This window comes from Lithobates pipiens, unplaced genomic scaffold, assembly GCF_037356315.1.
Source record: "Lithobates pipiens isolate NorthernLeopardFrog02 unplaced genomic scaffold, aLitPip1_a1.2 Scaffold_16, whole genome shotgun sequence".
Taxonomy (NCBI): Eukaryota; Metazoa; Chordata; class Amphibia; order Anura; family Ranidae; genus Lithobates; species Lithobates pipiens.
In genome coordinates this window covers 541,731,495-541,794,217 of record NW_027507748.1, presented here as the reverse complement: position 1 = coordinate 541,794,217, position 62,723 = coordinate 541,731,495, and the positions used below count along the sequence as shown (strand labels likewise).

The window sequence follows — 62,723 nt, the reverse complement described above, 5'->3', positions numbered from 1 at the left end:
CATTCAGGAGGTTAAAACAGGCAGTGTAGAGGCAACATATCACCTTTTCCCTGCCTGATAAAAGTGCCTTGAAAAGCGATCCACCCCTTTGTATATATGCAGTGTATCAGCTGTCATCTGCCAGGCTTATCATTTGGTGGGAATGGAATGACAGGAACAAATGTGTGTCAGTAGTTGGTGGGTTTTTTCTTTCAGCGGATCAGTAGATGTCAGGCATCAGGATTGACATGGATCTTCATCATTGGAACACATGAATGACAGTGGATGTACATCGGGGGACCCTTAACTCATTCACATGGGAGGAGTGGTATCTAGGTGCCCCCTTATTGTTAAGGGAGTTCCAGGTTCCAATAAGTTCCCTGTCCACAGATCCCCACAACCACTGGACCAGGGTTGTGGAGAAGAGGCCCTTGTCCTCATTAACATGTGGACAAGGTGCTTTGTTAGGGGGATCACTTCAGGCAAGGTAACCCCCCATGTTTAGAGCATGTGACCAATATGGTTCAGAAGTAGGGGGTATGCAGCTCGCCCCACCTTTCCTAGAATTCCGGGATGCATCCTCAGATAAGGGTCTTGTGTGAATTTTTGGGGAACCTAATTTGTATTTTATTTTTATTTCTTGTGTGGCATTCCCCCTGTATTAGTAAATCCACATGGAGCAGTGGTTCATCAAAGGGTGTAAGGGCCCTCCTTTTTCTGTTACCTCCGATCACCTATCAGGATCCAGTGTGGATCCTGCTTTTAAGAAAAAAAGAAAAAAAGAACTGCGCTAACCTCAAATTCCCAAAGTGAATGAGATATATGTACATGCTAAACCCACGATATAAACCTTAATATCTTAATATCTCTGAAACCACCTTAAAGAATAGTGCATACAATTATATATACAAAAATATACAAAAATGATATAAAATAAAACACAATTGCGTGTCAATAATGTGAACCACCCAAAAACAACAAAGATTGTATAAATCTATATGTATATACCCCTAAATTTAAAAAATAAAAACATACCCCAAAACTTAAAAAGTGCATGAAATAAATTACTAAAAATTGTCAACTCTATATAATGTCCATATGATTATATGACAAAATATTGCTATAAAGTGTCCATATAATAAACAAACACCAGTGAAAAATTCTTCATATGAATAGCTGGATTTGAAGTACACAAATTAAATATCTTCTCCAGGAGTATAATGTGCTTTTCCCATCACCAAACAAATGAATTGGCTCCTTACCAGCTCCAAGCGACCCCCCGTTACAGAGGGTCACCACAGGCAAAATGCAATCAAATGGATATCCAGGTAGCTGTTCCCCCTCAAGCGATCCCAGACCTTTCACACAATGGGGCTATGGCTGTTACTCCACATGTCACTCCCAACTCAACGTGGTATCACATAGGGAAAAACATAGGCTCCAGATAGTGTAAAACCAATGATTTTAATTTGCAAATAACGAACGTATACACTTAGATAAGAGAATTTAAAAGCAGGCTCAAAACAGAAGCGTGCGCCGGCCGGACACACGCCACAGAACAAAACCAACCCGTCCTAAATACACACAATCGGACTTTTTGAGAAACAAACACGAACGTAGTGACGTTACAACATACTGACGATGCTTCAAAAAAGGATGTTCAATTCTCTGGTGTCACCCTTCGGGCTCCTTCTGCTAATTTCGAGTTAGTAGACGTCTGGTCAGTGCTGATTCGTGGTTTTCCGTTTCGTGCGTTTTGTGTTTGTTTCCGACCGTTTTGGCCAACCAGCCATGTTGCGCAATCCTAGGAGAGAGCGTGCTATTTATGGGCTTGGAGTTGGTGCTGCAACTTTAGCCCGGTCTAGGAAAAATTGGAGTAGTAGCATGAGGAATGTTTGGGCCAAAACCTGGCTACTTAATCGGGACCAATTTAGCCATATGCCCTTACTGCGTGAGCTGCAGGAGAATAATCTGAATGATTATTATCATAATTATCTCCGGATGACAGACTCCTGCTTTCAGCAACTATTGTCCTTGCTGTCCCCCTATATCATGAAGCAGGACACCTGCATGAGAGCTGCTATTCCAGCAGAGCAAAGGCTCATAGCCACCTTGCATTATTTGGTGACAGGGAGGAGTCTCCAGGATATCAAGTTTACCACTGGTATCTCTCCCCAGGCTCTGGGAGTCATTATTCCTGAGACATGTAGTGCCATCATCCAAGTCCCGCAGAAGGACTATATTCGTGTAAGTTTTTTGCTTTAATATCACCTTCATGTTTTCTAATTCATTTTATATTTTTTGTATTCCATCCTTCCCATTTTTGTAATATGCTGTGAATGAATGTCCTCTTTATCCTCATGCATGCATTTCCTTCACTAATCTCTCCAGCATGCTACCCTGGGCCCATACACACCTAGCCTAGTACTTAACACTGTATTTATTATGCTTCATTCATTACCCTAAACACTGCCTGAAATGTGTTCCAATTTTTTTCCTGCCCTAAAATTCATGCAGAGTGCAAGAGTCCCTTTTTTGTGTTTCAAACACTTATTTTGAACAAAAAATGAAAGAAAAAAATAGTAAAAAATGCAGAGTCAACCAATACAACTACTCTATCTGCAGATTTAGCTAAACACATACACTGTGTACCTTATTTTTTGAGTTGAGATTGCTGCCTAAATTCTTTAAAGAATGTAGTGCAAGGGCCTGCCTGATTACCTTCAAAATGTACAAATTATACTTTTGTTATGATTAATTTATCATTATGAATGGCTCCCAGCATCCATGTGCTGTGCCAGCTTCCTGGGTTTTTAACTTCATCATAACGAATACTCATAATTAATTAACATTTTTATTATTTTTTACAATGTATGTCAAAATGTGTCTAGATTTTGTCAATGTGCACTTTTTTATTTTTGTTTTATGCCACTTCTTACCTGTCCACTGGCCTGACAATCTTGTAAAGATGGATGGGTTGGCCAAATTAAACTTACATTTTAATGCATTTAGTTCTCATGGAAGTGTTTACTTGTCCAAAACATCTACCCATTCAACTCCCCCTCCTAAGATTTTTTAGAATGTGCCACCAGAGGGGGTGAGGGAGCATATAATTGTAACTTATAATTTTTATTTTAAATACACATTTAAATGTTAGAATATTATGTTGCCCCACAATGTTTGTGTCAAATATGGTTGCAATTTTATGTACTCAGGTTTTAATTATTTTTTCGTTGTTTGACTCCACAGTTTCCTTCAAACACCCAGCAATGGCAGGATGTGGCGGCCCAGTTTGCCAATTTATGGAATTTCCCCAACTGTGGAGGTGCCATTGATGGCAAGCATTTGAGGATAGTCCCACCGCCAAACTCAGGATCATATTATTTCAATTACAAAGGATTTTGCAGCATAGTTCTGCTTGCTGTGGTGTCAGCCAAATATGATTTTTTTTGTACCTTGATGTTGGGATGAATGGCCATCACTCTGATGGAGGTGGAATTTTATGACTGGCTACAGTAAGGGACCTTACATTTGCCACCTGCTCAGAACAATATTGAGGGACTAAATTTTGTGTTTGTGGCAGATGATGCCTTTTCTTTGGGAGAACATATTCTAAAACCCTTTCCAATGAGGAACCTAACCCCAGAACAAAGGATTTACAATTATCGCCTCTCTCGTGCCAGAAGGGTAGTTGAAAATGCCTTTGGCATTCTTTCCAGTATATTTTAGCTCTTTTTAACTGCCATAAACGTTTATGGCAGAATATAAAATTAATCATGTGGTGCTATGCTGCTGCATCCTCCATAATTTTTTAAGGAGGAATTCTTCCAGCTACATTGCCTCAGGGCAAACTGTTGAGGCTTTTCCCCGACCAGCTGAAGAGGCTGTGATGCCAGCTCTTGAAAGTGCGCGTGCTGGTTTGGGCTTCCAGAATGGCCGTCTTGTCCGTGAACAATATATGGACTACTTTGTCGGTAGAGGGGCAGTGCCTTAGCAGCAAAATGTTCTTGCTAATTTGTAAATATTTTACTTATTCATAAAATACTATTTCATTTCAACTACTGTTGTCTAGTTTAAACCAACCTGATGTGCAACATGAGGTGACAATCTCACTTTGAGCTAACTTTTATATTGTGCTGTATCTTGGCTACACACATTGTAGAGTACACGGTCAATGTAACTACAACAACTTAACAAATATACTGGTATTGAGCATTGAAATAAGAAGCCACACATTGTTTTTAGTTCAACTTTTTTAATCTGTGCACATTCACATGTGCGTTTGAAATTTTTTTTGATAATTTTTTTAACATCAAAAAAATAAAAAAAATAAAAATAAAAATAAATATATATATATATATATATATATATATATATATATTGGTATTTTTTTTTTTTTTTTATTAGTCATGTTTAAAACCGGAACTATGAAAACAATAAAATTGGAATGTGGACATTGCCTCAACATAAGGCAGCAGGAAATTAAGAAATTTTTTTTTTTATATAATGGAAAAAGGGATTATATTCTCCCCAAAATATCTATCATGTTCTTCATTTCCTGCTGCATGATGTTGAGGCAATTGCACATGGCATCAATCTCCCCATTCCATGCCATTATTTGCCCGATGAGCCTCTGTGCACTGTCCTGAGTGAACGGTTCAGGTTCTTGTTCCACAACCAGCACATCATCTAAAAAAGGGTTAAAAAGGGGGCGTGGCCTGGACCGGCATGGCGTGAGGAGCATTGATGTGCAGAAACTACGGGAACGGGTGACCGAGACGGAGACAAGAATCAGCCGCGTGGAGGATGACCTGCCCCCGCTCCAGACGATCACTGAGCGCCTACAGCACCAGCTCTCCACGGTCCTGGCGAAACAAGATGATATGGAGAACCGCTTAAGAAGGTGCAACCTACGCTTTGTCGGCCTGCCCGAGGGTGAGGAGGGCAACGATCCTCCCGCGTTTCTGGAACAACTACTTACCTCCTCCTTTGGCCGTGCAGAGTTCTCTTCATCTTTCGCGGTGGAAAGGGCCCACCGTATGCCTGCAAAACCTCCCCCGCAGGGGGCTCCCCCCAGGACCTTCATTGCGAAGTTTTTGAACTTTCGGGATAGAGATGCCATCCTGCGTTTGGTGCGATTGAAGGGCAACATTCCTTACCACAACACCGAGATCAAGGTCTTCCCGGATTTCTCGGCCGAGGTTCAAAAGAAAAGAGCTCTCTTCACTGAAGCCAAGCGCCAGCTGCGCATACGCCACTACTCCTATGCCATGCTCTTTCCGGCTCGGCTCCGGGTTGCGGGAGAGGACAAGGCCCATTTCTTTGATACCCCGGAGGCGGTGTTCGGCTGGCTGGAGAATCGGGCGGCACCGCGGCGAGATGCGGCTTAGCTCCTTGCGATGTTGTTGGCTGACGGGGCGATGTGTTTAATGGAGAGCTAGGGGGGTGAAGTGACACGGATCCTGCTCCTGGACTACGTTTGCTCTTTGGCAAGGTACTGTACTGTATTGCCGCCCCACTGTTTACGGTGGCATGATGCCCTGGTCCGGAGATTTGTTATGCTGATAGACTAGAGACTCCTTCCCCCTCCGGTTCCCATCCCGCACCCCTGGTGCTTCTCCCCGGCCTCTCTCCTGGGCCCCTTCTCCCCCGCGGCCCCCCTCTGCATGTCCCTTCCCACCTCCATGTTGCATTGGCCGCTCCCTTCCAAGTTTATTGGTCTTCCTGTCCAAGGGGATCCTTTAACTGTATGCCTACTGACTGTTTTTTATCCATCCAGCGGACTCTGAGTTCCCATGGTACCCCGGACGGTCGAGGGACGGTGGCCTGCAAGGTGCCCTCCGCGGCCGTCTGACCATCCGTGGCTGCACCCGGTGACCATGCTCCTCGCGGTGTTGCTGGGTCTTCAGAGTTTAACCGTCACGATAGTTTTACATTTAATTGGGCCCTACATAGGGTTCCGTGACCCGCAGGTTTGCGGGCTCGGGTTTGAAGCTTGGTTTCCCCGGGCCGGGCGGAGTCGGCCCCAGGCTTTGACCTCTTGGTCGGGCTGGGGCCGCGCCGAACGGCCCGGTGCATGTTATTTTAATTCTGTACCTATGTTCAGTTGGTTAAGTTTTCTATGGTGGTATGATTTTTGCTATTTCAAGACAATTAAATGTTGGTCGTTATATATAAGTGACAGTGGGCTGGGTACTCTGCTGACTCCCCGTTGGGAGGTGGGTGGCGGGTGGGGGCGCTGGTTCCTATATCATGGCAAGTATGTGAGTTTTCTGCAATGGGTGACCTGAAATGCCTTACTTGGAATGTTCGGGGGATCAGGGCGAAACAGAAGCGCAGCGCGGTCCTGACCTATCTCAGGGCTCAGAAGGCAGACATAATTGTCTTGGTGGAGACCCATCTTACTGGCCACCTACTACTCACACTTAAGAAGCCCTGGGTGGGCTGGGTATACCAGGCCCCATTCTCTACTTACTCCAGGGGTGTGGCGCTGATGGTGTCCAAGTCAGTGCAATTCCTGCTTCTCCTGCTCAAGTCTGATCCTGAGGGGAGGTTTCTCTTTTTACATGCCCGGGTTAATGGCAAAGAACTTCTTCTTTTGGCTATATATGTTCCTCCCCCCTTTCAGTTTACTGTCCTCAACGAGGGAATGGCGTTTATGGCCCAATTCCCTACTGTCCCAGCGGTATGGCTGGGGGACTTCAACAATGTTGCACATAGAGAACTGGATAGACTTGTGTTGACTCCCCCACCTGTGCTGTCGCCGGGGCTTACTAGGTTTGGCAGGTTTTTCCTGGAGCTAGCTCTGGTGGACACCTGGCGGCATAGTTTCCCTACGGCTAAACAATATTCCTGTTTTTCGGCGTCGTATTCTACTATGTCTAGGATTGATTTTATTTTTATTTCCCGCCCCCTTCTTCCCTATCTGGCGGAAGTGGGATTTAACCCACGGGTGCTCTTGGATCACGCCCCATACTGGGTCGTGCTACGTCTCCCGGGCCCTCCGCAATCCTACTCTTGGAAATTAAACCCTTTTTGGTTGGGGGTGACCCCCGGATTGGAGGAGGCGGGGTCGGAGTGGGACTTATTTTTTGCTGCGAATCGAGGTACGGCCCCTTTCACGCTGGTCTGGGACTCGTTTAAAACACATGCCCGGTCGTTTATGGCGCACCAAATTTCGCAATATCGTCGTTCGTCTGCGGAGGCGTTGCTTCGGGCGGAGCACCAGCTGTCTATTGCTGAACGCGAATTTGCTGAGGACCCATCCCCGAGTAGGGCTGATTTTCTCAAGCTGCAATCCAGAGTGGTGAATGGCTTGCATATTGAGCGGGCGGAGAGGAACATGTTCCATGTCAAGCAGAGGGTGTATGAATGTGGGGAGCGTGCTGGTCGCCTGTTGGCCTACTTGGCGCACATGGATCAACGGCCTCCCACGGTGGTCTCCTTGCGGGGCTCTAACGGCACGCTGATTACTGACCCTGATGCGGTGGCGGAGGAGTTTAAAACATTTTATGCATCATTGTACTCCTCGACGACCACCGCTACTGGAGACGAGGTGGACGGGCTTCTCGAAACTCTTGACTTGCCCTCAATTACGCCGGCTCAGGTGGCCCTTTTAGAGGCCCCTATTAGTACTGATGATATCGCGGAGGCGATGTCCCTGCTGAACAAGTCCAAAGCTCCTGGTTCGGACGGGCTCCCCCTTGAATTCTATCTACATTATGCTGATACCCTGACCCCTAGGTTGCAAGAATTATTCTCTCATATATTCGAGTCAGAATCTCTCCCCCCCTCAATGTGTGAGGCTTATATAGTCCTAATCCCCAAGCCCGGGAAAGACTTGGAGCTCCCCGAGTCTTATCGGCCCATTTCCTTACTCCAGTTGGACATCAAGATCCTGGCCAAGGTCCTGGCTACCCGTCTGAACGCGGTTATCCTAGATCTGATCCATCCCGACCAGACGGGGTTTATGCCATCCAAAAACACGGCTTACAATTTGCGTCGGCTGCACATGAATCTGCAAGCGGACCATGATCTGATAGGAACTAGAGCGGTGGTGTCTCTGGACGCAGCCAAGGCGTTCGATTCAGTGGAGTGGAGGTATTTGTGGAGCTGTCTTCGGCGCCTTGGCTTCGGACCTCGCTTTATTAAGTGGATACGCCTCCTGTACAGCGGCCCTTGTGCCAGGATCTTGGTTAATGGGCGGGTGTCGTCCCCTTTCCCTCTTTCTCGGGGTACCAGACAGGGCTGCCCCTTGTCCCCATTGTTGTATGCCATAGCGGTGGAACCGCTCGCGGCGGCTCTCAGGGGACACTCTGGTATTAGGGGGCTTGAATGTGGCAGCCTGGAGGAGAGGATTAGCCTGTATGCAGATGATATGTTGCTGTATCTGGCGGATACAGGCCCCTCCCTCCGGGCAGCTCTTGAAACGATCCAACTATTTGGAGCATACTCAGGGCTCAAGATCAACTGGGAGAAATCCCAAATTTTGCCCATGGATCTGGGGGTCCCCTCCGAGGTGGAGGCATCCGCTCCCCTCCTGAGGGTGAGTAAGATAAAATATTTAGGTATTTATGTCACCAGAACCCCTGAGGATTACACCAGGCTAAATATAGATCCCCTGGTGGCATCCCTTAAGGTTAGAATCAAGGCGTGGGCCAAGCTCCCTCTGGGCGTTCTGGGGCGAATAAACCTTGTAAAAATGATTATTCTACCCGGGTTTTTATATGTGTTTTGGCACTCCCCTGTTTATTTACCTCTACGACTGTTTAAATCCATAGAAGCCCTACTCAATTCCTTTATTTGGGGCTCACAGCGACATAAATTATCGTGGCAAGCATTGAAGTGCCCTGGGGATCTGGGGGGGGCGGCCCTGCCGGACTTTGCCTTGTACTACCTGGCGGCCCAGGTGTCCCACTTTTACCACCTAGATAAACAGGACAGGGATAAGTACTTAACACTTCTTTGCCCCAGGCGTGGATACTCCATTACCCATCCCTTCCAGGTGATATTTAGAGCCTGCGCCTCAGCGGCATTTCGGGGGAACCGCAGGGGACTCCTTTATGCACATTGCAGGGTCTGGGAGGTGGTTGGTAGGAAGCTAGCTTTTCCTGAGACCCACTCCCACACCCCGCTTTGGGATAACCCCGGTTTGGACGAACTGCGTCTACTCCCGGGATACTCGATTTGGCTCATACATGGAATTAGATTCCTTTCTGATTTATATCGAGGTCGGGTCTTGAAATCGTTTCAGGAGCTCAAGGAGGAGTTTGCACTCCCGAATTCAATGCTCTACAGCAGGGATGTCCAAACTTTTTTCAAAGAGGGCCAGATTTGATGAACTGAACATGCGCGAGGGCCGACCATTTTGCCTGACATTCTTTGAACCATTAAAATTCAGTCTAAGTGTGTCCATCCGAGCACTAATACACTTCCCCACAAGAATTCTCTTGCCATTATGGTTTGTTTTTTATTATGTTTTGCAGACATCAAAATGATGAAGTCAAGTTTGAATTCACACAAATTCCTTACACAATTTATAGACAAATACAGGGAGCTCACTTGTCTGTGGCAAGTCAAACATAAAGACTATTGCAATAAAACCAAAAGGATAGCAGCAATTGAGCAACTGGTGGAATTTGCAAAAACTGTGTACCCTAGAGCAACATACACTATGATCAAGACAAAAATTGGGGGCCTCAGAAGCATGTACAACAGGGAATGAAAGAAGATAGAGCAGGGATGTCCAAACTTTTTTCAAAGAGGGCCAGATTTGATGAACTGAACATGCGCGAGGGCCGACCATTTTGCCTGACATTCTTTGAACCATTAAAATTCAGTCTAAGTGTGTCCATCCGAGCACTAATACACTTCCCCACAAGAATTCTCTTGCCTTTGTGGCTGTGTGCGGTGAATAGATGAGCTCAAGTGTATTATTTGGATACACCATATTTATTGACGTATAACACGCACCTTCACTTTAAGAAAACTTCAGGAAAAAAAAACTTAAAATTTTAAATAAAGAACTGTGAAGCAAAACAAGGATCAGTGTCTATCTGCAGACCCACAATTGCTAGGAATGCAGCGCTCACCATTGCTAGGAATGCAGCGGCCACCATTGCCAGGGATGCACCCACCATTGCCAGGGATGCACCCACCATTGCCAGGGAATTCACCCACCATTGCCAGGGAATTCACCCACCATTGCCAGGGAAATCACCCACCATTGCCGGGAATTCACTCACCATTGCCGGGAATTCACTCACCATTGCCAGGAATGCACCCACCATTGCCAGGAATGCACCCACCATTGCCAGGAATGCACCCACCATTGCCGGGAATGCAGCCACCATTGCCGGGAATGCAGCCACCATTGCCGGGAATGCAGCCACCATTGCCAGAGAATTCACTCACCATTGCCGGGAATGCAGCCACCATTGCCAGGAATGCAGCCACCATTGCCAGAGAATTCACTCACCATTGCCGGGAATGCAGCCACCATTGCCGGGAATGCAGCCACCATTGCCGGGAATGCAGCCACCATTGCCGGGAATGCAGCCACCATTGCCAGGGATTCACCCGCCATTGCCAGGGATTCACTCACCATTGCCGGGAATGCAGTCACCATTGCCGTGAATGCAGCCACCATTGCCAGGAATGCAGCCACCATTGCCAGGAATGCAGCCACCATTGCCAGGAATGCAGCCACCATTGCCAGGGATTCACCCGCCATTGCCAGGGATTCACTCCCCATTGCCGGGAATGCAGCCACCATTGCCGGGAATGCAGCCACCATTGCCGGGAATGCAGCCACCATTGCCGGGAATGCAGCCACCATTGCCGGGAATGCAGCCACCATTGCCAGCAATTCACTCACCATTGCCGGGAATGCAGCCACCATTGCCAGGAATGCAGGCACCATTGCCAGGAATGCACCCACCATTGATAGGAATGCACCCACCATTGCCAGGAATGCACCCACCACTGCCCGGGATTCACCCGCCAATGCCGGGAATTCACTCACCATTGCTGGGAATGCTGCCACCATTGCCAGGAATGTATCCACCAATGCCAGAAATGCAGCCACCATTGCTAGGAATGCAGCCACCATTGCCAGGAATTTCACCCACCATGGCCAGGAATTTCACCCACCATGGCCAGGAATTTCACCCACCATTGCCAGGAATTTCACCCACCATTGCCAGGAATGCAGCCACCATTGCTAGTAATTCACTCACCATTGCCAGGAATGCAGCTCCACAATTGCAATTGCCAGGAATGCAGCCACCATTACCATCAGTGCAGCCATGGAGGGCAGGACGAGTGCCAAAGACATCTTACAGGAGAATCTCCTGTTTACACAACGGCCTCTTTAAGAGAAAGTCCCACCTCCTTTGATGGACAGCACAGTCGTCCAATGGCAGAGACGGGACTTCCTATTACAGCTGCCGTGTAAACAGGAAATTCTCCTCCTGTGTGCACGGCACTCGTCCCGCCTCCTCCCTCCGAGGCAGCCGGACTATACATCTTTTGTGGCCCCGGCGCTGGGAGATCGCCGGGGGCCACAAAAGATGTATATGTTTAAACAACCAGGCGGGCCATTCAAAACCGGACCGCGGGCCGCAATTGGCCCGCGGGCCGGACTTTGGACATGCCTGCTCTACAGGTACCTCCAGCTTCGCCATGCTCTCCAGACACAATTCGGGCAATCTTCGCCTGGGGTGGGCAGCCTGGCGGTGGTGGACGTGCTCTTGGGGCAAGATCCACGTAAATTGATTTCTAGTATATACAACCTTTTGATCAGACCCCCAGCGATTGTTATGACAGAGGCCCTTAGGGGGAGATGGTTGGAGGATGTTGGAGAACTTGAGGATGATGAGTGGGAGGAAGCCCTGGATGCTGGAAAAAAGGTCTCGCCTAAACTCTCGGATCGCTTCACTCACCTCAATATCTTACATAGAACCTATTTGACACCGGCACGCATTGCTAAATATAAACCAGAGTACAGTCCCCTCTGCCCCAGGTGTGGTAGTTTACAAAGCACTTTTTTTCATATCCTGTGGTCTTGCCCGGTGATCCAGTGTTTCTGGTCCCAAATTGTTGGATTTATCCATGATAAAATGGGGTCTCCTCTGACGCTGTGCCCCAAGCAGTGCCTTTTGGGAATTTTCCCTGATCCGGACTCGGACAAGTACCACAAGATTTTTTTACATGAGTCTTTGCTTCTGGCTAGGCTACTGGTGGCGAGAAGGTGGCTACAAGTCCAGCCCCCCACGTTTCAGGAATGGGTGGCTGCGATTAATCAGGTACTCCCATACAAGAAAGAACTGTATGCCCACAGGGGCTGTCATGCTAAATATGCTAAAGTCTGGGATGTATGGTTGAATGAGGCTGCTACCTGTGATGAGCCTCCCTTATAGGGATGGGTGCTCCTGTGTACTTGGCCTGGGGGGGGCCGGCGCCGCGCTGTGCAATGATGATTTCACAATGCTGCTATTTGTGATCCCCTGCTGAAGTGTCTCCTGGAATTCGCCTTCTGGACTGGGTCTCCTGGCTATTTATGTTTGCACTATTTTGGTTTTATATTTTATTTCTTTTAGTTCATTGCTCATCTTGATGTGCTGGGGACCTGCGCGTCCCCCCTGCCGCACACACTGCACTTATTCTTACTATCCCACTGTCATGATCATTGTACTGACCAATGTCTGTATATTACCTTTTTGTTCTTCTTGTATTCTCAATAAACCACCATGCTGTTTGTAAAAAAAAAAAAAGGGTTAAAAAAATTTATTTAGAAAATATGCGGGCATACATAGATTACGTGAAGCTGGGGTGTCAGACACTCACCTGGTGGAGTGTACATCTCTGTCACTTCCTCCACCTCTTTTCTCCACCTCCTCAGGATTGCTGGGGCTTATTTGCCATTTAGGCTGGCGAGGTTGGGGGTCCTGGCAGGGTTGGGTGTCCCGGCAAGGTTGGGGGTCCTGAAATACTTAACCTTTCTTGCCCAAGTTTCTCTGATGTCGCACACTAGCAGGGCCGTCTTTAATATTGATTGGACCCTGGGCAAAACTTTTCTTGGGCCCCCCCAATGTAATTTCACTCTCCAATTGCTCTGAGACATGCAATAAATAGCAGCTAGACTTAAAATCAGTTTACTGTATCAGATCAGGCAGCAATTGCGATTGGTTGCCAGAGGTTACAGAATATCATTACTGCTTACTGACTAGTTTCTAGAGGTTACAGCACACATTACGGCTCACTGATTAGTTTCTAGAGGTTACAGCACATCACCTCCTCACTGCAGGGGGGCATGAGCTACATATGAATGCCACCTTTATTTACATATCAATACCGCCGACCGCATCTATTTACTTATGAATGCCGCCGCTATTTACATATGAAATGCCGGTATTTACATGTTAACACAGGGTCTGCAGGTGAGTCATCTGTACACAACAATAGGGCATAGCTGGGCAGCATTAGTAGCAGCACTTCTCACTGAGATATTGGGACACAGCACATGACTAATACTTCAAAGGACAAGGGAATTTATACTGGGATAGTTGTCAAGTATGAGACAGCTGCTTTGGGCCCCACAACAATGACAGGGCCCAGGGCAGCTGCCCCTTTTGCCCTGCCTTAAAGACGGCCCTGCACACTAGTGCGCCTGAGTCCATATGTGGAAACAGCTGCTGAATGCCCTCTCCTTACATTCCACTGAATCTATTTAGCAATTAAATAAAATTTCAAAGACAGCTAAACAATAATGTTTTAAACTTCGCTCAATATGACAAATTATCATGACCAAAACAGTCATAACCCTGTATCAGCTAAATAAATTGTATTCATTAGTAAACAATTGCCCTACGAACGTGGTTCCTGACTGTGAACGTTGGTTCATACATACGAGCGGTTCAATGCAAGTGCATGCCAGTTACTATTTATAATAGGAACACATGACAGGTACTTACTTTTTCGAAGCACCTTCTATATTTTGAGATACTGCTCCGGCTCCCTCAGTATAATGTCGGACCAGCGTATCCTTAATTGGTCTTTGGACCTGTCAGAAACCATAAAACAGACTGAGACAGAAGTACAATGAAATGATACTTGTTTATTAATAAAAATAAAAAGGTAAATAGAAAAAAGCGTAGTCAAGCATAGCCAGAGTCCTGTAGCCAAATCGGGTAGTCAGCCAGTCCAAAGTTCATTAACCAGATCGGGTAATCAGCCAGGCCGGAAGTCAGGGATCCCAGGAGAGCAAGGACAAGCAGGATAAGAAGCCAGGTGGGGTGTCAGCAAGCCAGTCTTGGAACAAACAGCAGGAGATGGTTCCCTGTGATGTGACCAACGCGAAGGCAAATGAAAAAGGGAGCAGGAAGGCTTTAAATAGGCAGGTCAGACGAGCATCATCAGGAACAGCTGGTAACTGTGGAAAGAGGTGAGAACTGGCAATTTGCTGACAGCTGAGCGGCCAGCCCAGAGGAGGAAGGGCTAAGCCAGTCCTGACAGTACCCCCCCTAAATGACCTCTCTCCCTCAGAGGGCCACCAGGCTTGAGAGAAAACCGTCTATGGAATTTGCGGAGGAGAACAGGGGCATGTACGTCAGAGGATGAAACCCAGGAGCGTTCCTCCGGACCGTACCCCCTCCAATGCACCAGGCACTGTATGCGCCCACGGAATGTACGGGAGTCAACAATGGATTGTACCTCATACTCCTCACGGTTCTCAACCTGAATAGGGTGAGGACGTGGCACCGAGGGGGTAAATCGGTTACAGACCAACGGTTTCAATAGGGAGACATGAAGCACATTAGAGATGCGCATACTAGGAGGAAGGTCCAACACGTAAGCTACTGGGTTAATCCTGCGAAGGATACAGAACAGCCCAATAAACCGAGGTGCAAACTTCAGTGAGGGAACACGAAACCGGAGGTTGCAAGATAACAGCCAGACCCTGTCCCCAACCTGGTAGGAAGGTGCAGGCAGGCATCTGCGGTCAGCATGGAGTCTGTACCTATCATTAGCATGAAGCAAAGCCTCCTGGACTTGTACCCAAGTGGAACAAAGACCACGGAGATGCTCCTCTAACGCAGGAATACTCTGCGGAACAAACGAGTCAGGCAACATGGAAGGTTGGAAACCATAATTCGCCATAAATGGAGACAATCGGGAGGCAGAATTCAAGGCACTGTTGTGAGCAAACTCTGCCCAAGGTAATAGGTCAGACCAGTTGTTATGATGGTCAGAAATATAGCAACGTAGGAATTGCTCCAAGGACTGATTGGCTCGTTCTGCGGCCCCATTAGACTGCGGGTGATACGCAGAAGAGAACGCAAGCTGGATTCCCAACTGTGCACAAAAGGCTCGCCAGAATCGGGAGACAAACTGACTGCCCCTATCCGAGACAATCACCTTGGATAGCCCATGTAAGCAAAAGATCTCCCAAGCAAAAATGGAAGCCAGTCCGTTAGAGGTGGGCAACTTCTTAAGTGGAATACAATGACACATCTTTGAGAACTGGTCAACCACCATAAGGATAATAGTGTTGCTTTGGGAGTTGGGCAATTCCATAATGAAATCCATAGACAGGTGAGTCCAGGGCCTCTCTCTATTGGGTATGGTTGTAGGAGGCCCACTGGAAGGTGTCCTGGAGTCTTACTCTGAGCACACACGGGACAGGCTGCTACGAAGGCAGTAACATCAGCCCGTAGACTAGGCCACCAGAATTGTTGGGAGATGGCCCAAATGAGTTGATTCTTCCAAGGATGGCTAGCTGCCTTGGGAGAATGGTAAGTCTGGAGCACTGCAGTATGGAGACTCTCTGGGACAAAGCAGTGGTCACAAGGTTTATGAGGAGGAGCATGGACCTGAGCAGCAAGAATTTTGTCACCCAAAGGAGAAGTAAGACTGGTGCGAACCGTAGCCAAGATGCGATCAGGAGGAATCATAGGAACCGGAACCGACTCCGACTTGGAAGTGGAGGAAAATTGTTGTGACAAGGCATCAGCCCTTACATTCTTAGTACTGGGTAAGAATGAGACAATGTAATTAAAGCTCGACAAGAAAAGAGCCCATCGCGCCCTTCTGGGAGAGAGTCGTTAGCCTCAGACAAGAATGTAAGATTCTTATGGTCAGTAAGAATAAGAACGGGCACAGTGGTTCCTTAAAGGAGATGTCTCCATTCTTTCAGGGCTAAAATGATCGTCAACAGCTCTCTGTCACCAATCTCATAATTGCACTCAGCAGGTGACAATTTCTTGGAAAAGTAGCCACACGGATGCATAGTGCTCTCAGAGTTAGGACATTGAGACAGAAGGGCGCCAACTCCCATCTCAGAAGCATCAACTTCTAGGATAAAAGGCAATGTAGGATCAGGATGTGCCAACACAGGAGCAGAAACAAAGGCAGCCTTGAGAGTCTCAAAGGCCTTAATGGACTCCGGAGACCAACTCTGTGGGTTACCATCCTTTCTGGTCATATCAGTCAGAGGCTTGACCAGAGACGAGAAGTTACAAATAAACTTCCAATAGTAGTTGGCAAAGCCCAGGAAATGCTGCAGAGGACGTAAACCCACGGGTCGAGGCCACTGTAGGACTGCCGACAGTTTCTCTGGGTCCATCGAAAAAACCAGCAGTAGAAATGACATAGCCCAGGAATGTAACCTGTTCACGATGGAACTTGAACTTCTCTAGTTTACAATAGAGATTGTTCTCTCTTAGTTTCTGAAGAGTTTCTGAAGTACACGACAGACATCTGTGTGGTGGCTCTCCAGGGACTTGGAAAATATGAGGATATCATCAAGATAAACCACCACACACAATTGCAACAAATCTCGGAGGACATCGTTAATAAATTCCTAGAAAACTGCCGGGGCGTTGCAAAGGCGAAAAGGCATTACCAGGTATACATAATGGCCTGTTCTGGTATTAAACGCAGTTTTCCACTCGTCGCCCTCCTTAATGCGCACGAGATTGTATGCCCCTCTCAGGTCAAGCTTTGTGAAAATCATTGCTCCCTTGAGGCGGTCAAATAACTAATTAATAGTAATTAATGGAATCGGGTAGGCATTCTTAATCGTGACACAATTGAGACCCCTATAATCTATACAAGGTCTCAGTTCACCGCTCTTCTTTTTCACAAAGGAGAAACCAGCACCAGCAGGAGACGAGGACTTGCTGATGAAACCTCGAGAAAGTGCGTCAGCAACATACTCCTCCATGGCCTTATCCTCCAAGACCGACAAAGGGTAAACCCGGCCACAAGGAGGTATGGCACCAGGTTGAAGGTCAATTGCGCAATCATCAGGCCGCTGTGGAGGCAAACTACCAGCTTGACCTTTATCAAAGACATTGCCAAAATCACGGTACTCCTCCGTCAAGGAGGGGAGTGAAGTGGTGCACAGGACCTTGGATACCTTCAGGAAGCATGTCTCACTGCATTGTGGTGACCAGGAGAGAACCTCAGCACAGAGCCATTTAAAAGAGGGGTTGTGCCTCTGTAACCAAGGATAACCAATAACCAGCGGAAATCTGGGTGAGGAAATAACTTGAAATTGGATTATCTCATAGTGAAGAGCCCCTACGGCCATGGACAATGGAACCGTCTCATGAGTCACATGGGCAGGCTGTAAAGGTCTCCTGTCAAGAGGCTCAATGGCAAGTGGAGTGTCACGCAGCTGCAGCAGAATCGAGTGCTGCAAAACAAATGCAGCATCAATGAACAGGCCTGCAGCCCCAGAGTCGATTAGAGTCTGTATCTTGATGAACAACTCAGCCCAATAAAGGGTGACCAAAACCAGGGGCTTTTCCTTCTGGATAACTGGGGACGAAACAACGCCACCTAAGGTCTGTCCATGACAGGACCTCAAGATTCGGGCCTTCCCTGGATGGGTAGGACAAGACTTCAAAAAGTGACCTGCCTGACCACAAAAAAGGCACAATCTCTCCCTCCTCTTAAAGGCTCTCTCATCCGCAGAGAGACGCGTGAAGCCCAAGTGCATGGGTTCATCTTTACTGACCAACACGGTACCAGGAGGCATGGGAGGTGAGGGAGGCATGGGTGGGACTAAAAAGCTCGGAGGCAAATGTACAGGAGGCTTCCGCAAGCGCTTCTTAAGAGAAAGTCTTTCTCTGAGTCTGGAGTCAATGAGGATGGCAAACGAGATCAAGCTCTCCAGCTCAGTGGGTATATCTCGGGCTGCTATCTCATCCTTGATGGAATCCGAGAGACCATGAGAAAAAGCAGCCATGAGGGCCTCATTGTTCCACGCAACCTCTGCTGCTAGAGTACGTAATTCAATGGCGTAGTCGGCAACAGTTCTCATACTCTGTTTGTTTGATGGACATGAGGCACTTGGCAGCAGAAGCGGAGCGTGCGGGAATGTCAAAAACCCTTTTAAAGGAGGCCACAAACTGAGGGTAACTCAAGACAACAGGTTTTTGCGTCTCCCATAGAGGGTTAGCCCAGGCCAAGGCTCTCTCAGAAAGCAAAGATATCACGAAACCTAATTTGCTTCTGTCCGTGGGAAAGGCCTGGGGCAGCATTTCGAAGTATATCTCAACCTGATTGAGAAACCCTCCGCATTGAACTGGATCGCCCCCAAATCGCTGGGGAAGTGGAGAAGAACCAGACATACCTCTTATAGAGGTAATACTCGAGGCGGGTGACTGGCACAGCAGCAGGGACAGCCTGCAAATCAGGTTGTACCGAAGCAGCCACTGTGGGGGATTCCAGGTGAGCCGTACGATTCGTTGTGTATGTCAGGCTTAACACGCGGTCTGTAAATAGGTCCGATCGGACTATACGATGGACTCCACCCCATACACGATCGAAAATTTTAAGCACTGAACTTCTCTTTTGCTAAATACATGTATGGAAAAATAATCTAATATATATATATATATATATATATATATATATATATATATATATATATATATATATATATATAATTAAAATAGTTTGGACATGAATAAAGGAAACAATTAAAGTCAATAGTACACGAAAAATATTAATGATGCATTGCAGAATCTGTAATATGGTTACGGCCCAACGTTGTGACACTCGGAGAGCGGAGGTTTGACGCATACGTTGTGTATAAAGCACGAATGTGTGATGCAATGTAACCCTTAGAATAGGCGGGAGACGAACGCAAGCTGACGCAAGCCGAAGGTAGACATGAAAGGAAGGTACGTTTCTAATATTTGTCGCTACCGCTGGTATTGTTTAAATGACTGTCTTTTACTTTGGAAATGTAATTTTGCTCTCAGACTGTTTTTAAACATGGGAAACATGCGCAACTTTACAGGCATACTATAGACATCCACACCCAACCACTACCCACACCCCCCCCCCCCCCCCCCCAACACACATCCAGGTACGAAATGTAAAGGAATTCTTCACTTTTCTTGTTTCACTTTTAAACATTAAAGTCCATGGTCCCGAAAAAAACGGCCGTTTTTTTAAAACGTTCTTTTGCATTGATACATGTCCCCTGGGTCACAAAAACTTTTTATGACAATAACTTGCATATTGTTGATTAACCACTTGGGACCCGCGCTATAGCTGAATGACGGCTACAGCGCGGATCTCCTTTTCCGGGACTACGTCTATTGACGTAGTCCCGTGCACGAGCGGCCTGCGTGCCCCCTGAGGGGCGCGCGCGGCGCGCTCTGTGATCGGCGAGTCTATGAGACGCGCCTGATCACCGATCAGAGCAAGGGGTGCCCAGTAAGCAAGTGGTTAAAATTTAAGACTTTGGAATTCTCACATAGGCTTTTATAGGGTGTTCTGCAGATTTAGAATTTGTCACAAACAACCTAAATGGTTTGCTATTGGGCGAACAGCCAATGTTCAAGTCAAACTCATGTTCCACTCAAACATACAGCCCATCCTTACTTCTTAACCACTTCCCGACCAGCGCACGACGATGTACATCGACAGAATGGCACGGGCAGGCATATTGGCGTACAGGTACGTCCAATATTCAATGCCGCCCTGCCGCGCTGGTCGGGACCCCCGTGAGTCCGGTCGCGGGACCCGCGGACTCGATCGCTGCGGGCATCCCCGCAATCGTCTCACGGAGCGGCCAAATGGAGGAAATGTCGAGTAAACAGCATTTCTCCATTCTGCCTAGCAACTAGTGACGCTGATCTCTGCTCCATGTGATTGGAGCAGAGATCAGTGTTCACTAAATGAAAGCCCAACCCCCCCACAGTTAGTAACACACCCCTAGGAACACTTAACCCCTACAATGCCACCCACTGGTTAACCCCTTCACTGCCAGTGTCATTTACACAGGAATCACTGCATTTATATAGCAGTGATTACTGTATAAATGACAATGGTCCCAAAAATGTGTCAAAAATGTCCGATGGGTCCCCCACAATGTCGCAGTCACAATAAAAATCGCTGATCGCCGCCATTACTAGTAAAAAAAAATAATAAAAAATTATTAATAAAAATGCTATAAAACTATCCCTATTTTGTAAACGCTATAACTTTTGCGCAAACCAATCAATAATCGCTTATTGCGATTTTTTTTTTACCAAAAATATGTAGAAGAATACGTATCGGCCTAAACTGAGGGAAAAAAATGTTTTTTTTTATATTTTTGGGGGATATTTATTATAACAAAAAGTAAAAAATAATGCGTTTTTTTCAAAATTGTCGCTCTATTTTTCCTTATAGCGCAAAAAATAAAAACCGCAGGGGTGATCAAATACCACCAAAAGAAAGCTCTATTTGTGGGAAAAAAAGGACGTCAATTTTGTTTGGGAGCCACGTCGCACAACTGCGCAATTGTCAGTTAAAGCGACGCAGTGCCGAATCGCAAAAAGTGGTCTGGTCTTTGACCAGCAAATTGGTCCGGTCTGAAAGTGGTTAAATAAAGGCCCATATTGTGAGCAGCTTATGAGCTATACGCAACCCATTATGGTTTGTTTTTTATTATGTTTTGCAGACATCAAAATGATGAAGTCAAGTTTGAATTCACACAAATTCCTTACACAATTTATAGACAAATACAGGGAGCTCACTTGTCTGTGGCAAGTCAAACATAAAGACTATTGCAATAAAACCAAAAGGATAGCAGCAATTGAGCAACTGGTGGAATTTGCAAAAACTGTGTACCCTAGAGCAACATACACTATGATCAAGACAAAAATTGGGGGCCTCAGAAGCATGTACAACAGGGAATGAAAGAAGATAGAGCAGGGATGTCCAAACTTTTTTCAAAGAGGGCCAGATTTGATGAACTGAACATGCGCGAGGGCCGACCATTTTGCCTGACATTCTTTGAACCATTAAAATTCAGTCTAAGTGTGTCCATCCGAGCACTAATACACTTCCCCACAAGAATTCTCTTGCCTTTGTGGCTGTGTGCGGTGAATAGATGAGCTCAAGTGTATTATTTGGATACACCATATTTATTGACGTATAACACGCACCTTCACTTTAAGAAAACTTCAGGAAAAAAAAACTTAAAATTTTAAATAAAGAACTGTGAAGCAAAACAAGGATCAGTGTCTATCTGCAGACCCACAATTGCTAGGAATGCAGCGCTCACCATTGCTAGGAATGCAGCGGCCACCATTGCCAGGGATGCACCCACCATTGCCAGGGATGCACCCACCATTGCCAGGGAATTCACCCACCATTGCCAGGGAATTCACCCACCATTGCCAGGGAAATCACCCACCATTGCCGGGAATTCACTCACCATTGCCGGGAATTCACTCACCATTGCCAGGAATGCACCCACCATTGCCAGGAATGCACCCACCATTGCCAGGAATGCACCCACCATTGCCGGGAATGCAGCCACCATTGCCGGGAATGCAGCCACCATTGCCGGGAATGCAGCCACCATTGCCAGAGAATTCACTCACCATTGCCGGGAATGCAGCCACCATTGCCAGGAATGCAGCCACCATTGCCAGAGAATTCACTCACCATTGCCGGGAATGCAGCCACCATTGCCGGGAATGCAGCCACCATTGCCGGGAATGCAGCCACCATTGCCGGGAATGCAGCCACCATTGCCAGGGATTCACCCGCCATTGCCAGGGATTCACTCACCATTGCCGGGAATGCAGTCACCATTGCCGTGAATGCAGCCACCATTGCCAGGAATGCAGCCACCATTGCCAGGAATGCAGCCACCATTGCCAGGAATGCAGCCACCATTGCCAGGGATTCACCCGCCATTGCCAGGGATTCACTCCCCATTGCCGGGAATGCAGCCACCATTGCCGGGAATGCAGCCACCATTGCCGGGAATGCAGCCACCATTGCCAGCAATTCACTCACCATTGCCGGGAATGCAGCCACCATTGCAGCCACCATTGCCAGGAATGCAGGCACCATTGCCAGGAATGCACCCACCATTGATAGGAATGCACCCACCATTGCCAGGAATGCACCCACCACTGCCCGGGATTCACCCGCCAATGCCGGGAATTCACTCACCATTGCTGGGAATGCTGCCACCATTGCCAGGAATGTATCCACCAATGCCAGAAATGCAGCCACCATTGCTAGGAATGCAGCCACCATTGCCAGGAATTTCACCCACCATGGCCAGGAATTTCACCCACCATGGCCAGGAATTTCACCCACCATTGCCAGGAATTTCACCCACCATTGCCAGGAATGCAGCCACCATTGCTAGTAATTCACTCACCATTGCCAGGAATGCAGCTCCACAATTGCAATTGCCAGGAATGCAGCCACCATTACCATCAGTGCAGCCATGGAGGGCAGGACGAGTGCCAAAGACATCTTACAGGAGAATCTCCTGTTTACACAACGGCCTCTTTAAGAGAAAGTCCCACCTCCTTTGATGGACAGCACAGTCGTCCAATGGCAGAGACGGGACTTCCTATTACAGCTGCCGTGTAAACAGGAAATTCTCCTCCTGTGTGCACGGCACTCGTCCCGCCTCCTCCCTCCGAGGCAGCCGGACTATACATCTTTTGTGGCCCCGGCGCTGGGAGATCGCCGGGGGCCACAAAAGATGTATATGTTTAAACAACCAGGCGGGCCATTCAAAACCGGACCGCGGGCCGCAATTGGCCCGCGGGCCGGACTTTGGACATGCCTGAGATAGAGGAATCCAAAAAATCTGGAGCAGCAGCTGAAGAGGTCTATGTTCCCAAACTCTGGTATTTTAACAGCTTCCATTTTTTAAATGATCAAACGGTACCACGCAGATCGCTCTCTACACTGCCCTCCGCATCAGCTGAGGCCACCGATACTGAGCCTGATCCTACTAGTGATGTCCAGTTCATGAACGAATCGTTCTTTTAAATCGATTCTTTTCAACTGAGTGAACTGATTCGTTTGAAACAGTTCACTCTGCACTCAGTACATAGCAGAGCAGGACTGGTAATATGATCCTAGAGTGAGAGAGCTCCGCCCCTCCCTGAAACCAATCAGCTGACTCAAAGCACAGTGAAACTCAGGAACTGGATACAAACTTAAAACAAGAGTCAGGAGTAGACAGTACACTGAGTTAAAGAATCATACAAGTTATCGAGTTAAAGAATCATACAAGTTACAGAGTTAAAGAATCATACAAGTTACCAAGTTAAAGAATCATACAAGTTATCGAGTTAAAGAATCATACAAGTTATCGAGTTAAAGAATCATATCAGTTTTTAGAACACAGTACACTGAAAGAACCACGAGTCACCACCAGTAAAACAATACACTAAACCAATGATCAGGTAGCAGCAGTGATAAGGTGGTACGGACAGCCTAAGGCCCTTTCACATGCGTGCAACTTGTCCTGTGACTTGAGACTGCAAAGTCACATGACAAGTCATACCCCGTGATTTCCAACGAGTTCAGTTCATATCTGTGCGACTTCAAAGTAGTTTTTGTACTACTTTTGTCCGACTTTGATGCGACTTGTGGCAGAGACCTCAAGATTACACAGTCATTGCTTCAAGTCGTGGCAAAAATCATGGCAAAAGCACTTGACTTTCAAGTCGCACAAGTGTGAAAATAGCCTTAACGATTGAATTTTACTACCAGGGGTACTTCGCCCATGGTAGTGGTAGTAAAATCTGATCATCATTCCTGCGCATGCGCTGTAAAGGCTACGGGCAAATCTGATGGCTAGCAATGTTAACTGTGAAGTTGGCCCATCAGAATGCAGTTCACATGCACAAAAACCCACTTTTCATTTAGGCTCCATTTTCACTTGTGCAACTTGTCCTGCGACTTTGTACTCTATGATTTCCAATGAGTATTATTCGTATCTGTGCGACTTCAAAGTAGTCCCTGTACTACTTTGGTCCCACTTTGATGCAACTTGAGATCCATAGACCTCCGGAATACACAGGCATTGCTTTAAAGTTGCATCAAAATTGCGGCAGAATTGTGCAACTTTCAGGCTGCGTTAGCCTGAAAAGCCTGAAAGTTGCACGATTCTGCAGCGACTTGAAGCAATGCCTGTGTATTCTGGAGTTTTATGGACCTCAAGTCACATTAAAATGGGACCAAAGTAGTGCAGGGACTACTTTGAAGTCGCTGTGACTTGAAGTCGCACAGAAATGAATGGTACTCATTGGAAATCGGGTACTTCTTGTCATGCAACTTTGCAGTCCCAAGTCGCAGGACAAGTTGCACAAGTGGAAACAGAGCCTAAATGAAAAGTGGGGTTTGTGTGCATGTGAACTGCATTCTGGGGCAACTTCAGTTAACATTGCTATCCATCAAATTTGCAGAAACCTAGGCCCAGGGCCAGTTCACACTGCTGCATAGTGCAAAATAGCATGCGATTTGACTGCAGTCATTGAATCGGTTCATTTCAGTGAGCAGTTCGAAATGAACCGATTCACTTTAAAGATCCGGACTTCCCATCACTAGATCCTACACAGGATGAAGAGGAGGAGGAGCTCAGCTTGACCCAGGTATAGCATTGTTTAAAAGCTTGGCTAAAATATATATATGTTGTTAATTACAGACAAGTAGTGGCCAAAAAGGATTTGGACAAGAATGAGAAATACTGGAGTCATATTGATAGTCTTTACTAATTGGACACATTCCAAATTAAAAAAGTCATAAGCTGAAAAGTGTTTGTGATTGATGACCAAAAATTAAAATGATGTTGTTTTTTCACACACAGGAACTTTTGAGCCAAGAAGAGGCTGGGCCCAGCAGCCAGACAACGGAGTGCAGAGACCCTCCCCTGCGTCCTCCCAAAAAAAGGGCCAGGAAGAGCCACCACCTGGATGAGGCCACAGCTGACTTCCTAAGTAGGGCTACATCTGTCATCAAAACAGCACCCGATAGTGCTGAAGGATTTGGCTGTTTTACAGCTAATAAGCTCAGCGAAATTGACCCAGATCAAAGGGAGCTATGTGAGGGTATCATAATCCTGCTCCTCATCAAGGCCAGGAAACGTGAGCTAACCACCAAATCACATGTGTCTAATTTGGACCACACACCTTTACCTCCTCCACAACAAGCCTACCCACCTCAGGAAGCCTACCCACCTCAGCAAACCTACCCACCCCAGCAAGCCCACCCACTTCAGCAGCATGGTGGTCAGTGGCAAAATCAGCCCCAGGATGCACAACAATGTCAGTGGTCTGGGGAGTTTAAGGGTTACTAATTTTGCATGTTGTATTTTTTGATTTAAGTATGATTTAATAGGCTATATTTTTTGTTTTCGGTGTATCATTTGCTCTTTTGGTTTATAATTTTAAATTTAGAATTGTGATGACAGAAAATATGTCTAATAATTTAAGAATTATATTTATGTTGTGAATGTACAATAAACAAAATGGCCAAATCAAATTAGTTTTTTTTGTTTTTTTGATATCATTAGAACACAAATCCTATGTCAAATATGTTTGTTAGTACTTTGTATCACCAGCAAATCATATTTATTATCATTAAGCCATTAAAAATTAAGAGAATGTGCTCTGCATTTAGAAAATTCCGAATTTGACACGTCACAAATGCGCTATCCACATTACGAATGCTAGTTTTACAAGACCGACCTCTTTGTGCTGGTCCTTGCTCCCGAGCATGCGTGTCTGTACTTTGGACTAAAGTCTAATGGTTTTGTGTACACACGATCGGACTTTGCTCCATCGGACTTATGTTGTCAAAAAGTTTGTCAGTTCGCACAGCCAACAAAAAAATGGAAAAAGTTTGTCCGATGGAGCATACACACGGTCAGATGTTGCTCCGAAACAGCTAATTTGCATGTTTGTTGTCAAAAAGTCAGATCGTGTGTAAGGGCCTTAAGATAGAGTTGAGGTGGATTAGAATGCCTCTAAGGTTGTTTTTTCAATTTTTGTCCCCATTCCCTCTTTCTATATGTCATGGTGACCCTGAACACTAAGGCCCCATGTACACGGGATGCTGCTGTTCAGAGGCAGTTGGACACTTTTTTCAACTGCCTCTGAACTCATTCAATGCTATCCTATGTGACCATGTACACAGTCTCGTTTATTGACATTTTTAGGCAGTTGCATTTAACAGCGTTTTGTTGCAAGCAAAAAAATGGGTTCAGACGCCCAGGATTTCCACGTTTCAGATGCCAAACGTGATTAAACGCAGCTAACCCACATTTAGCCGCATTTCGTTTATAGGCGTTTTTCTTTTTTGGCCGTTTAAAAAAGAAAATAAATATATATATATTTTTAGAAACGCTTCTAAACGCAAATGTGGCAAAATGCTGCATGTAAATGCGGCAAAACGGACGTTTTAAATGTGGGTTGCTATCTGTCAGGTTGTAAAAACGTCCCGTGTACATGAAGCCTAAAAGTAAAAGAAATTACAACATTTTGAGTGGTCACAACAATAGGAATAGGTGGAAAAATCTTCCAATTGGGACTTTGGATGTTCTGGTGACTACCATGGATTTCCCTCATTTTGTAAATATTTCCTCTCGCTTTCTGTTGTGGCTATGGGGCAGGGAGTGAAGGGAAATCTTTATACTACACAAATAGCAATTTAAAAAAACCTGATAGGGGTTATAATACTCTCTCACTCTGTCCATGAAAGAAAAAGTTTTGCCTTCAGTTATACTGGTAACTGTCTCTTCATTGCAAAGACATCAACTGTTTTTTTATGTCTGGCTCTTATAGCCCATGTCACTCTAGTGGCAGCTCAGCAGCAACAAGATTGCTAAAGGGAGCATTCATCTCCTATGCTTCTATGGTCACATTCTCTCGCTGGCCACAACGATGAAGAATCTTAGGCCGGCCATATGCAGTTAGAATCTCGGCGGGTTCGACAGATTCGAACCATGTATGGGCAGGCTGAAAGTACCCAAGTTGATCGATCAACTTGGGTACAACCAGCCTACCAGATTTTATATGCGATTATTGCTAGCAGCCGATATAGCTACTAGTAATAGTCACTGAGTTCTACAGAGAATGCAATGGCTCGGCGGGAGGGATAAGGAATTCCCCTGTCAACACTATCTTTGGTTGCAGGAAAGAAATTTGTTCTGTATAACCTGCATTACTTACCCCAGCAAGGAGGCACAGATAGAGTAAGACTTATTTGTTTGGCCCACTGAGGAAATTAAGCTGTTGAAGTGAGTTATTCTCTGCTCTTTTAGCGATTCTGGGACAGGATCGCTTGTGTCACCCGGGCTTCACCCCAAACCACTTCACTCTACATACTATATTGTGCAGCTATTGTCATTGTAGGTATGCCATTGGATTCACCAGAATCAAAGGCCCCATTGTACATCTTTTCATGTTTTCTGTTTAATTAGCAAAAGTAACACAATGAATGGGTCTACAGTTGAAAGGTAGTCCCCAGGTTTGCTGAGTACACTGTAAATAAAGCACGTGGGAATATAAGAGGCAAGAAACAGGACCTCTGTTGTCTGTTAACGTCCCCTCCCCATACCAGTCCCTGCTGAGTGTGACTCCTTCTCAGCAAGCAAAGTTCTTAACACTTCAAAAGATACCTTGGGCTTTTCACAGCATTGTAACCCAGAAGCCTTGAATAAGCGGGAATCCTGTTAATAAGGCCGGCAAATCCTCCGAGAACTGATTAGAGCCTAATAGCAAGGATAATGTGAAACTATTAGCACTATCAGTTTTGATTATTCCCTCTTTAGGAAGAGAGGAAACCCAAGAGGATTACTGGCTTTTCTGAATCCAATGTGCAAAGAGACCCTCAGCCAACAGACACCCAACATCCAATACCAATAATTTTTACTGAGAACATTTGAGAGATTTGACAGCCATGCTCACCATAGAGAGCTCAATAAAATCATGCAATCAAGCAAGCATCAAGCATTTCTTGCAATATCGGGATGTTTCTGTTTCAAAGTTTTGGATTGATTGCTATGCCAATGTTTAAATTGTATTTGTGATGCACATGCGCATTACAATAAGTACAACTATTCCCAAACGAAAACCACATTCACAGTTAGAATTTTGTTCATACGAGAAAAATGTTCCATCCTTTTCCTTTGATTTTCCTAGTCACTATGGTCTAAAACATTTGTCAGTTTGACCTCATTAACTATTAGAAAATCAAACAAATTTTTTGCAAACAAAATTCTTCTGGTGTATACCAGGCTTAAACTGACACAAAACAATATCCTCATTTTCCAAAAGTAATCCATAAACTATATAATGGCCATGTAATCTATTTTTTTTTTTTACAAAACTGTTTTTCTGCCTCCTTTTAATGTCCTCTGGTAGCTCCCAAACCCCCCCCCCCCCCAATTATTTAGAACCTACAGTACCTACCTAACCTGGCCTAGTCTATATTGCGAGCAAGCAAGAGAGAGTGGCTACATTTCAACATAGAGCGGCACCATGGAGAATGAACGTAGTCACCTTCTAACAGGAAGCCAGATGACAGCATTAAAAAAAAAAAAAAAAAATAGAGCTTTGGAGGAAGCTAAGATTTTTGGGGTTAAGATTAAGAATATATGCTCAAATACAATTCTTAACCCACTAAGCTCCCAGTCTCCCTCACTAGATTTGCTGGTTCATTGCCACTGAATCCCTTGAGCTCTTCCAATCTGCACTTTAGTATCTCCCTCAAGCATCACCCCTGCTTCTCCTCTGGGTCCCTAGCTTGGCACTCCAGATACTTCTCAAGCTTCACCCCACTGGCCTGCTCGGTCCCTGGCTTGACACACAAGGCTGCTCTGCAAGCGCCACCTCCACCAGCTGGGTCCCTGGCTTGACCTCTGCTGAAGTTTCCCAATTCTTCACCGTCCCTGGTTGGTGAGAATACTGCTCTGGTACTTGCTTCAGCTACTCACTGTGGTCCCTGTTAATAAGGTGGTTGGTCCCTTGGTGGTGACAGCTTCCCATCTACCTCCGACCATTACAGGTTCTCCGGCCGGCAAAACCGTCACATTTGGTTGGACTGCAAGCTGCAGTCTCAACCCTGCACTGCTCTCTTGCTTTTGGATAGGCCCTCAGACAGCCTAGCAGCCAGATGTGCCTGCGATAGGCCTAAACACCAGCCTAGCAGCCCGTCCAGCCAGACAGCCGACAAGGTGACAAGGAACCTCGATCACCTGACTCCATCCAAATATATAGATTACCTCAGCAGGCTAAGGGATTTAAGAAAACCCCTGCCCATTGGCTGAGATACCCCATATACTCCTAATCTGTCCTTGCTTTGCCCTTGTCTTATCTAATGTCACCAGGTATCCAGCCACCGAGTGGCAAAAGAGAGAAGTCCAGCAACTCCAGACTTAGAGTGAACTCACTTGATCCCTAACAATGAGCCAAGGTAACTACACCTGGCAGGTAAATTTAGGAGCAACTCTGCCTAAACATCAAGGTGCTACACCCATATAAAGGAATAGTAGTGGTAAAAAAAAAGGATTTGTGGGTTTAACTAATATTTTTTTTTTTATATAATTGTAGCAAGGTCCTAGGCCTCCTTCAGTCTAATGAGAACCTCCAGGGCTAGAGACAGCTGACATCCTTCTGTATGTAGTGGATTGTGAGGCATAGTGGGTGCAAAGATGGTGAAAGTCATTGGACACAAGACACTTCTTGAATGTAAAAGAGGTTTTCTTTCTCCTAACAGTCCTTTTTGTATTTTTGGGGGGGGAAGAGGGTTAGGGCCAGGACACCCTTAGATAGTTGCAAACTCAATTAGCAGACTTCGAGACTTCAATAGGACAGCTGTGCAGGGAAAGGCCTCCAGCAAGAAGCCACATCTGCAAGTGCAGGAATGTTGTCTCCTATGGCAACAGTTTTTAACAGTTCCACAAAGTTTAACACAAAGCATAACAGTTCTTTCAGCTTCACTACAACTTCTCCATGTAGTTCTTCCATACGGTAAGCTCCTGGTCTCTCACTAGACCCACTGATTCACTGCCACTGAATCCCTTGAGCTCCTCCAATCTTAACGGTGGTATCTACCTCAAGCGCTAAACCCCCACTTCTCTGTTGGGTCCCTAGCTTGGCACTCTAGATACCTCTCAAGCTTCACCCACGCTGGCTCACTCTATCCCTAGCTACACACAAAGCTGCTCTGCAAGCGTCACCTCCACTGGCTGGGTTCCTGGCTTGAGTCCCACTAAAGTTTCCAGATTATTCACCATCCCCATCTGGTGAAAATGCTGCTCCGGTACTTGCTTCAGTTACTCACTGTGGTCCCTGGTAGTAAGGTGGATAGTCCCTTACTGGCAACAGGTTCTCCTCTACCTCCGACCGCGTCAGGTTCTCCAGCCGGCAGAGCTGTCCCTTTTGCTTGGACTGCAAGCCACAATCCCAACCCTGCGCTGCTCTTTTGCTTCTGGATAGGCTCTCAGACAGACTAGCAGCCAGATGTGCCTGGGATAGGCCCAATCTCCGGTCTAGCAGCCCGGACAATACGACACACGTCCACCCACCCACACAGCTGTCACTGTGGCACAGAACCTAGATCACCTGACTCCACCCGGGTATAAAGGTTCTCCCAGCAGGCAAAGGGATTCAAGAAAACCCCTGCCCATTGGCTGAGATACCCTACCTACCCATAACCTGACCTTGGGTTGCCCTTCTCATATCTAGTACCACCAAGTACCCAGCCACCTGGTGGTAGAAGAGAAAAGTGCAACAATGCCAAACTTAGAGAGAAATCAATAGATCTCTATCAATCAACCAGGATAACTGCTCCTGGCAAGTAAATGCCTAAACTACAGGATGCTACATCATTCTCTTTTAAGGGGACGTGGCAGGGGGTGAGTCCTATGCCTACATACTTTTGATAATATATGTCCCTTTTTCCCATCTCCAAAAATTGGGACATATGCACGTGGCAGGTGAGATAGCCTCTTGCAGTGAGGGACAGCTTGTTGACACTCCTTTAGCTGCAATATGTCTCCCATAGCAACAGGAGCAGATCTGCACTGCCACTACCCTCATCCTGTACACAGGTACGGAAGAGAAATAGTGAAATGCACACATGCTGTTACTGGGAGTGAGGTAGGGATGATAAGCTGAACAGGTGGAGAGGACAAGGACTCCTAAGTGCACAAGTGAGTGTGTTAGTGTATGTGACATCAAGAGAGTTTGTTAGCGTTCATTCGTGTTTAACCATCTGTCTGGGTCATGAGCGTGGCTCAAGTAAAGGTACCCCAGGTATAGTGCGATGAACATAACAAAGTGCCTAGCATAGCCCAGAAGAACCCACCCGGGGTAGGCCTCTCATGTGACTTTTGCTTGGCACCCAACGAGAAGGGAAACACGCAGGACCTGACGACCACCCTGTCACCCTGACCTGCCCACAAACTGACAAGCAAATGAAAAAAAAAAAGAAGCCTTGCCATATCCCTATCAACTTTACTAAAATTGTATGTAGTAGCTCAGAGTAAACATGGGTGGCTAACAGAGGTTTTATATCAAATATAATAAAAATGTCAATCTGACCAGTTTTTTAATACATTTGTTTGTTATATATACTCATACATAAAAGAGGGACAGTTTTGGAGGGAAAGAGGGGTTTTAAAATGGAACTAAACTTAAAAATGAAAAAAATTGCGAGCAGGAAGGCTTTGCATTGCAGAAGAAATAAACTGCATGCACATGACCAGTGTAGATCAGATGTCCCACCTTCTTTGGTGTCTGCCTGACCATAAGTACTCACCATACCCCTTGATATTACCTAAATTAATGAGACCGCACATGAACTGGAGTACAAATGGCCAAAGCAACCTTTTTTTTTTAACAAAAACAACTTACTAAAAATTCACATTATTTTTCCATCAACATCTGAAACACAACTAACAGTCTTCAGCCTGTTGGTCTTTGACGGCACCCAGAATTCAAAATTGTTCCACTTGTAACACTGCGGGACCCTTTACCATACTAGGCCTCCAGCCGTGGCACACCAGCTCGGAGACAACCCACACCCACAGTGCAACCATTACCATATTCCAACTAACCTTAGTTAACTGAAATATACCAGAAGGGCACATACCAGCGATGAGTCCCCCACGCTTCCATCCCTACCACATTTTCTTCCACAGTCAAAAGACCAACCACCGCCGCTCCATCAGCTGCCATGACATCGCCTGTTCATACTGCACCTGCAAAGAAATAAAACAAACCAAACAAGCAAACACAGGGAGGGTGGGTGGGAAACTGCCTGCTTGTCACCTGTCCCTCCACTAATGCCCGGGAAAGTCCACCTATCCCTTAGACCCCTTTCACACTGGGGCGTTTTTCAGGTGCTTTAGCGTTAAAAAAAAGGCCTGTAAAGCGCTTGAAAGAAGCCTCATCTGTAGTCCCAATGTGAAAGCCCAAGTGCTTTAAGACCCCTTTCACACCACACCGCCATTAGCGTGGGCTGTAAAATGCCGCTCATTTCGGCCGCTAGCGGGGCACTTTTACCCCCACTAGCGGCCGAGAAAGGGTTAAAACCGTCGGCAATACGCCGCGTTTTGCCGGCGGTATTACGGCGCTGCCCCATTGATTTCAATGGGGAGCAGCGGTGGAGGAGCGGTAAACACACAGCTCCTTCACCGCTCCAAAGAAGCTGCTGGCAGGACTTTTCCCTGAAGTCCTGCCAGCGCACCGCTGTACTGTGAAAGCACTTGGGCTTTCACACTACACACAATGGTGCAGCTTCTTTAGGCCATTTTGCAGACGCTATTTCTAACGCTATAGCGCCTGCAAAACGCCCTGGTGTGAAAGGGGTTTTAGAGCCCTTTCACAATGTCAAATGTTAAACTAGCAACGCTTTACCAGCATTTTTTGAGCGTTATTGGGGAGCTTTTAACCCTTGCTAGTGGCCAAATAAAGGGTTAAAAGCACCCACAAAACGCTGCTGCCAATAGCGCTTTTCAGGCGCTTTTCAGACGTTTTACAGGTGCTTCCCATTGATTTCAATGGGAAGAGGCGCTTTAGGAGCATTGTATTCACCGCTCCAAAAGAGCTGCAAAGAAGCTGCTTGCAGGACTTTTTTTGACGCCTATCCAACGCAGCGCCTCAGTGTGAAAGCACTCGGGCTTTTACATTGGGATTGCAGTTGCGGCTTCTTTCAGGCACTTTACAGGCGCTTTTTTTTAAAGCTAAAGCACCTGAAAAACGCTCCAGTGTGAAAGGGATCTCAGTGTGAAAGCACTCGAGCTTTTACATTGGGATTGCAGTTGCAACTTCTTTCAAGCGCTTTACGGGCGCCTTTTTTTACCACTAAAGCGCATGAAAAACGCCCGAAAAACGCCCCAGTGTGAAAGGGGTCTTAAATAAACTCCAACAAACCCCTCCTTATCCTGTTGCTCCAACCAATCATACCTCTCCTCTATTCTTCACCTACAATCCTTAACCCTATAGTTGCTTCCCCATCTCACCCTGTCATGCCAGCCCTGCACTATCTTTTCATTTCATTTCTCTTGCTCTGGGCCTTACTAGATTTCTGCCATTACGATCCTCAAATCAAGGTGACCGAATATACCAAACCCAGAAGAAGACTGGGTGAAGATGTTGGTTGCTGGAAAGGGGGTGAGAGTAGGTGAGTTTAGTTCCACTTTAAGCTAAAGGCGGTTGGGAGTTTTGCAGTGTAGTCATACACATTATTGCTCCAAGAATACAAACATGTTTTTGAAATCTGGGAATAAACTCAAAAATGTGACTGTGAGTGTAATAATACTATGTATGCTTGACAGCCTAGTAACAACTTTTGTGCACAGAATCTGTGTTGAGAATATGGCTCACCATCTTTAACAGAATAGAGCCACCTAGTGGTAGATCATTAAAAAAAAAAAAAAAGCTATGCTATGTACACATTGACAATGATTCATCAAACAATACACTGCCAAAATCCAGCCAATATCAGACTTACCTTTGAACTTGCGGCAATTTTTTTACTTAAAGCGACACTAAACTCTAGAAGCTTTTCTATATTAAGTATGTATTCTTACAGTGGTATTAAACACATGTAGCAGTCTTCCCGACCTCCAGAGGCCTGATGGTGACCCCCAGAGTCAAGGAGAGCTGACATTCCTCCTCAGGGTGCAGGTTACTAGGCATTGTGAGTGTAGTGCAAGGTGCAAAGATGGGTGCCAGTCACTTTTGAAAATGAACAAAGAGAGTTTTATTTCTCTTAACAGGAACATAGGAGAGAGGGTTAGGGCACAGGACACCCTTGGGCAAATGCAATAGCAATAGGCAGACTCCGCAGACAAACATAGTACAGCAATACAGAAAAGGGCCTTTAAGCTGAATGCTGCGATCTGTCTTTCGTAGTATCTGCTGTCTCCTATTGCAACCACTTTACTCACAGTATCCCACTATAGATCCTCAAGCTTAGCTCAAAGCTACCTGCTGTATTATTCAAGCTTCACCCACAGCTACCGGCTGGGTTCCTCTGACTCACAGCTACCCGCTGGATCCCTCACGCTTTACTCACAGCTACCCGCCCGAATCCCTCACTCTTTACTCACCCGCTCTAGTTCTCTTCAAGCTTTACTCATAGCTACCCTCTGTACTTCTCTTCAAGCTTTACTCACAGCTACCTGCAGTACTCCTTCAACTTTACTCACAGCTACCCGCAGTACTCCTTCAACTTTACTCACAGCTACCTGCAGTACTCCTTCAAGCTTTACTTACAGCTACCTGCTGTTCTCCTTCAAGCTTTACTCACATCTACCTGCTGTACTCCAAGCTTTACTCACAGCTACCTGCTGTACTCCAAGCTTTACGCACAGCTACCCGATGTATGTCTTGGATGAGTTCTCTCCTGAAGCTTTCCCAACATTTCACCATCCCCGGCTGATGAAGAGTATGCTCTGGCACTCCTTCAAAACTCTATACTTTTTTCACCTGCCTCCGGCAACAAGAGTGGTTGACCCTCTGGCAACTTCTTCTCCTATGCCTCCTGGCAATGATCAGGCTCCCCTCGGGCTGAGCCTCTTTACACGTGGCTAGGCCTCAGGCTTCAGGCCTACACCTCTGCTGCTGCTCTACACACACCCACCCAGGCTGCAGCCTGGGTGGAAAGAACTCCAATCACCTGATTCTCTCCAAATAAATAGACTATCCCAGCAGCCTCAGTGGCTAGAAAAAGCACATTTACTCATAACCTGAATTTACTGTAATCTATCATACTAATGCCAAAGGTAACAGTGCCATCTATTGACAAAAGAGAGAATCACAGTTCCATTCAAGCTTAGGAGAATTTTTTTTTTTTAAATCAATAGAAGGTTTTTATTATTAATAAGAACCCAAGGCACTACATGGTGCCATTGCATAGGTATACAATCTTTAAACAACAGTATTTTGCATAATAAGCAAAAAAATCTATAGGTGGTGGTAAATGTCTAACCATCTCATTTATCTTATGCCAAAAAAAGCATTGTGCAATACCCTGAGTTCTCAGCACAAATAACTAGAGGAGGTGTGCCATACAAACAAAACAAAAAGGAGAAGAAGTACATATAGAATTAAATCGTAAGAAAAAAACTCTCTCCAGTCCAACTGGTGATATGCATGAGAGTGACCATGATCTTAGAGCACTAGCAGATCTCTCTTGGCGGGTCACCTATTTTACCCTATAAATCTCTGAAATTAGCTTACACAAGCTACTATCCCAGCTGTCTAATGCCAGCTGTGGGGGTGCCACCTCTGGAGAGTTCAACCAAGTCTGTTATATAGATAGAAATTTTTTGGTTATTTCCTATGATGGTAAGTATTTTTTTCCCAGATAAGGATGGTATTGACCTGTTGGATCCATTGTGTTATTTTTGGTGCATTTGTGGAGAGCTAGAATCGAGCAATCAGCTTTCTTGCTAGATATAGGAGTCTTGTGAGGGCAATGTATACTAGAGGGTTGTACAGTTCTTCATTAAGATTCCCTAACAGACACGTTAGTGGGTCTACTGCTAATTGAATCTGGAATATACTATTGATTTTGGCAATGATGGTGCTCTAATACCTCACCAATTTAGGGCATCTCCACAGCATATGAATAAGATCACCCGATTGGGCTTGACATTTCGGACAAATGGGAGTATCTCGTTTGGCCATTAGTGCAACTGCACCGGTGTACGGTACACGCAGTGCAGTATGAACAGATGGGATAGTCTCTGTGCCGCCGACACTGATACCAATGGTCCTACCTCCAAAATCTGCTCCCACTGTTTGCCATCAATGGAGCCAACATCTCTTTCCCACCCCTCCCTACAAGGTAAAAGGTCAGGGGCTTTTATGTGTGACCATAGATGCGTATAGATTCTAGAAATCCTTTCTTCTCAGGTTCAGTGTATAGGGAGTCTAGGAACGCGGAGTTTCAATTTAGAGTGTCTACTTTGGCATCTCAGAGAATAGTGTAGTTGAACATACTGGTAATGGTGACATTTAAGCATGAGGAATTCACTCAGTAATTGGTAGTATGGTTTTAGGGTGGGCCCATCAAGAATTTCACATAGAAATGTATTCCCTGCCCTTTCTCAAATCGGGTGTTTGGGAACCTTGGCTAAATCTGTGTAGAAGCCGTTGTGCCAAATGGAGGTTTGGCGCATATAGCCTGTTAATCTGAGTGTGTTTTTAACCCCTTTCCATACTTTCATCAGTAGCTGAGTCAAGGGGCAATTAAATAGGACTTTAGGGAGTCCCATTTCCATATGGGACAGGGCTGTATAAGCCGTTCCTGGGCCAACAAGAAGACTCCCGGAAGGATCCCTGGCTATTCCAAGATCCTACCCCGTGAAATGTTGCAGTTGGGCTGCAAGGTAGTACATTTGTGGGTGCGGAACAGCCATTCCACCCTGATCTTTTTGGAGTTGCAGAGTGGCAAGTTTAATACATGCCACTCCACCTCTCCAGATGAGGACCCTGAATTGTGAATCAACCCATTGGAACCAGTACTGTGGTATCCAGACTGGGGCGTTATGTAAAATGTAGAATAGTTGTGGTGCCCAGATCATTTTGATAAGATTTACCCGTACAGTTACTGACAGTGGTAACTTACCCGAACTGGCCTGTTTATGTTGAAACATCCATAGTATTGGTTTCAGGTTTAGTGTAATATAGTCTCCTGGGTCTTTTGTCACTACTATACCTAAATATTTGAATGAGGTAATGACCTGTATGTGAGAGACATCATCTGGTAAAGGTGCCAATAGAGGATCTAGTGGTAAAAGAGCCGATTTATGCCAGTTAATGGCAAAGCCTGATAGCCACCCAAACTGATTGATCAGGCACATTACCACCCTTGAGGAGTCCCCAATATCTCTCAAGTACAGCAAGGTATCGTCTGCGTAAAATTAGATTTTCCCCTCACTTTGACCCTGCCGGAAGACCACAATATTAGGAGAGGCCCGTATTATAGCTGCAAGAGGTTCCAATGTGAGGGCAAACAGCAGGGGCGACAATGGGCAACCCTGCCGTGTACCATGAAACTGAGGAAATGGCTCTGATAGGGTGTCATTAATCCTCACCCTTGCTGTTGGGGCAGTGTACAGTAGTTGCATACATAGTTACATAGTTAGTCAGGTTGAAAAAAGACACAAGTCCATCCAGTTCAACCTTAAAAACAAATAAATAAAATAAAAAATAATCGTACAATCCAAATACCCAATTTTATGCCCACAATTGATCCAGAGGAAGGCGAAAAAAAACCCCAGCAGAGCATGCTCCAATTTGCTACAGCAGAGGAAAAAAATTTCTTCCTGATCCCCCAAGAAGCAATTGGATTTTCCCTGGATCAACTTTACCTATGTTAGTACCCAGTTATATTATGTACATTCAGGAAAGTATCCAGGCCTTTCTTAAAGCAATCTACTGAGCTGGCCAGAAGCCCAGAACCACCTCTGGCGGGAGTCTATTCCACATTTTCACAGCTCTAACTGTGAAGAAACCTTTCCGTACTTGAAGATGAAATCTCTTTTCCTCTAGACGTAAAGAGTGCCCCCTTGTCCTCTGGTTGACCATACAGCTCAACACCAAGTTCACTATATGGACCCCTAATATATTTGAACATGTTGATCATATCCGCCCTTATTCTCCTCTTCTCAAGAGTGAATAAATGTAGTTCCTCTAATCTCTCCTCATAGCTGAGCTCCTCCATGCCTCTTATCAGTTTGGTTGCCCTTCTCTGCACTTTCTCCAGTTCCCCGATATCCTTTTTGAGAACTGGTGCCCAAAACTGAACTGCATAATTTCAGGTGAGGTCTTACTAATGATTTGAACAGGGGCAAAATTATATCTCTCTCTCTGGAGTCCATACCTCTCTTAATACAAGAAAGGACTTTGCTCGCTTTGAAAACAGCAGCTTGGCATTGCATGCTATTATTGAGATTATGATCTACCAAAACCCTCAGATCCTTCTCCACTATGGATCCCCCCAGTTGTACTCCCCGTAGCATGTATGATGCATGCATATTCTTAGCCCCCAAGTGCAGAAATTTACATTTATCAATATTAAACCTCATCTGCCACATAGTCGCCCAATTAGACAGTGTATTGAGGTCGGCTTGTAAATTGGAGACATCCTGTAAGGGTGTTATTCCACTGCATATCTTGGTGTCAACTGCAAAGACAGAAATGTTACTTTTGATCCCAATATCAATATCCCAATATCCCAATATCATTTATAAAGATGTTAAAAAGTAAGGGTCCCAGCACTGAACCTTGGGGTATACCACTGATAACCTTAGACCATTCAGAGTAAGAATCATTAACTACTACTCTCTGAATTCTGTCTTTTAGCCAATTTTCTATCCATTTACAAACTGATATTTCCAAACTTGTAGACTTTACCTTACACATGAGCCGTGTGTGGGGAACTGTATCGAACGCTTTTGCAAAATCCAAGTATACCACGTCCACCGCCACCCCTCTGTCCAAGGTTTTACTTACCTCCTCATAAAAAGAAATCAGATTTGTCTGACAACTTCTGTCTTTCATGAATTCATGTTGTCTGTTGCTTAAAGTGTTTTTGTTCAGCAAGAACTCGTCGATGTGGTCTTTTATTAAACGCTCCAGTATCTTCCCAGTTATAGAAGTTAAGCTAATAGGTCTATAGTTACTTGGTAAAGACTTTGATCCCTTTTTAAATATAGGCACCACGTTCGCCCTGCGCCAATCCAGTGGGACTATTCCCGTCATTAATGAGTCCCTAAAAATTAGATACAATGGCTCTGAAATTACAGAGCTCAATTCTTTAAGGCTCGGTTCACACAGGGGGCGACGCGAGGCGACACAACTTGCCGTGCCGCGACCTGACAAGTCGCCCCCGTTCTGTACTACGGAACCGTTCTAAGAGGAGCGACTCGAGTCGCTCCGACTTAGAAAAAAGGTTCCTGTACTACTTTTGGGCGACCTCGGGCGACTTGCATTGAGTTCTATACAGAAGTCATTTGCAAGTCGCCGCTGAGGTCGCGGCAGGTCGCGGCGCGGCAAGTCGTGTCGCCTCGCATCACCCCCTGTGTGAACCGAGCCTTAGGATCCGTGGGTGGATGCTATTAGGGCCAGGTGCTTTATCCACCTTTATTCTGTCTAAATATTTCTGGACCATATCATTTTTGAGCCATTGTGGATCATTTGGGGCTGTGTCACTATTACCCCCATTATGGACATGCGCTCCCCCATGCTCTTTTGTGTACACAGAGCTGAAGAAAGTATTTAATAAATTAGCCTTCTCTTTGTCCCCAGTCACTTACACTAGATTATTTTGTAAAGGGCCTACATGCTCAGACTTGACATTTTTACTATTAATATATTTGAAGAATTTTTTGGGGTTTGTCCTACTATCTTTTGCAATCTGTCGTTCATTTTGAATTTTTGCATCCTTGATTTCCTTTTTACATATTCTGTTAAATTCTTTGTAACATTTAAATGACACTAGTGATCCTTCATTTTTATATTTTTTAAAAGCTCTTCTCTTATAGTTTATAGCTTTTTTAACTTTGGCTGTGAGCCACATAGGTTTTGTTTTTAGCCTTTTAAACTTATTACCCATGGGAATATACTTTGCAGTGAGGTCCCAAACAGTCTTTTTGAAGAATTTCCATTTTTTTTCTGTGCCCATTGAAGAGAATATTCTCTCCCAGTCTAAGTCCTGGAGAGCAGCCCTCATCCTTGGAAAATTTGCTCTCTTGAAGTTAAGTGTTTTTATCTTACCCGTATGTATTTCTTGTTTAGCGCTAACATCAAAGGAAATCATGTTATGATCACTGCTACCCAGGTGTTCCTTTATCTGGACATTAGTAATATGCTCTGCATGGTTTGAGATTACCAGGTCCAACAGAGCTTCTTTCCTAGTTGGGGCCTCAATAAACTGGACATGATATAAATCTGTCTCCCAAACCAAATTGACGCAGTAGAGAAAACCATTTGATCAAGCCACAAATTAGTCAGGTTAGTTACTACCTAGCACAACTAAATTTACTAACAGTTCTGTTTAAGACAAGGGTACTACACACAAAAGCAAACATTTATTATATTGCAGCTTACCAGTTCTTAAATGTGATGACTGCATTCTTTTCTTTTTCAGGCTTTCTTTTTTTATTTTTCACCTGGTGATCTGGCCAGTAATTCTGTTGTTTAAAAAAAAAAAAAAAAAAGCTTCTCTGCATATGTAGAAGTTTGAGAATTGAGGCAAACCATTTACTATTGACTGGGGTGCTAATAATGACCAGCTTTTATTTATTTATATAAAACCTTTATCCCAAAAGGAAAAAAAAATGGTTTGCTTATATGTGAGCTGGAGTTTGGCTTCAGTTTGTTATTGTATGTAAATCTGCTAGTGCATCTAACACTCCCCTCCTGCATTGACTGAAAATGCTACTGTCTAAAGGTGTCCCTATGCTCCATCATCCAGATTAGGGGCACTGTAATACAGGAGATATGTTACTGGCAATATTACAAGGTGAAAACAGAGAGGGGAAAAGCCTAAAAAAAATGAAATTTTTCTCCAGCTTTCAGCTCTGTCGCACTTTGAAAGACAATTGCGTGGTCATGCAACACTGTACCCAAATATTATTTTTTATAATTTTCTTCACACAAATAGAGCTTTCTTTGGGTGGTATTTAATCACTGCTGGGCTTTTTTATTTTTTACAAAAAAAGACAGAAAATTTTGAAAAAAATAAGAAGTTTTTCTTAGTTAAATTTTGTAAATAAGTCATTTTTCTCCTTCGCTGATGTGCGTTCATGAGGCGGCACTGATGGGCACTGATGAGGCAGCACCGATGAGGAGGCACTATTATGCTGCACAGATGGGCACTGATAGATGGCAATGATATGCGGCACTGATGAGCACTGATAGGTGGCACTAGTGGGCACTGATAGGCAGCACTGGTGGGCACTGATAGGGAGCACTGATGGGCAGCACTGATGGGCACTAATGGGTGGCACTAGTGGGCACTGATAGGCAGCACTGGTGGGCACTGATAGGGAGCACTGATGGGCAGCACTGATGGGCACTAATGGGTGGCATTGAAGGGCACTGATGGACAGCACTGATAGGAATTTATGGGCAGCACTGATGAGCAGGCACTGATGGTCACTAAAAGGCAGCACTGATTGGCACCAGTAATAGGCATTGATTTGTGTCACTGATGGGCACTGATTTGTGTCACTGATATAGAGCAAAGCACGTGACCTTAACTAACATGCACTGCTCATTCCAAATGTAGGCAGGACTTGCTATTATGCCTACAATCTGGAGACATTTTCTGTGTTATTAATGTGGGATTGGCTCCCTCTAGTGTTTGCTGGACTCTATGTGTCAATTTCCAATTTCCTTTCCTATGATAGGATTTAGAGCAAAGCATCATAGGATGTGTAGTTCAGAATGCTGAAGTGACTATGCCAGCAGGACTGATCTGAACTACAATTAACAGAATGCAAAGTGGACAGAACAGATTTGACTCCAGACAGCAGGAGGTCTGTGTGACAGTGAGTTGTTGATGATTTGCGGCCTACACAGCGGGGAGCCAGACAGCTATACCTGAGGGGCCTCTGCGGACAGCATCGCTACTTCCTTGCAGCAGACCGGAAGGTGTTCCAGGTCATCCAGAGATGCCTGCAATTCAAATCCCAGTGGGCTGCAGCATGGCACAGTGGGCACCATTACCCAGAGCCAGGATACAGAGAGAGAGAGAGAGATTTCCAGTTAGATTCTTCTCAGCATCTACATCATTGCTAACTTCATCTGTGCTTCAGAGTGGTGAGCGGGCATAGCCCATGTTATAGTAAAGACACTGCTTTCAGACATCATTTACACAGTTCAGCTGGTGTTACTTGTAGTCCCACAGAAGTTAGATTTTATGTTATAATGAACACTGAAAGCAGACACCTATGCCCAGTTCACATTATTGATTCTAATAGCTATATTGGATAACATCATTACGATCATAAAAGAAGGAAGTTACAATACAACAAGGATAAACCAAAGTTCTGTAAAATTTTCTACACCCTGCCATCAAGGATTACTCGTTACAAAACAAAGAGGCTAGCTGAAGACATCTGGATTTCAAGGAATACGGTTTACCCTTTTATTATCCTTTTTTCTCATTTGCCTTAATTACATTGGACTTCATCTAAAAGGGAGCCAGCCTATTTGAATATAATAGTCTTGTATATTTCTTTAACCACTTCAGCCCCATAAGATTTGGCTGCTCAATGACCAGGCCATTTTTTGCGATTTGGCACAGCATCACTTTAACCCTTTCATGACTAAGCCTATTTTTGGCATTTGGTGTTTACAAGTTAAAATCCATATTTTTTGCTAGAAAATTACTTGGAACACCCCAAACATTATATATATTTTTTTAGCAGAGACACTAGAGAATAAAACGGCGATTGTTGCAATATTTTATGTCCCACAGTATGTGAAAGATAATGTTATGCCGAGTAAATAGATACCAAACATGTCATGCTTTATAATTGCACGCACTCGGGGAAAGACGACAAACTTCGGTACCTAAAAATCTAAAAATAGGCGATGCTTTAAAAAAAATTTTACGGTTACCAGGTTAGCGTTACAGAGGAGGTCTAGTGCTAGACTTCCGTATGCGTTTTCTTTGCTTCGCGAGCTCGCAGGGACAGCGGGCACTTTAAAAAAAAAAAAATTTACATTTATTTTATTTATTTTAAAATTAATAAATTGTTTTAAAAAAAATAATAATTTTGATCACTTTTATTGCTGTCACAAGGAATGTAAACATCCCTTATGACAGTAATAGGTGGTGACAGGTACTCTTTATGGAGGGATGGGGGGTCTAAAAGACCCCCCCATCCCTCCTTTACACTTCAATGTATTCAGATTGCCGAAAACTGCGATTCTGAATACCGTATATTTTTTTAAAACCGGCGCCATTGGCAGCCGTTTAAACGGAAAGTGACGTTATGACATCGCTTCCGTGTTTACCATTAGGAGACTGGAATGACGCCGATTACGGCGTCATTCCAGTTCCTCCCCAGCAGCCGGAGGCATCTGATTGTGAATCGGTGCTCCCGATCAAGCGGGAGCACCGGTAACAGCGACGAGAGGCGGCGGGAGGGGGGGCGTCCCCTCCCACTCCTCCGGCATAACAGCCGAGCGGCTTTTAGCCGCTTCGGTTGTTATGGCTGGATAGCTGATTGCCCCCTGTAAAAAACGGTACCGTGATGATGCCTGCAGGTGCGGGCATCATCCCAGTATACCCCCCGGAAGCCGAGTACGCACATCTGCGTACGCTCGGCGGGAAGGGGTTAACTGACAATTGCACGGTCGTCGAGCTACAATTTAGAAAAAAACACAAATGGTATTATTTAGGAAAGGCAAATCCACTTTGCACTGCAATTGCACTTGAAAATGCAGTCGCTCTAACACGCAAACAAATGGAAATGAGTGGTGAAAAAAAATAGGGAGTGAATATGTGTGTGGAGGAGAGGCAAACAGGTGCATAGGCATAGTGTTACATATCATTTCAAGGTTCTTTTTTTTAATACTACAGGGCATACAGGCGGTTATTTACGAAAGGCAAATCCACTTTGCACTGAAAGTACACTTGGAAGTGCAGTCGCTCTAAATCTAAGGGGTAGATTTGAAATGAGGGGAAGCTCTGCTGATTTTATCATCCAATCATGTGCAGGCTAAAATGCTGTTTTTTATTTTCCTTGCATGTCCCCCTCGGATCTACAGAGACTTCACTTCCAAGTGCACTTTCAGTGCAAAGTGGTGTTTCCTTTAGTAAATAACCCCGAATATTTTGTACTTTTTGCTATAATAAATATCCCCATTTTTTTTAAAAAAAGCTAATTTTTTTCCTCAGTTTAGGCCAAAATGTATTCTTTTTTACTTTTTTTACTAGTAATGGCGGTGATCATCAATTTTTTTTTTTATTATGACTGCGACATTATGGCAGACAGATTGGACACTTTTGGCACATTTTTTGTGACCATTCATATTTATACAGCGATCAGTGCTCTAAAAATGCCGCTAGCAGGGAAAGGGTTAACAGTAGGGGGTGATCAAGGGGTTAATTGTGTGTCCTAGGGAGTGATTCTAACTGTGGGGGTATGGGACTGCCTGAGTGAAGAGAGCGATCGTTGTTCATACTTAGTATTAACAACAGATCAGTCTCCTCACCCCTGACAGCACAGTGATCTGTCTATTTACATTGACAGATCTCTGTTCTGTTGCTGTGTGGAGCGATCACGGGTGATCACCGCACGCGCAACGGTTTCCGGTGGCGCACGAGCGCCCCCTAGTTGTCAAAAGGAGAACCAACACAAGGTAACATCGTTTCGCCCAGGGGAGCCAACCTGCCGCAGTACAACTGTGGCGGCTGGTCGGAAAGCGGTTAAGTTGTGCAAGGTTTAGGGGGGCGTGTCCGGACGAGCAAGACGACAGTCGCACTTTGGATGTGCTCCGCAGCCTCGAATGCAATCCGCAGCCATCCAGTGCCATCGAACGCTCCTTTCACCTCCAGGACCTCCACACTAACATCTGGGCTCCCCTTGAGCTGACCTGTGCCATTTTGGTTGCCAGCCCATCGCTACCCAGTCCGTGGCCGTCCCCATCCCCGGATCTCTGGCCGCCATCTTGCAGCCTACGAGGCCTCCGGGTCCACCGGCATCTCCTACCACGCCCTACAGACTGTCGGAGGTCTCCTCTTCCAGCAGTAGCGGTGGTACCTGTGGCTGAAAATTGGACCGCAGGATTCCTGCCCCACTGCGGTCCGCTAGTACAGCATTCCGGCCTGCGGCCGGGTCCACCCCCGTACATTCGGCTGTCATTTTGCGGTCCTCAAGGCCTACAGATCTTCCGGGACTTGTGGCAGGGGCCATCCGAACTGGCGATCACCCACCCCAGGTGGCTCTTTGTCCCAAGGCCGCTCATCCGCCCTGTGGTCCGTCTTGCGGCCTACTCAGGCCTCTGGGTGCCATCCGCCATCTTGAGGCCTACTCCAGCTTCTCCAGGCCGCATCCTACATGATTGGCGGCGGCCACCTCACATTCTCCAGCACCAGAGGACCGGCACTACCTAATCATTGAGCCTCAGGGGTGGCCGGAGGAGCTCTACTCAAATCAAGCACTAAGGTGAGAGGCGGCCATCTTGGTACACCCCTGACCCACCTACAGCCCCACTGTCCCCCCATACTGTGACTCCCACCCAGCCACATTATAGTTTTATTCCACCAGTTGGGGGCTCACCCAAGCCTCGGCGCCAATAAATTTACTCAAATAATCAGCCCTGTCCCCACTATCGGTTGCAGCCACCACATTACTATTAGGGATGGCCGAACGGTTCACCCGGCGGTCGTTTCGCGCCGAATTTCGGCTGTTCGCCGTCCGCCCAATCGGCGGACTATTGCCGCCGTTCGCCCGGCGGACTTCCGTGTTTACTGTGTAAAAGAACTTTAACCTATGATGACACATCCATCATGGGGTACAGGACAGCCAATTGAGACATTACAGCACATGGACACTTGGACATTCCCCCTAACTTATAAATAGACCCGATCCGGCGGCCATTTTACATTCTTTCGTTTGTCACTATAGGGAGAGGTTGCTGTGTGGAGCAGGGAGAGACTGCAGTGACCCAAATCGCTAGCTATTAGGTCCACAAAAGTTATTTTCAGGGCTGGTATAGGTGTTAGGTGTAGTTCAGGATATAGGTTTGAGGCACTGCTGTGCTAGTGATTGTTGCAGCAGCCTGTCTTTTGTCAGTGTAGAGAGAGGGACAGGACGCTGTGTGCAGCAGTGACAGTCAGTTTAATCATCAGCTGTTACTATTAGGTCCACAAAAGTCCTTTTCAGGACTGGTATGGTAAAGTAATACAGGATATAGTTTTGAGTGCTATTCAAGTTATTGTTCCAGCAGCCTGTGTTTTGTCAGTTTAAATAGGGACAGGCAGGAAGCTGTGTGTGGCAGTGAGGGACAGTCAGTTTAATCAGTAGCTGTTACTATTAGGTCCACAAAGGTTCTTTTCAGGACTGGTATGGTAATAGGCTTGTACACGTATAATATTCTTTCTTCCAAATATAGAAAGAATATTATACTTGACTGCTGCCCTTCTGCTGCAGTAGTCCTTTATCAGTATAGGGACTGAGGTACAGTCTGCTAATCATTCACAACCTACTAGTTCCACAAAGGTCCTTATAAGGACTGGTAAGGTATAGGGTACTACAGTACATAGGGTTGAGTGAGGTACAGTCTGCTATTCCTTAAGGACTGGTATAGGTCCACAATATATAGGGTTGAGGTGCACTACTGCTGACTGCTGCCCTTCTGCTGCAGTAGTCCTTTATCAGTATAGGGACTGAGGTACAGTCTGCTAATCATTCACAACCTACTAGTTCCACAAAGGTCCTTATAAGGACTGGTAAGGTATAGGGTACTACAGTACATAGGGTTGAGTGAGGTACAGTCTGCTATTCCTTAAGGACTGGTATAGGTCCACAATACATATGGTTGAGGTGCACTACTGCTGACTGCTGCCCCATACTGCAGCAGTCCTTTATCAGTATAGGGACTGAGAGTTTTGTCACAGGGTCATTTAAAAATTGACAGGCAGAGGAAGAGGCAGGCCCTTCTGCAGGGGTGGTAGGGGTAGGGCAGGAGCAACAGGCTTGAGCCAAAGTGGGAAGTTGCAGAAGGTGCGTTCAATTACTTTAAAGGACGCACCAGACTTAGTTGAGTGGCTCCCTCAGCCTTACTCTTCTGCACCCTCCTCATCCTCTCGATCTGCACCCTCTTCTTCACTCTCTGCTATGTTAACCCCCAAAGACACTACCACCAACAACACCACCACCACCACCACCACCACATACCTTCTGCTTGAGTCACAGGAATTATTTTCCGATCCATATCAAGACATTTCTGATGCGCAGCCACTCTTGGCATTGGATCAGGAAGAGGAGGTAGCAACAACCGCCACTCAGCAGTCTGACGACAGTACCCAGATCAGCCCAAGGAGGAGGTTGGTCCCCGATGTTGCTACCTACTCCGAGATCTCTACTTATAGCGGTGGGGAAGGTGATGTCGATGATGACGTGTCTAGTGATGTCACGTGGGTGCCCACAAGAAAGGAAGAGGAGGGGAGTTCAGAGGGAGATATGGACCAGCAGATAGGGAAGAGAAGCAGGAATAACTTACATTGCACAGGAGGGACAAAGCAGACTGCTAATGTATCAGGAGCGAGTCATCGACCATGTATGGTCACATCTGGCGCTCCCAGGATGCCGGCATATGGCTCCGCAGTGTGGGCTTTTTTTAACGTGTCCGCTGCTGACAATAGCATTGCCATCTGCAATCTTTGCAGTCAACGCATTAGTCGCGGTAAGCCCAATACTCACCTAGGGACGACCGCCTTAAGAAGGCACATGAGCAGCCATCACCGAGCCCAGTGGGAGCAACGGAACACACAAAGCCACACTCCAGGCTCTCACCGTCCAGCCTCGTCTTCTACTTCTCCTCTCTCCTCACAATTGTCCTCCACTCCACCTTCCATCACGCCAAGCTCCCGTTTTTCTGCAAAAAGGCAGGCTTCCGTGGGCCTAATGTTTGAGCATAAAAAAAAATGATGATGCCGGATAACCCTCTTGCCCAACGGTTGACGGCTGGCTTGTCAGAACTGATAGCCCACCAACTACTGCCATATAAATTGGTGGACTCGGAGGCCTTTCGAAAATTTGTGGCCATTGGAACACCACAATGGAAGGTCCCAGGAAGGAAGTATTTCTCACAGAAGGGCATCCCAGAGCTATATGGCCACGTTCAGCGGCAAGTGAATGTATCTCTGGCACACAGTGTCGGTGCCAAGTTACATCTGACCACAGACACGTGGTCTAGCAAACACGGGCAGGGAAGGTATATCACTTTTACTGCCCACTGGGTAAACCTTCTGACGGCCGTCAAGCATGTAACCCGTGGCACCTGTGTAGATTTGGTTTACCGCCATGGATTGCATGCAGGCCTGGCTCTTCTTCTCCTCCTCCTCCTACTCCATTCTCCTCCCTCTCCTCCTCAGTTGACTCCTCCTTTTCTGCTGCTAGCATCTCTTCCGCTGCGCTGCCCAAGCTCCCCAGAACCTATTCGACATGCCAGGTGAGACGTTGCCATGCCGTGCTGCGTCTGTTGTGCCTGGAAGCCAAGAGCCACACAGGCCCGGCACTCCTTTCAGCTTTGCGTTCACAGGCAGATCAGTGGCTAACACCGCTCAATTTGACAGTTGGTAAAGTGGTGTGTGACAACGGTGCCAATCTGCTTAGCGCATTGAAACAGGGCAAAATTACGCACGTGCCATGCATGGCACACGTCTTAAACTTGGTCGTGCAGCGATTCATTGTCAAATACCCTGGGGTCCAGGACATCTTGCGGCAGGCAAGGAAAATCTCGGCCCATTTCAGAAGATCTTACACGGCCATGGCTCGCCTTGCTGACATTCAGCGGCGACACAATCTGCCGGTCAGACGTCTTATTTGCGATTGCCCAACGCGATGGAACTCAACCTTCTATATGCTTGATAGGCTGCTCCAGCAGAAATGTGCAGTTAACGTCTACCTGTATGAACTCTGCGGCAGAACAGGTTCTGGGGAGCTGGGGTTTTTTTCACAGCGCCAGTGGCTGCTCATGCGCGACGCATGCAGACTTCTGCGGCCATTTGAGGAGATCACCAAACTGGTCAGTCGCAGCCATGGCGCCATCAGTGACATGGTACCTTATGCCTTCTTTATGGAGCGTGCATTGCGTCGTGTCATGGATCAAGCTGTGGAGGAGCAGGAGCGGGAAGATGAGGAAGTCGCAATGCTGGATGAATTCCCAGGGGGGGGCTACTCTATCTGAGACAAGTGAACAACAGGAGTCTGAAGAGGAGTCAGAGGAGGATGGTGCCGGGGCGGATGAGGCGGAGCAAGAAGAGCATGCTTTAAACCTTTCTAGGATCCCTGTTGTTGTGCATGGATGGGGAGAGGAGAATGAAGAGGACGACATTATCCTGGATGATGAGCAGGAGCCAGGCCACCACACCGCTTCCAGTTTAGTGCAAATGGGGGCCTTCATGCTCCAGTGTTTTAATAGGGACCCCCGTATAAAAAGCATAAGGGTCAAGGACCAGTATTGGGTGGCAACGTACTTAGACCCCCGGTACAAACACAAAATGGCGGAAATGTTACCGCCGTCACAGAGGGCTGTCAGAATGGAGCACTTCCAGGCCTTGCTTCGAGAAATGCTGCATTCTGCTTTTGCGTGTGCTGGCAGAGGAGCAATTCCCACTCCCAGAGAAGGAGTTGTGGGTACCAATCCAACAGCGCCTGCAAGAAGAGGCCGGTTTGAAGATGTGTTGGTGACTTCGGATATGAGGTCATTCTTTCAGCCGACCCATCGACAGGTGTCATCCAGATCCAGCATCAGGGAACGCCTAGACCGTCAGGTGTCCGACTACATCGGGTTAACGGCCGATGTGGACGCTCTGAGGAGTGATGAACCCCTGGATTACTGGGTGGGCAGGCTTAACCTCAGGCCAGAGCTTGCCCAATTTGCAATCGAACTGTTGGCTTGCCCTCGTCCAGTGTCCTGTCCAAAAGGACGTTCAGCGCAGCAGGGGGGATCGTGACCGATAAGCGTACTCGCCTAGCTCACGACAGTGTTAACTACCTCACATTTCTAAAAATGAATGAGGCATGGATCTCGGAGGAATTCGACACATGTGACCAGTAGACCATGTATATGTCTATAAACAATTTTTTTAATCGAGCACACAGACCTTCTTTCTTCATTTGGCTCACTTCCTTGTCCAAAAAAAGCACACCGTACTATATGCCCGTACCCTCCTGTTTGAAGAGGTTGAGCGGTATCATATTTCTACTGGGGCTGCTTATTATGAGGGGCTCCCACCATCCCTGTGCTGTGCTGACTTCCTCCTGGGGCTGTACCTCTGCTGTGCATATTATGAGGGGCTCCCACCATCCCTGTGCTATGCTCATTATGAGGGGCTCCCACCATCCCTGTGCTGTGCTGACTTCCTCCTGGGGCTGATTATTATGAGGGGCTCCCACCATCCCTGTGCTATGCTGACATCCTCCTGGGGCTGCTTATTATGAGGGGCTCCCACCATCCCTGTGCTGTGCTGACTTCCTCCTGGGGCTGTACCTCAGCTGTGCATATTATGAGGGGCTCCCACCATCCCTGTGCTATGCTCATTATGAGGGGCTCCCACCATCCCTGTGCTGTGCTGACTTCCTCCTGGGGCTGCTTATTATGAGGGGCTCCCACCATCCCTGTGCTGTGCTGACTTCCTCCTGGGACTGCTTATTATGAGGGGCTCCCACCATCCCTGTGCTGTGCTGACTTCCTCCTGGGGCTGTACCTCTGCTGTGCATATTATGAGGGGCTCCCACCATCCCTGTGCTGTGCTGACTTCCTCCTGGGGCTGCTTATTATGAGGGGCTCCCACCATCCCTGTGCTGTGCTGACTTCCTCCTGGGGCTGTACCTCTGCTGTGCATATTATGAGGGGCTCCCACCATCCCTGTGCTATGCTCATTATGAGGGGCTCCCACCATCCCTGTGCTGTGCTGACTTCCTCCTGGGGCTGATTATTATGAGGGGCTCCCACCATCCCTGTGCTATGCTGACATCCTCCTGGGGCTGCTTATTATGAGGGGCTCCCACCATCCCTGTGCTGTGCTGACTTCCTCCTGGGGCTGTACCTCAGCTGTGCATATTATGAGGGGCTCCCACCATCCCTGTGCTATGCTCATTATGAGGGGCTCCCACCATCCCTGTGCTGTGCTGACTTCCTCCTGGGGCTGCTTATTATGAGGGGCTCCCACCATCCCTGTGCTGTGCTGACTTCCTCCTGGGACTGCTTATTATGAGGGGCTCCCACCATCCCTGTGCTGTGCTGACTTCCTCCTGGGGCTGTACCTCTGTTGTGCATATTATGAGGGGCTCCCACCATCCCTGTGCTGTGCTGACTTCCTCCTGGGGCTGCTTATTATGAGGGGCTCCCACCATCCCTGTGCTGTGCTGACTTCCTCCTGGGGCTGCTTACGGTGTAGGTGTCAGTGCTCTCTATCACAGTGCTGGTGTCAGTGCTGTATATCACGGTGCTGGTGTCAGATCACTCTATCACGGTGCAGGTGTCATTGCTGTATGTCACGCTGCTGATGTCAGTGCTCTCTATCATGGTGCTGGTGTCAGTGCTGTATATCACGGTGCTGGTGTCAGATCACTCTATCATGGTGCAGGTGTCATTACTGTATGTCACGCTGCTGATGTCAGTGCTCTCTATCACGGTGCTGGTGTCAGTGCTTTATGTCATGCTGCTGATGTCAGTGCTCTCTATCACGGTGCTGGTGTCAGATCACTCTATCACGGTGCAGGTGTCATTGCTGTATGTCACGCTGCTGATGTCAGTGCTGTATATCACGGTGCTGGCGTCAGTGCTGTATATCACGGTGCTGGTGTCAGTGCTTTATGTCACGCTGCTGATGTCAGTGCTCTCTATCACGATGCTGGTGTCAGATCACTCTATCACGGTGTAGGTGTCATTGCTGTATGTCACGCTGCTGATGTCAGTGCTCTCTATCACGGTGCTGGTGTCAGATCACTCTATCACGGTGCAGGTGTCATTGCTGTATGTCACGCTGCTGGTGATCATGTCCTGCACCCTCTTCTTTGCCTACCCTGACCTTCCCTCTCCTCCATTGCCTTCATGCGCTCCACAGTCCTGAATTGTCACAACAATTTCACATATAAAAAAAGAATGCTTGTAGTTGTCGATCCCAGATTCACCTCATACATGTGTTATGTCATTGGCCATGTGGTGGGACTATGTTTGCACAGCTAGTAATTATTTTGTGGCTGCAAATTTGACCTGTAGGTTTGCAAAGTTCGTCTCCCATTGAAGTCAATGGGGCCCGCCGCGAACGTTACGGTTCGCGGTCCGCATTCGCGAAACGTCCCGTCAGAAGTTCGTCCATCACTAATTACTATACCCACACAGGCCTGATTAGCTCCCTGTGGGGACCCAGGAGCAGCTCACTCACGCTATCACCCCCCACAGGTCCAATCTCTCCTCACCACCTGGACGAGTACTGCTTCTTGCCTTACAGCCAGGAACCACTATCCCTTTGCATCTCATGGACTGTTTTACTACAAATCTTTGTTGCTAGCTCTTTTCCGTATACACATCAAGCAACATGTAGCTACAAAACTGTCTTGATACAGGCCGTTACCCTGGGTCAGCGAAATAAAATGAGCTAAAGTTATATTCACAACCAATTGGGGGCGCTTGCAAGTCGTGATGCAGTTCACCATCCGTTACTAAGTACTTTATCCATTCAGCAAGGATTTAACACAAACTGTAGGGAACTATTACCTAAAATAGCCAGATTTCACATAAATATCCCTACAGTTAATACTAGTGCATGCCGTCGGGCAGGAAGGCGTACAATTTCCATGCGCAACAGCACTCTTTAACCACATACCCACTACGCAATAAAGAGCAAAAGCATATGGCTCAAAAAGGTGCCAGTTCATCGCCGGCACAGCCCCTTACGGCCCACCAGTGGCCCTCAGTCAAAGTCCCCCTCAAAACAAAATAACACTGATCTCCCCTCTCAGATCACAAAGGCAGACCTGGATTCCAGCTTAACCAAGATCTATGAAAAACTTGTAGATAAAATACAGTGTGAACTCCAAAAAACAACAAACACACTCATCCAAAAAATTGCAACTTTGGGAGAACGCACAGATGTTCTTGAAACCAAACATGATGAGCTATCACTTGCGCACAACGATCTTAGAAGGGACTTTCGAGCTCCTGGCCGAAAACCATTCTTACTTACAATCACAAGTGGAAGATTTGGACAATCGTAAATGTAGGAACAACCTGAGAATTCGTGGCATCCCAGAGTCGGTCACGGAACTGATGCCTGCGGTGTCCAAGTCTTTCCACAACCTCCTCCCGGTTTTACCCCCATCCTCATTTGTATGTGATAGGATTCGTAGGGCCCTGCGTCCTAAACCTCCCCCAGACAAACCTTCACAGGACATTATTCTATGCATGAAAGACTTCATCACCAAAGAAAGAATACTTAGAACATCTAGGAACATTTATAATATTGAATTGGATGGCACAAGAATTCAGATATTTCCAGATATCTCACAAGCTACCTTGGAGAGGAAACGCAAAATGAAAGAGATAACATTACAGCTCATATCAGATACTGGTGGGGTTTCCCATTTAAATTAACAGTACCTCACAATGGTACTACTTACACTGTCTTCAACATCTCAGAAGGTAAAGATCTTGTAGTAAAGTTGGGCCTCCTGTATCCAGGTACAGTTGCGAGACCACCTACCACTCCACATACCTCACCTATCTGGGCCACCCCGGCCACACGCCGAGGTCAAGGTTGATGGCACCCTTCATTCAGAAATCTAGATGCCTAAAGCTACATCCGAATTTTGCCAGCGGCTATGACTTTACCCTTCTTCTGGAAGATGGGGGATTGAGAGAAGAGAGGAAAGATTTTCTTTAACTCCCCTCCCCCCCTTTTTTTTTCTTTGCATTTCACATGATCCAATATTTATAGTTCCAGAATCAGCAAGAGTTAAAGTTTGACTTGTTATGAGTAGTACTCAGCAGTTATATTCCTTCATAAGTTATCAGTTTGGTATTACATAATGTCTTCTATGGGTTCTCATGTGATATTATGTACCTTCTCCCCCTCCCTCCCCCTTTTAGATGAAAAAAAAAGAGTACCTTCTCTCCCTCTCCGAATCACCATAGCATGCTCTTATGGGTTTTTTTTTTATAGATTCCTCGCTGAGCTGTTCTGCTCCGCCTCTACTAGTTGTTCCCCTACTCACAAAGGACTCCTAAAGCATGATTCATCAAGTGGCTACACTTCTACTACTGACCCCCATGTTATTAATAACAAGATTTCATATAATTATATTATTATACTCTATTTTTTCATAAATTTGAAAAGGTCAAATAAATATTTTCTACTTTACTTAAAACATTATGATGGTGCGTTTTTGAGCTTTGCAGCACTTTCACTTTTCAGGCTCTCAGTATTTTTTGGGTTCTATGTTCCAAGAACCCCATTCTACATTGTGTATGGGTATGGGTACAGATTATTTCTTGTTATGAAAAGGTTAACTAGAAAATATATGCAAGATTTTGATGTATAACTTAATATTATGTATACTTGATAATACAGTTGGCTACACAGTGACAGCAGTTTTCTGCTCTTTCTCAGATAATTTTTCAGTTTTTTCTTACACCTTGTTTAAGGTGTTAGCCACATTACCTATACTAAATCAACTCTGCCACAGACCAGGCCTCGGGCTTTGTGATCCTCTACCACTACCTCATATCCATTGTCGCCCTTGTATACCTCCACAATGGGTCTCGGGTGATCTCTCACAATGCACAGGGCATTAATTCCCCTCATAAAAGAAGGAAAGCTTTTCGCCACTACAAAAGGCTGGGTGTGGATATAATCCTAATGCAAGAAACCCATTTTGCTACAGACAAACACCCTAAATTCTTTCACAAAAGTTTTAGCCAATTTTACTGTACTACTTACAATACAAAATCTAGGGGAGCTGCCATATTCATTAGAAACTCTGTAGTTTTTGAGATTCAGAATTTCTATAAAGACCCAGACAGTCGTTATTTAATTCTGAAAGGCACAATTAGGGGTCGCTCCATCACCATAGCCTCGGTTTACTCTCCAAATGAAGCCCATTCAAACTTTTTCAAAGAATTTTTTGACACTCTAGATAACTATTACTCCACGCACTTAATAGTGGGTGATGATTTTAATTTAGCGGTCCACTCGGCTCTAGATAGAAGTAGAGTCGTCCCATCCTCTAAAGCCTCTAATCCCCAAATCTCTAACCAGATCACTATATAACCACCAACTAATAGATACTTGGAGAGCTCACAACATTGGCGTCACATCATACACATTCTATTACCACCCACACAACAGCTTCGCCCGACTGGACTACAACTTCTGTACCCCAATCCTACTTGCAACTCCTCTAAAGCAGACATCCATACATGCCCTTGGTCGGACCACCACATAGTTTCTTTTGACACTTCATGCATAGGTCTAGCCAAAACAACACATTCATGGCGAATTAACGATTCCATACTCACTGACCCTTCAAGTGTCCACCAAATTCTATCGCACCTTGAGCAATATTTTGCACATAAGGTAACACCTGACATGTCTCCTACAAATGTTTGGATGGCGCATAAGGCGGTTATGAGAGGCCATTTGATTAATATCGCCTCAATGAAAAAGAAATCCAAACTCACAGACATCAGGTCCCTCACAAAGGATCTTGACCATCTATACCATAGAAATAATCAAAATCCATCTAGTGACCTTCTTAAACAAATTCAAGAGAAACGCACAACTCTAGACACAATATTAACTTCCGATACTGAAAAAGCCCTTAGATGGTCTAAAGCTAGATTTTTACTTAACAGCAATTCATATTCCACCATGTTCGCTAGAAAATTAAATCAATCTATGAAACCACCCCACACATACAAATTAAGAAACGCATCTGGAAACACAGTGTCTCATCCTAAAGAAGTCATGAAACTGTTTCTAGACTTCTATAAAAATCTCCTCTCTGCACCACAACCCTCTCCTAAACAATCCTCTATAGACTGGCTCAACGACATTACACTACCCACTCTCTCTAGAGAACAAATTGAATCTCTTAATGCCCCATGCACTGACATTGAAATCAATAAAATCATCGGAACATTAAAGATATCCACAGCTCCTGGCCCAGACGGCTTTTCTTCGTCCTATTATAAAAAATTTGCCTCTACTAATACACCCCACCTCACTAAACTTTACAACAATGTCTTACAAGGCGCCCAATTCCCATCTGAAATTCTCTTAGCCAATATATCCCTTCTTCCCAAACCAAATAAAGACCATACTACCCCCCAAAATTAACACCCAATATCAGTGATCTAAAATGACTTAAAAATATTTGGCCGTATCTTGGCAGACAGATTATCCAGAGTCATCTACCCTCTAGTAGACCCTGATCAAACTGGCTTTATTCCAAACAGACAAATAACAGATAATATACGACTGACCTCAAATATTATTCAAGACTCCAACCTATATACCAAACCCACACTACTACTTAGCCTTGATATACCGTATATACTCGAGTATAAGCCGAGATTTTCAGCCTCTTTTTTGAGGCTGAAAGTGCCCCCCTCGGCTTATACTCGAGTCATCGCTGTCTGCCTGCTCGATCAGCGTGTCGAGCAGACAGACAGCGGCCATTCTATAATTCAAAAGCCGCGCCTCCGGCTCCGCCTTCGCCTGTGATAGGCGGAACACTGAATTTCCCAGCAGCCTGTGTTCCGCCTATCACGGACATCGTCTCATCCTCGTACTACGGACGAGGATGAGACGATGTCCGTGATAGGCGGAACACAGGCTGCTGGGAAATTGTGTTCCGCCTATCACAGACAGGGAGGCGCGGCATTTGAACAGGGGAATGGGCGCCGACGAAGAGCGGTGATCCTGGGACGGGACCGGACGGAGGCTCGGCTCGGGACCGGACGGGACCGGACGGAGTCTCGGGACGGGACGGGACCGGACGGAGGCTCGGGATGGGACGGGACCGGACGGAGGCTCGGGACGGGACGGGACCGGACGGAGGCTCGGGACACAGGTAGGCTGGACACACAAGGCCACACACACACACACACGCACACACACACACACACGGACACACACACACACACACGGACACACACACACACACAGGGATGGATGGATGGATGGACACACACACAGGGATGGATGGATGGACACACACACACACAGGGATGGATGGATGGATGGACACACACACAGGGATGGATGGATGGATGGACACACACACAGGGATGGATGGATGGATGGACACACACACACACACAGGGATGGATGGACACACACACACACAGGGATGGATGGATGGATGGACACACACACAGGGATGGACAGGCATATCTCACCCTCGGCTTATACACGAGTCAATAGGTTTCCCAGTTTTTTGGGGGTAAATTGGGGGCCTCGGCTTATACTCGGGTTGGCCTATACTCGAGTATATACGGTACACAAAGATTTTGATAGTGTCTCCTGGTCATATCTTGACATCCTACTCCCTAAATATGGCATTACCAATGACTTCTTACATGGCTTTAAAGCTCTGTATCATAACCCACAAACACGTATTAAACTCTCAGGCAACAACTCTGACTTCTTCCCCCTGACCAAGGGTACCAGACAGGGTTGTCCCCTCTCCCCTCTACTTTTTGCACTTGCGATAGAACCCTTTGCCTGCGCTATTAGAAACAACATAGACATTAAAGGATACTACAAGGGATCCAGAGAATATAAATTAAGTCTTTATGCAGATGATGTGCTTCTATTTATAACTGACCCTCTCATCTCCCTACCCAATCTAACTAAAGCCCTCAACATCTTTCATGACCTGTCAGGTCTTAGAGTAAATTTATCTAAATGTTCGGCTTTACCGATCAATATTCCCCCAACCTTAATATCTTCACTTAAAGATAAATTCTCATTTAATTGGAGCTCGGACTCATTTCGATATCTAGGTATCCAGATTGCGCCATTATATAAATCACTATACCAAGCAAACTACCCTCCATTAATTAACAATATCAAAAATCTGCTTAAACTTTGGTCATCATACCAGATCTCATTCTGGGGCACAATAGTTGCCGTGAAAATGATGATTTTACCAAAGCTTTTTTTTTTCAGAGCCCTTCCTCTTACAGTGGCTTGCGAAAGTATTTGGCCCCCTTGAACTTTTCAACCTTTTGCCACATTTCAGGCTTCAAACATAAAGATATAACATTTTTATTTTTTGTGAAGAATCACCAACAAGTGGGACACAATTGTGAAGTGAAACGAAATTTATTGGATTTTTGAAACTTTTTTAATTAATAAAAAAATGAAAAGTGGGGCACCCTTGCGTTAATACTTTGTAGAGCCACCTTTTGCTGCGATTACAGCTGCAAGTCGCTTGGGGTATGCCTCTATTCGTTTTTCACATCGAGAGACTGAAATTCTTGCCCATTCTTCCTTGCAAAACAGCTTGAGCTCAGTGAGGTTGGATGGAGAGTGTTTGTGAACAGCAGTTTTCAGCTCTTTCCACAGATTCTCGATTGGATTCAGGTCTGGACTTTGACTTGGCCATTCTAACACCTGGATACGTTTATTTGTGAACCATTCCTTTGTAGATTTTGCTGTATGTTTGGGATCATTGTCTTGTTGGAAGATAAATCTCCGTCCCAGTTTCAGGTCTTTTGCAGACTCCAACAGGTTTTCATCCAGAATGGTCCTGTATTTGGCTGCATCCATCTTCCCCTCAATTTTAACCATCTTCCCTGTCCCTGCTGAAGAAAAGCAGGCCCAAACCATGATGCTGCCACAACCATGTTTGACAGTGGGGATGGTGTGGTGAGGGTGATGAGCTGTGTTGCTTTTACGCCAAACATATCGTTTTGCATTGTGGGCAAAAAGTTTGATTTTGGTTTCATCTGACCAGAGCACCTTCTTTCACATGTTTGGTGTGTCTCCCAGGTGGCTTGTGGCAAACTTTAGACAAGACTTTTTATGGATATCTTTGAGAAATGGCTTTCTTCTTGCCACTCTTCCATAAAGGCCAGATTTGTGCAGTGTACAACTGATTGTTGTCCTATGGACAGACTCTCCCACCTCAGCTGTAGTTCTCTGCAGTTCATCTAGAGTGATCATGGGCCTCTTGGCTGCATCTCTGATCAGTCTTCTCCTTGTCTGAGCTGAAAGTTTAGAGGGATGGCCAGGTCTTGGTAGATTTGCAGTGGTCTGATACTCCTTCCATTTCAAAATGATCGCTTGCACAGTGCTCCTTGGGATGTTTAAAGCTTGGGAAATCTTTTTGTATCCAAATCAGGCTTTAAACTTCTCCACAACAGTATTACGGACCTGCCTGGTGTGTTCCTTGGTCTTCATGATGCTCTCTGCGCTTTCAACAGAACCCTGAGACTATCACAGAGACTTGATTACACACAGGTGGATTCTATTTATCACCATCAGTCATTTAGGACAACATTGGATCATTCAGAGATCCTCGCTGAACTTCTGGAGTGAGTTTGCTGCACTGAAAGTAAAGGGGCCGAATAATTTTGCATGCACCACTTTTCAGTTTTTTATTTGCTTAAAAAGTTTAAAATATCCAATAGATTTCGTTCCACTTCACAATTGTGTCCCACTTGTTGGTGATTCTTCACAAAAAATTAAAATTTTATATCTTTATGTTTGAAGCCTGAAATGTGACAAAAGGTTGAAAAGTTCAAGGGGGCTGAATACTTTCGCAAGGCACTGTACACACGATCAAACAATCGGGTGGAAAAGTCCGGCAAACTCAAGTCCGCCGGACAAACCCCCTGTGTGTAGCCTCCGGCATACTTTTTTTTACCCGAAAGTACGGCGGACTTAGAAAGTAGTTTTGCACTCCAATCTTCCCGCCGGACTTGCATTTCGGCGGACAATCCGGCCGTGCGTATGCCAGTCCGCCGTACTTTTGAAATGAACGGACTTTTCCTGCCTGGAGAAAAGCCCGCTCATTTTGAGCGGGTCTCCAGGTAGGCGGGGCCCGCGAAGGAGATGTTGCTGGCCCTGCCACCTGGTATGGACTTAAAGAGGAACCCCAACGCCGAAAAAAATCGGCGTGGGGTCCCCCCAGGTCAACATCAAACCCTTGTCCGAGCACGCTACCCGGCCGGCCAGGAAAGAGGGTTGATGAGCAAGCGCCCCCCTTTCTGAGCCGTACCAGGCCGCGTGCCCTCAACATGGGGGGTGCCTGGGGGAAGGGGAGGCCGCACGGCCCCCCACCCCAAAGCACCTTGTCCCCATGTTGATGAGGACAAGGGCCTCTTCCCGACAACCCTGGCCGTTGGTTGTCAGGGTCTGCGGGCGGGGGGCTTATCGGAATCCGGGGGCCGCTTTAATAAGGGGGCCCCCGGATACCGGCCCCCCACCCTATGTGAATGAGTATGGGGTACAATGTACCCCTACCCATTCACCTGTGAAAGAAAGTACAAAAAAAAAAAAAAAACACAACACAGGGTAAAAATAGTTTATTGCACAGCTCCAGGGGTCTTCCGTCTTCGGGGGTCTTCTCGCCGGACGAGGAAGAAAGACGGGCTCCTCCGCTAGTAAAAGAGCTAGCAGAAGATAGGGGAGGAGCCCGGCTTTCTTCCTCGCCGCCGCCCTCTTCTTCCGACTTCGGGGGTCTTGTACCCCTCTTTGGTTCTTCTGCCAGGCCACCGCGCCTTCTTATAGCTCTTTTACAGGCGGCGGCCCGGTCTTCTGTCGCCGCTTTCTGTTCTTCTCTTCAGATGTTGCCTCGTCGCTCCCTCCGCTCACAATGGCTCCGACGCGACGCGCGGCGACTTATATAGGAACATCACCAGATGATGTCCCTGCCCATTATGGTGTCACAGTCCCAGATGATGCTGGGACTGTGACATCATAATAGGCAGGGACATCATCCGGTGATGTCCGTATATAAGTCGCAGCGCGCCTTGTCCCAGTCATAGTGAGCGGAGGGAGCGACGAGTCAACCTCTGAAGAGAAGAAGAGAAGAACAGAAGGCGGCGACAGAAGACCGGGCCACCGCCTGTAAAAGAGCTATAAGAAGGCGCGGTGGCCCGGCAGAAGAACCGAAGAGGGGGACATCAGGACAGATGGAAATCTGCCCTCACCCAGAACACCTCTACTACTGGAGCTGTAAGTGTATTTTAACAGTCACCCAGGTCTTACCAAGACATTGGTTCCCCAAAAAAGATCCTCTAATGCCCTTGGAGTGGCAGAGGCATGCATTACAACTGGATCAGGACAAAAGTCAGATGGAAATCTGCCCTCACCCAGAACACCTCTACTACTGGAGCTGTAAGTGTATTTTAAAAGTCACCCAGGTCTTATCATGACATTGGTTCCCCATCAAAGTTCTCCTAACACCCTTGGAATCGCAGAGGCACACATTACATCTGGATCAGGACAAAAGACAGATGGAAATCTGCCCTCACCCAGAACACCTCTACTACTGGAGCTGTAAGCCTAAGTGTATTTTAACAGTCGCCCAGGTCTTACCAAGACATTGGTTCCCCAGAAAAGATCCTCTAATGCCCTTGGAGTGGCAGAGGCACACATTACATCTGGATCAGGACAAAAGACAGATGGAAATCTGCCCTCACCCAGAACACCTCTACTACTGGAGCTGTAAGTGTAAGTGTATTTTAACAGTCGCCCAGGTCTTACCAAGACATTGGTTCCCTAGCAAAGGTCCCCTAACACCCTTGGAATCGCAGAGGCACACATTACATCTAAATCAGGACAAAAGACAGATGTAAATCTGCCCTCACTCAGAACACCTCTACTACTGGAGCTGTAAGTGTAAGTGTATTTTAACAGTGGCCCAGGTCTTACCAAGACATTGGTCGACCAGCAAAGGTCCCCTAACACCCTTGTAATTGCAGAGGCACACATTACATCTGGATCAGGACAAAAGACAGATGGAAATTTGCCCTCACTCAGAACACCTCTACTACTGGAGCTGTAAGTGTATTTTAACAGTCACCCAGGCCTTACGATGACATTGGTTCCCCAGCAAAGGTCTCCTAACACCCTTGGAATCTCAGAGACACACATTACATCTGGGTCAGGGCAAAAGACAGATGGAAATCTGCCCTCACCCAGAACACCTCTACTCCTGGAGCTGTAAGTATAAGTGTATTTTAACA

The 62,723-nt window shown here is 46.2% G+C and overlaps 1 long non-coding RNA gene across 1 annotated transcript; it reads right to left on the bottom strand.

The window, feature by feature from the left end:
- Nucleotides 1–4,357: 4,357 nt before the first annotated feature.
- Nucleotides 4,358–35,406, bottom strand: LOC143983526 (uncharacterized). Its single transcript, XR_013274618.1, has 3 exons — nucleotides 35,250–35,406; nucleotides 13,953–14,041; nucleotides 4,358–4,668 (listed from the first exon to the last, which is right to left on the bottom strand). It is a non-coding gene; the product is annotated as an uncharacterized LOC143983526 (long non-coding RNA).
- Nucleotides 35,407–62,723: the final 27,317 nt, after the last annotated feature.